Source organism: Sarcophilus harrisii, chromosome 4 (genome assembly GCF_902635505.1).
Source record: "Sarcophilus harrisii chromosome 4, mSarHar1.11, whole genome shotgun sequence".
Lineage (NCBI taxonomy): Eukaryota > Metazoa > Chordata > Mammalia > Dasyuromorphia > Dasyuridae > Sarcophilus > Sarcophilus harrisii.
In genome coordinates this window covers 142,383,934-142,456,022 of record NC_045429.1, presented here as the reverse complement: position 1 = coordinate 142,456,022, position 72,089 = coordinate 142,383,934, and the positions used below count along the sequence as shown (strand labels likewise).

General features: G+C 35.9%; 1 protein-coding gene across 1 annotated transcript; it reads left to right on the top strand.

Annotated features, from left to right (window-relative positions):
• Positions 1 to 17,898: 17,898 nt before the first annotated feature.
• IYD (iodotyrosine deiodinase) lies at positions 17,899 to 54,836 on the top strand. The gene is made up of 5 exons (XM_012549410.3): positions 17,899 to 18,219; positions 45,183 to 45,374; positions 48,726 to 48,885; positions 52,084 to 52,240; positions 54,500 to 54,836. The coding sequence occupies exons 1-5, from the start codon at positions 18,045 to 18,047 to the stop codon at positions 54,680 to 54,682; spliced, it is 867 nt and encodes a 288-aa protein (XP_012404864.1). The 5' UTR covers positions 17,899 to 18,044; the 3' UTR covers positions 54,683 to 54,836.
• The last annotated feature ends 17,253 nt before the right edge of the window (positions 54,837 to 72,089 follow it).

Here is a 72,089-nt window from a genome sequence, read left to right as displayed (position 1 = left end):
AACTTTGGGAGGTAAGTGTTATTATAATTCTCATTTTACAGATGAGGAAACTGAGGTAAGCAAGGTTAAGTGATTTGTCATGGACACACAGCTTTTAAGTGTCTGAAGCTAGATTTGAACTCACAAAGATGAGTCTCTCTGACTTCAGGCCTGGCACTCTATCCACTGTATCACCTAGCTATCCCAAATCTGCCAAATTCCCCCTTTTCCTAACTGCCCTATTTCTTTTAGAGGCACCTCCTTTTTCAGTCATTTCCATTCATAATTTTAGTGTTATCCTCAACTTTCTATTTCTCCTTATCTCTTCTAAATAATCAATCTGGTAAAATAGTGGATAGAATGCAGATTTTAGGTAAGGAGGACTTGGATTTGAATCCTGCCTCAGTTACCTGAGTGATCCTGGGTAAGTAAATTGACCTTCTTTTCCTCAGTTTCCTCATTTGTAAAATGGAATACACATAGCAGCAGCATTTATCTCACAGGTTTGTGAGGATCAAAAGAAGTAATGGGTGTGAAATACTTTACAAACCTTAAAATTCTTTATAAAGATCAATTATTGTTATTGCTAAGCTTTGTCAACTTTTGTCCCTTTTCTCTACTCACACAGTCATCCCTTATTCAATCTCTTATCACCTCCTCCTGAATGATTGCAATAGACTCATAATTGACTTCTGCATCCCAGTTTCTCCCTTCTCTAATCCATTCTTCAAAATGCTGATCTGACCATGTATCTTTTCTGCTCAAGAAATAGTTTCCTATTTGCCTTCAGGATCTAATATAAATTCTTCTGTTTCGTATTTAAAGATTTTTGCAATTGGGCTCCATGCTTTCAAGCTGTTTTCATATTACTTTCCCTTTACATATTCTGTGTTCCAACTGAAATGGTTTGATTGCATATCTCTGCACAACACATTCTATCTTGTCTCCTGTCTTGTCACCATTGCATAGACCATCCCCCATCCTTGGACTGTTTTTCTTCCTCGTTTCCACTTCTTGGAATCCCTAGCTCTCTTCAGATTTAAGCTCAAATTCCACATCCTGCATGATACTCCAGTTGTTACTAGTTTTCCTAGCCCTGAAATTATTTTGAATATAACTGTATTTCTCTTTATACATGCTCTTCTTTCCTTTATCCTCATCCCCAGTAGAATGTCAGCTCCTTGAGGGAAGGGATTGCTTTCTTTTAATTTCTGCACCAGAGTAGTACCAGAAAATAGTAGGCATTTGATAAATACTTGTTGAGATTGGATTGAAAGTAGTTCAGAATATCAACTAGGAAGTTAGAGAAGGTGCAGGGAGAGCAAGTTTGTAAGTGCAGGTAATAGGACCATCTTTTCCCCTGCTCATTTGAGAAGTATTTTCTTATATCTAAGTAAATCTATAATTAAGCAAATATATATTGGTAATTTCCAAAAATCATACCCTTTCTTTTGTATAAGACTGTCCATGATGTTAATTTAGAAAATTCAGAAATTGCAGTTAGTACAATCATGTAAGATAGTGATGATAATATTGACAGTTTATATTACATATATTTTATGGCTAACAAAGTTTTTTTCTTACAATAATCCTGTGAAGTAGGAGAGAGAAATAATTGTCTCTTTCATTTGATGGATGAGGAAACAGAGCTCAGAATTTAAGTGACTTGACTCGCACTACACAACTGTTAAATGCTAGGGTTAGTCATCCTGACTTCCACTCTAGTACCTCTAAACCTCTTTGTTTATTCAGATTTCCTCTTGGATAGGTTCTCCTGAAGTATTATAAACTTTAAAGCAGACAATCAGGATGAATTTAATTATATTTCTTAAACTGCCCAAAAGGCAAAAGTAAACTTCTCCCTTTGACATAAAGAGAAAAGTTTCTGGCAGGCTGCCTATTTAATTACAAAATGGTAAAAACTCTTCTCTTTTCTTGAAGAAATAACAATTAATCTTTTCTATGATCCTCTCTCTCTGAGAAACCATATTATTGTATGAGCTGAGAAAGAGCAGTGAAACATGAAACTTTGAACGTGTGACTATAAGTAGTTCCTATTCTATGTCACCTTCTGTTTTGAGTAGTCTCCCTGTCCCTGATTCTGCTCTTGAAAATTGATCTTTTCCTCATTTGTAATGGGATCCCATCTTTCTCCACGTTTACATGATTTCTGTGGTAAGAAAAGAGAGCCCCAAAGAAATATAAGCTAACATCACATGCACTGTCAAAAAATAGATTGATTTAAGGGCGTTAGCTATGCCTTCTAGTCATTGGGGCCCCAGTATCTCCTTGGGTGTTGAGTAACACTTTTCTTCTATCTTGGGACTGACCTGCCTTCCACTACATTTCTGTTTCTTTTTTTGGCACAGCATAAAGCTGAGAGGAGTTAGTATCCTTTTTATAAACTAACAGGGAAGAGTTTGGAATGACTTTATTAAAAAGTTGAATCTTTTAAGCTTATTAGTGAATGTTGTCCCATGTTAGAATTTTAATTATTCACAATCTCTTGAGGGTGAACTCTCATGGATTTCTCAGATCTAGGCTTCTTGAGGATATCTACTGAAAAGGATAAATACTTTTCTTGCTTTGAGTACATATAAGTTTAAGTCATGTATAATACCAGCAGAATAACCTTTCTATCCTTGTGTTGTTTTTCCCACTTCCTCACAATTGTCATGACCACTTTAAGTGGGATATCGTGGATAAAGCACTAATCTTGGATCCAAAAGATCTTCCTGATTTTTAATTCTGACACTGACACTTCTCTGTATGACTTTTTTAGCTAAGGCACTTAATTTCCTTGGCCCTCAATTTCCTCATCTGTAAAGTGAAGCATTTGGATTTTGAGGCCCCTTTCTGTTCTAGAATAAGAAGGAAACTTTAGCAACTCTGAACATTTCTGATTTATAAAATATTTCCTCAGATAAATAGATTTTCCTGGAATACTTTGCCTCCTGTCTAAAAGAAAATCAGAATAAAGAACTTAGTTAGTTTAGAACTCCAAGTAGATGAGATGAACCAGTTCCCTGAGTTCAAAACAAAGGTTTTAGTTATAGCAGAGGTTTTCAAACTTTTTGTTTACATGCCTGATCAATATAAATTTTTTGAGCATAACCTTCATATGTAATAATGTAATTCTGTGCTTATTATGTTTACTATAAAACTAAAATAATAATTTTTAAAAGTTGTGATCAAGAGGAAGTAACATTTGCTCTAGAGTCAACATGCACTCATTGGAGTTTATTGAATAGAGAAGTGACATGTTAATTTTACTCCATTAGAAAAAAATCACTTTTTCAACTCTATGGAGGAAGGATTAAGTAAGGGAGAGACCCAAAGAGGAGAGACCAATAAGAGGATATCGCAGGATTTGGAGATGAGGGCCTGATTTGGAATGGTGGGTATGTGAAAATAGAGAAGGGAAAAAGTGACAGAGACATTGTGGAGATAATAATAATAATAAGGCTTAATAAATTATTGGATATATGGAGTAAGGGAGAGTGAGGAGGAGTGAATATGGCAATATGAGTTTATGAACCAAGTAACTAGTTCATAAAAAAATTACAATCTCTACCTTTCTTCCCTTAGCCCCAAGTGTAGAAATTCTTGGGAGTTTTATTTCAGGTTAGATTGCATGGAATCACAAATGGCTGGTGGTGCCCTTGACAATAATGGAGTTTGGAAGATAGATAGGTTTGGGAGGAAAGAGAAATAATTAGATCCTTAATGAAGATTACAATCTATGCGTCCCTACCCCCCTAAATTGTTTGCGTTCCTAATAATGATGATAATGATAGTAATAGGGAATATTTGTAATATGGTTTGCAAAACATTTTTGCAAATATTATCTCATTTCACCCTCCCTACAATTCTGAGATGTGTGCTGTTATTATCATCCCCATTTTATATATGAGGAAACTGAACCTCCAAAGATAAAGTGAGGGTTACACAATTAGTGTCTGAGACTAGATATGAGCTTCCTGCCTCTCCACTCCAGCTCCCTATCTGCTAAAAATGAAAGGAATTGAGTAGAATTCTTACTTGTGAGTGGCTGCCTCAATTCAGAATCAGTCCTCTGAAGGACAGAGTAGGTATGTTGGGACACAGATGAGTCATTTTCCTTTGATATCTGTGCAGTTTCGGATATGAGTATTCCAGTAAATTCTAAGTTATAATTGTCCTGAAAGCCCCACAAAAAGAAAGACTCAGGAGGAGAAAGGTTAAGAGCTTGCAGAGTGAGAGAGGGGAGGGAGCAAATGTTGGAGGAACAAGGGTAGGTAGAGTAGTGGAGACAATTGACTATTAGTAGGAAGGTGGGTTGGGACTCATCTTTCCATCTTCTAATTAGTTGATTATAAAGCCCTTGGGGATCAAGTCACTATATCTGAGAGCCCTGACCCCACTTTGGATAGTTTTTCTTTAAAACATACTTTTATGAGTAGTAATGAACTGAACCAGCTACACCTAGCAAAAGAACTCTGGGAGATGACTAAGAACCATTACATAAAATTCCCAATCCCTATATTTTTGCCCGCCTGCATTTTAGATTTCCTTCACAGGCTAATTGTACAATATTTCAGAATCTGATTCTTTTTGTACAGCAAAATAACTGTTTGGTCATGTATACTTATTGTGTATTTAATTTATACTTTAACATATTTAACATTTATTGGTTATCCTGCCATCTAGGGAAGGGGATGAGGGGATGGGGGGAAGGAGGGGAAAAATTGGAACAAAAGGTTTGGCAATTGTCAATGCTGTAAAATTACCCATGCATATAACTTGTAAATAAAAAGCTATTAAAATTTAAAAATAACATACTTTTATATAACTTTTTAAACAATTGGGATCATTGGCTCCTCCATTTGAGATTTTGCCTCCTGCTTTCTCAGCCATTTGTGATTCCATGCAATCTAACCTGAAATAAAACTCCCAAGAATTTCTGCACTTGGGGCCAAGGAAAGAAAGGTAGTGATTGTGATTTTTTTTTCCCTTTAGAAGAATTCCTAGCAAACATTCTGTGCCCTTTGGAATGTTTGCCCATCTTACTAGATTTTACTAGAATGTTTTAGTTTAGTTTAGTCTAATTTTACTAGAAGGATGTATTAAATTGGTCTTGTCTGGGTGTGATTATGTTGTTAATTCTTCATTCTTAAAGAAGACCAATGACATCATGAGGATGATATCATGACTTGCATGTGCATTGGACAAAGTCATTAGCCACTCTCATTCCTCCAGACTCATTGAAGTCCAGTGGCAAGGCAAAGATCAAAATGACTAGCCTGGGATATAATGGATGACCTTGACCTTTAATTTGACCAGAGACAGACTTCCATAATAACATAGTACAGAAGAAAGAACAGTGGATTTAGTCAGAGAATATGGGTCTTAATGTTGCCTCTAATCTTTGCTAGTAGACTTTGGACAAGTGACTCCTATCTCTTGGTCTTCCATTTTCTTAGCTATAAGATGAAAGGATTGGACTAGTTTCACGTCTAAATTTTATGCTCTTATAGTCTAGTACTGAGTCTCCTGCAAATTTTCTGTGTGACTTTGCAAAAATTAACTTCTCTGGGACTTTATTTTTCATGTGTAAAATAAGATGGCAATAAGAGGTAGTAGGTCAAATCCCAGCTCTTCTACTTACTCTTATGGAAATTTGGCTTAGTCACCTTTTTCTTTTAGGCCTCAGTTTCCTTAAACTGTATAATGAAATTGTTAGATTAAATCTTTATGGTTCCTTTCAGTTGTAAAGCTATATACAATTTCCTGTTCAAATCTCTTATGCCAGCAGATGGCACTGTAGATCTTAAGGTGAAGGTATGAGACAATATTTTCAAGAAAAGCAAGGAAAATTGAATTTCTTTCATAGGTATCTTATTGCTAGTGAAATTATAAAAGTAGAATAGAGAAATATCATTTTTAGGTGGACTCAAATGAGTATAATTCTGTATATGTTTGTCATCTCTAGGGTTTAGAATAGGACATGAATATGGACCTATAGAAGAAACTGAATAACCTCTGGCTTCTTTCCTGGCAGACGCAACAAAGCAATAAAAACATATTGTGGGTGATATGGTTCATCTTCCCTAAAGAAAACTGAGAAAGATATTGAAAAACTAAAAAATGATGGGATTTTTGACATTTTTAACCATTTTTCAGATATCCTATAATCATGTATTTTATATCTTAAGAGGATTGTTAAGCATATTTTTTCTAGCCTCATGGAAAGAGAACTAGTGAGAACTAAGAAGCCAAAATAGTTTCACTAAAAACAAATTGTATTAAATTTTTCTACTTTTTAAAAAAATCAGGTTGTTATGAATGAAGAAAATTGTATAGGTATAACATGACAGAATCTCAATAAAGAATCTGACAAATTCTTTCATGATGTCCTAAAAGACAAGATGGAGAAATGTGGGCTGGACAGTAGTATAATTAGATGTATTTAAAGCTGATTGAGTAATCATCATTTTTTCTCATTTTACTATATTTATTCTTTTTTTATTTTTATTTTTATTTTTTTTTAATTTAATAGCCTTTTATTTACAGGATATATTTACATGGGTAACTTTATAGGATTAACATATTCTTTTTTATATATAGCTTTTTATTTACAAGATATATGCATAGGTAATTTTTCAGCATTGACAGCTGCAAAACCTTTTGTTCCAACTTTTTCCCTCCTTCCTCCACCTCATCCCCCCAATAGCAGGTTGACCAAAGTATAAGTCAAATACAATATATGTATACATGTCCATACAGTTATTTTTGCTGTACAAAAAGAATCGGACTTTGAAATAGGGTACAATTAGTCTGTGAAGGAAATCAAAAATGCAGGCGGGCAAAAATAGAGGGATTGGGAATTCTATGTAGTAGTTCATAATTATTTCCCAGAGTTCTTTCACTGGGTGTAGCTGGTTCAATTCATTACTGCTCCATTGGAACTGATTTGGTTCATCTCATTGTAGAAGAAGGCCACGTCCATCAGACTTGATTATCATATAGTATTGTTTTTGAAGTATATAATGATCTCCTGGTCCTGCTCATTTCACTCAGCATCAGTTCATGTAAGTCTCTCCTGGCCTTTCTGAAATCATCCTGCTGGTCATTTCTTACAGAGTAATAATATTCCATAACATTCATATACCACAATTTATTCAGCCATTCTCCAATTGATGGGCATCCACTCAGTTTCCAGTTTCTGGCCACTACAAAGAGGGCTGCCACAAACATTCTTGCACAACTGTATTTATTCTTGAACTGAACTTAATATAATATACAAAATTACATTTTACATTATTAGCCTTATAAGAATCATTACAAGTTGGTCCTTCCCCTTATATTTTTGCATCCTTTCTTTGTTTAAAAAAAGAAGTTTCACTTTGGGATTAACCTACCCTTTTCTGATCTCCTCTCCTTATTTTCTTGTATTTTATTGATTCATAATGTCATTTTTACTTATATAGAGATAGAGAATAGACCTTTCAGTGTTGTAAGGAGTTACCCATTGAAGAAACTCCTTCATCCAATGCAGTGCAGCAATTTCTCTTAGTCTTAGATTGCCTGGAATGCTGAGAAGTTAAATGATATATACATATACATACAGAGAGAGAGAGAGAGAGAGAGAGAGAGAGAGAGAGAGAGCTCATTTTTAGATTATTGATGCCATGATATAAATTGTTCTTCTGATTCTTCTTACTTTGTTCTCTATCAGTTCACACAAGTAGATTCATGTGTCTTTGAAATAATCTATTTCCTTATTTCATATAGCAAAATAATATTCCATTGTATTTATGTACCACAGTTATTCAGCCAATCCTCAATTGATATGTATCCCATTAGTTTATAATATTTTTGCTGCTTCAAAAAGAGGATAATTTTGTACATAAAAGCCTTCTTTGTTTTTCCTATTTATTGGACAATCTTGAATATAGGACTAGCAGTATATATCTGGGTCAAAAGACATGCACTTTTTAGTAACTTTTTATATATAGTTTCAAATTGTTTTTCAAAATGGTCATATGTTCACCAACAATACATCAGTAAATCTATTTTTTCACAGTCTCTCCAACACTTATTTGTGGGTTTTTTGTCATTTTTGCTAATCTTATCTTTGCAATTTGAGTATCTGATTGATTTTATCCAAATAATTTTGATTAATGGATTAATGAGATTCTGGAAAGAGGACTCCAGTGGTGTGAATCATCCCTTCCCTGTTCAGTATTTTTTTAATGGCTTGGAATTTTAATTAAGAATTATGAAGCTTTAAGTATAAAATATTTATAAAATTTGTGAATGACACAGCTGGGAGGATTAGCTAGTAAAATGTGGTTCTGGTCTCTAAGCTTACATAAATTGATTCCAATCTCCTAATCAAAATTATCTGGGTCTTTACAAATGTAGGCAAATAGGTCTCCAGATATTTTGCTAGGACTCAAGGTAGTAAAGCATATATCAAGCACAGAACAGCTTTTATTTCATCCTAAAAATGCAAAAAACACATAAAAATTTTTAAAAGAGCCCATAAATAATGAAGAACGTATTTTAAATATCTATATTAGTCCTTACATAACAGATGGCAGCAAGGTAGCAAAATGGATAGAGCACCAGGACTGCAGTCAAGAAGACCTGATTTCAAATCTGAGCCCAGACACTACTTATGTGACCCTGGACAAGTCAGTTAATGCTATTTGCCTAAGTTCCTCGTCTATAAAATGAATTGGAGAAGAAAATGGCAAACCATTCCATATCTTTGCCAAGAAAATCCCAAGTGGGATCATGAAGAGAGTTGGACATGGCTAATGTAAGTAAACAGCAGTAACAAAAATGATTGATATAATTCTTCACCGTCAGTGAATCCTTCTCTCCATGGGGACTCATGCAGTTTTCCCAGTCTCATAGTACCACTCTGTGATTTGGATTATCCTTAGAAGAGAGATTAGCTTTGTATTGCTGCCTGGACAACCACCTGGCATTCTGATAACTTCTTTTTTCATAGGGATATATCTGAATAACTCATTCCCTTAATTAATGCCTTTAGTTTGCTGGTCTTCCAGTTTGTAGGGCCTTATGCTCAATCCTCTTTTCCCCTTTTCTTTTTGTAGGAAGCTGGATTCTAGAACTTTTTAATTTGGGATTCCTAGTAAAGTAAGATCCTAGGCTGACATTGATTAATGAATTCCTTTCTTTCACTAAACTGCTGAATTCTGGATCATGTTACCTAGAAAATCTTTTTCTCTTGTTCTGGAGAAAAGGGATCTCTCTTCTTGGATCACATAATTTCTCCCTTCATGATTATCATGTGTAGGGATCAGGTTTTATGCTACTTTTTCTCTAAAGTTGGAATCAGGAACTTGGGGTTAAGTAACACTCCTCTTGAGTTATTAGCAAAAACCTATTTAACCTCAATTTGCAAGCCTACACAGACATCCAACCATATTTTACCAGCATCTTATGACATACTGAAATGTATCCTTCAAAGTGATCTTTTAGGAACCACTTTGGGACCATACAGTCCTGACTGGTGAGACCTAACTATACCTGATACTTCCTGACCATACCTTAATGTATTCTTCCCATTAGTTTGTCTAGCCCTGTTCTATCTCTTTTTCTGGGAACAGTGATCAAATTAACACTATCATTGCTTTTGAAGAAGGGCATGTTAATTGAATAGCCTATAGCAATGTTCATCATCTTTATGACTTCCAAGACTAAAAACCCTTATCTAGCCTCATTTATCTACATGTATTCTCTTTATTAAAATGTAAGCTTCTTGAGACCTACTAATATCTTTCTTTTGTATTTGTATCTCTCTCTCTCTCTCTCTCTCTCTCTCTCTCTCTCTCTCTCTCTCCTCCCACTCCCATTCTTTGTCCAGCTTGGTACATACTAAGAACTTAAAAAATAGTTTTTCATTCATTTATCCATGTGTCTTCTGCCCTAGATAACCATTAATGACTTCTCTTTCTGCTGCTCTCTGAAGATCTATTCAGACCAAAAAAAAGGGAGTAAAATTTAAGATCCCAAATTCCCAGTAAAAACCTTTCTTTTATATAGGCCTGTGTAAATAGTAGCCCATCTTACAATATCTGCTACACATTAGTCTAAGCCAACCAAATCATCCCTGGTCAATGACATTTGATCAGGAAATGTCCTTAGTCCTCTCAATGAGATACCAACAGGCATTTCCATACCATCCACTGGGAAGTGTTTTCAAAGTCCCCCTGATTATCTTGTGAGCTCATCTAGTTCATCAAAGAACTCCCTGATTAATGTACTACATTTGGAGGGCTGAAGTGAGCTCCAAAAAAGGTCTTGAGAGAATAAAATAAAGACCTAATTTGATCAAGTTGTAATTTAATAGGGATAGCTATAAAATCCTGCCTCTAGGTTAAGCAATAATTACACTGAAAGTACTGGTTTTGGGAGAGAAGGAATAAACATTTGAATAGTGCTTTGGATAAATATTTTGTTAATGAATTAGAAATATTTGCTCCAAAGACTGGGTAACATGTTGGTTGTTTTGTGATGTGGTAAATTGAAGGTTTTATTTACTCTATGTGTTTCAGGAAGCAAGAGGAGAGTAAGTTATAAGGCAGTTTTTGGCTCAAGAAAAGAAGAAACTTGTAGTAATCTGATTTATCCAACAATGGAACAGGCAGACCTTCATAATCAGTGAGGTCTCTTTCCTGGGAAGCATTTGAAGAGGGGTTGGCTAATATTCATTGAGGTTGAAATTTCAAAGAAGGGATTTTTGAATGATTAAGAAGCAATCCTAAAGTGACCTTAAGGATCCCTTCCAAGGCCACAGTTGAGTAACTTCCATGTCCTCTATCAATATTCCTCAATTTATTAAACTCATAATAAAATTTAAAAATTACAAAAAATATCCAAGAACCATTATTGCTTTATTTTTCCTAGTTTCATCAATAATTTGGTCTAATAACAATTCTTCAGAAAAGACACTGATGATAGCAATTATTTTTCACCATGGATTTTAATTTTAATTTTTAATTTAATTATTTCAATGACAAAATTTGCTTCTTTTCATCCTACTTTCTCCATTTGGGGAAAAAATAAAGAAATCCTCATAACAGATATTCATTATTAAGCAAAATGAGTTCTCACATTGTCTATTTCTAAAAATAGATATGTATATATTCACAAATATATAAATATTTTACATATATATTTATAATATGTCTAACTATTTATACAAAACGTATAAATATTTATGTTGTATATGCATGCATATACAAATGTACATAATATATTTTATGTATAAATATGTACATATATTTATTTATACATAGATATGTATCTCATTCCTTTCTTTGTGCCATCACCTAATCATTCAGGAAGTAGATAGCTTGTTTCTTCATTGGTTTTTTGGAATAATGGTTAGTCATAAAATTCATCAGAGTGCTTAAGTTTTTCAAACTTCAGACAGAGATCTAATGAGTGAATTAGATGACATTTGTGCTCTGTATTCTGACATTAATTCAAGTTCAGTTTTTAACCTGATAAAAAAATACATGTATGCAAATGCATTTTGGGGAAAGAAATTTTTAATGAAAAAAACACATTGATAAAGGAACACCATGATTTGAAGGGCATTGGATTATTAATTTTTAAAAACCCACTCTCAGGTAAACTAGTTACCTATGTTGAACACTTCACATTTTTATTCCTCAATATCTCATCAGATGAACTAGCTTAAACCCTGGAGGTTTTGCTTTTCTCCTAGGAGATATCTTTGTCTGCCAGTATTTGAAGAATTGCATGCAGTCAGCTTGAGGTTTATTTGGTAAAATGATTAGATTAATTATTCATAAAATAGGACCATCATAATTCATTTAGCATATGAAGTAGATGGAGTAATATCTATACACTCTCATCTATACCTTGCATTATTAAAGAGAACTTTTAAAAAGGCCATTTTAGCAGGATAGCACAGATCACTTTTCTCTGCTTCCAGAAATACTTTCTAGTGCTAATCCTTCCAAGGGAAGACAGTATATAAAGGGTGAGTCAGTGCTCAATAGCAGGTTTGGTATAATAGTGTATATTTATAGTATCACATGAGAATTAAAAGTATTAATAGTTGAGTGTTGAAAAAATAAAAACCTTTGGCTACTGGCCTATCAGATTTCCTGACTACTGAGTCTCTATGAACAAATATGCTTTACTGCAGTGGGAATAAAGGTAGATTCGGAATCAGAAGATAAGTTTGGACCATGGTTTTGCCACTTACTACTGTATGACCTTGAGCAAGATTCTTTATATTCTCTCTCTCTGTCTCTGTCTGTCTGTCTCTGTCTGTCTCTGTCTCCCTCTCTCTGTCTGTTTCTCTGTCTCTGTCTGTCTCTGTCTGTCTCTGTCTCTGTCTCTGTCTCTGTCTCTCTCTCTCTCTCTCTCTCTCTCTGTGTCTGTCTCTCTCTCTCTGTCTGTCTCTGTCTCTCTCTGTGTGTCTGTCTCACTCTGTCTCTCGTTCTGTCTCTGTCTGTCTTTGTCTCTCTCTGTTGCTGTCTCTGTCTGTCTGTCTCTCAGTGTGTCTCTCTGTCTCTGTCTCTGTCTGTGTGTCTCTCTGTGTGTCTCTCTGTGTGTCTGTCTCTCTGTCTCTGTCTCTGTCTCTGTCTGTCTCTCTGTGTGTCTGTCTCTGTCTGTCTGTCTGTGTGTGTGTCTGTCTCTGTCTCTGTCTCTCTGTATGTGTTTTTCTCTCTCTGTCTCTCTCTATGTGTCTCTGTGTGTCTCTGTCTCTCTGTCTGTCTCTCTCTCTTTTGCTCTAAATCACCAAACCTATGACCTCTGGATCACCTAATTAATAATAAATAAATATGTTTATATGGCTGGTGGTTGTTGTCTGTTGTTTTTAAAGAGAATCAAAATGACATCATTATGTTAGAGTCAAGTTACAGTGGTCTAACTGTACTGATTGGACCAATATGAGCTCAGAATGCTCTGCCCTAAATCGTACACAAATGCTCTCTATGAACATTCGGGGTGGCTTCTTTAACTGAGCATCTCACATTTCTTCTGAGATAATTCAATTCTGCCTTGCTAATGCAGCACAGCATATTTCTCATGAGGGTATACCATGCTGCGTGGTCTTGTGCAAGTATTTCCCATGTCATACGATCAAATTCTAAAGTTCTTAAGAGAGATCTTGAGGGTGTCCTTATATCAATATATGTTTATATATCCATTTATTTAATAAATATGTTATTATATTGATTATAAATTATATAACATGGTATTATGTTATAGATTAATATGTATATATACATATATATGTATACATACATATACAGAGAGAGAGACAGAGAAAGATGAAAAAAGATCTTAGATGTCATCTAGTCCAGTCTTCTCATTTTATTGATGAATGACTTGGCCAAAGTCACAAAGCCGAAGTGTAATACCTGACTAGAACTTGAATCTTTTGACTTCCAGTCCTGGCCCATCTATAAAGAGATTGTGTTGATATAAATCTCAATGAGAAATAACAAAAAAAAATTAATCAAGAGATATTTGTTTCTTACTATCCTCATCATGAATAAATATTTTTTTTTTCAAAATCTCATATGTGGCATTGTTCTACTAGATACTATAAGGATGGCAGTAAGTTTATAATCTAGTTGAGGTATTACGATACATACTTTTAAATTTTTTTTCCAAATACATGTAAAGATAGTATTCAACATTAATTTTTATAAAATTTTGTGTTCCAAATTTTTCTGCCTTTCCCCTCCCTAAGACAGCAAACAATCCAATATAGGTTAAACACATGCAATTTCTTTTAAACATATCTCCATATTTGTCATGTTGTACAAGAAAAATCAGATCAAAAAGAAAAACAAATGAGAAAGAAACAAATAGCAACAACAACAACCAAAAGGTGAAAATACTATCTTTTGATTCATATTCAGTCTCTACAGTTCTCTCTGGATGTGGATGTTTTCCAAGGGATATATACTTTAGGAAAAAATAGCACTACAAAGTATATATGATAAGTACTAGGTCTTTATTGTTATTTAGTTGTTTTTCAGTCATGTCCAACTTTTCATGATCCCATTTGGGATTTTCTTTGCAAAGATACTGGAGTAGTTTGCTATTTCCTTTTTTTTTTTCAGCTTATTTTACAGATGAGAAAACTGAGACAAACAGTTAAGTGACTTGCTCAGGGTCACTAGTCAATGTTCAGCTAGTGTTTGAGGCCAGAGTAGAACTCAGGAAGACTCTTCTTTCTGACTTCAGGTCTGGTTTTTTCTATCCACTGTGCTGCCCAGTACTAGATATACAGGCAATAAAATTGGAAGGAGTATGAGCTGTTAAGGTCTTGGGCTAGGAATTGTAAGGAATATAAGACATAAAAGGACAATGAACAACAATTAAAAAACCCTCATACATATATATTTTATAAGGGTCTCTTCATAAAAATTCTATAGGATAAATAGAGCAAGTATTGTCCCTATTTTAAAGATGAAAATAATTAAGGCTCAGATAACTTGAATTACTTGCCTACATAGCTACTAAGTGCTTAAGCTGCATAATTTATGACAAATATCTGTAACCAGGGGCTCAGAAATGATTTGCATAAGATTTTTTCTCATGGGTAGAGATCAATTACCCAATGCTTCACACTTCTTGAAGGGCTTGAGTGAAGAGAGAACTTAGTTTTCTGACATAGCTTCAGTAGAGAAGACACTAGGTTCTACATTTTCTTCAGGGAAAAGTTCCTAAAAAGAAAGAAAATCTCTGGAAATAAGATGACCTGGAGAGAATACAGCACCTCAATCATGTTTTTAACCCTAGTTTATTACACTAAATAGAGATACTTTGGGAAATTTCCCTTGGGTAATATCTGGAACTTTCTTGATTGAGCTGGAATATCTAGCTTTTAGAGGGAGAGATCATTCTATGTATTGTCTGGTATTTTCTCATCTGTATAATTTCCCTGATTTCTGTTTACTATCAATATGGATAAGTAGTTTATTTGGTATTTGTTGGGTATGGTTTTTGTGTAACTAGCATCTGGTGGGAAATGAGTCAAATCTTGGAAATATAGCTTGGGACAAACATTCCTTCCCCCGAGGAATATCAATTAAGAATGCAGAGTTAGCCTAACAATATTTAGGGGAAGGCAGATATAATTCTAACCTAAAATCCACTCTCTGAGGAGATCAGAATGGCTAGTTTAGTGGCCCCAATCTCCTGCTTTCCTCCTAGCAGAAACTAGTTTTCCTTGGAGAAGGGTGGGCAGAGGATACTGCCTCCCTTCTATCCACATTTAGACAGATCCATGTGAACACACATAATCAGGTATGTGCTATTAAATGTTTAATAATTGATTCTCTTAAAAAAAAAGGCTTGTAAAACACATTTTAAAATTTAATCTGCATTATCATTTAGCATTTTCTTTTAACTAGGCAATCAAACAGGAACTTATGCTTGACTTCCTTCCTTCCTTTCCTTCTTCTTTCCTCCCTTTCTTCCTTCTATCTGTTCTTCCTTTCTTCTGTCCTTCCTTTCTTCTGTCATTCCATCTTTCCTTCCTTCCTTACAGCTTAACTTTTTCATAGAGTTCTATTGCTTTTCAAAATATGACACATCAATTGAATAATTGCATTTTTTTTTCTTTTATGGCCACCAGACCTTTGAATTAGGTAGCATTTTGAGGGAGTTTCGCAAATAAAGGACAAGGCCTACCTAAGAAATTCTTGAAATGCTATTTCTCATGGTTCAATAGAGCAAAGTGAATCTCATTTGATGAATCACATCCTTAAGCAAACTCAAATGTACCTCATTCAAAACTTCTCTTCCAGTAAGTACTCTACCCAAGAACTTCATGCTCCAGGGAGCGTGTTGTCAGAAATGGAAAATCACAAGTATTCAAAAATTTCATTTGTAGGTAAAAGATGGTAAAGTTAAAGGTCTGTGTGTAGAGTAAAACCCTTACATGGACCACTCAGGTTATAGACTTAGTTATACTTTTGTCCAGATAATACTCCCTTACTCACTGTTCTCCAGTGCCTTGTTCAAATTATAGAATTATTATTTTTTTAAATATTAAACCTAATTAGTATTTTATTTTCCTCAGTTACATGTAAAAACAATTTTTAGCATTTGTTTTTAAAACTTTGAGTTTCAAATTCTCTCCTTTATTTCCTTCCCACCCATCCTCATTGAGAAGGCAAGCAATTCATGCAAAACTATTCTATAATAGTCAATGTTGTGAAAGAAAACATAGATATTGTATTATTCTTAATGAGGAAAATCCTTGTCATATGTGACTTAAAATTACAGAATTGTAAATTATAATATTTTATGCACTGAGGTAAAACATTCAAATGCTTTATGGAGGAAGATTCAAGAGGAAGTTGGTTTGATCTTCCATTGTGAAATAGGAAACAAAGCATATAATTAACTAAGTCAAAGTGAAGAAAACATTTTAGATAATTGAGAAAATCAATGTGTTTGAATTACAGAACCTAATAAACAGAAGGGACCTCAGAGGCCATCTAGTCCAAACCCCACCTCTAATAGGAATCTTGAATTGTAACATCTCCATAATAATTAAACTTTAAGCCTTTGCTTTGAAATGTTACCTTCTTATCCTGGAATTGTACAAAAGATCTAGAGGAAGGTCCTCAGCATCTTGAAAAGAAACCCTGTGAAAGGTTTATGAGATGATGTCATCAAAAGTGGTACAGAATGGAAGATAATAGTTGGATTTTTGCACTGTACTATTGAAGAGAGCTCCTGCAGTCTAATCAAAATATTGGATGGAACTCATAGAATCGCTAGAAAGAGATCTGCCCTTCTCATATAAGTCACTTATTCTCTTTGAGCCTCAATTTCTTTATGAGGGACTAGATAATCTTTAAAGTCCTTTACACTTCTAAGATTTACCTTGCTACTTGTCTCCAGTAGCATAATCAAGTGCCTTGATATATCTCATATTTTGCTACTTCCATATCTTTTCTCAAGCTGTTTTTTATGTCTAAATTATCTCCCCATTCCTTTATTTATTGATTTCCTAGCCCAGTTCTAATAACATCTTCTTCAGGAAGCATTCCCTATTCCCACTCATCAGTTATGATATTTCTCCTTTTTAAATCTATATAGTTCTCTACATTTTCTGATGTTTTTCCCATGTTATTTTGCATTATTATTATTTTATATATATCATATCTCTCCAAAGAATATAGGGGCATATAGTGATATAATAATCTTTGGATTCCAAAGGATTGATAATGAAGCAGACTATCCACCAGAGGTACAAAGAAAGTACTAAGTAAAATATATTTTTTGTCAACAAAGGAATTTGTTTTGCTTGACTATGCATATTTGTTTCAAGGGTTTTATTTTTCTTTTCTTTTTCATTGTCAGTGAGGGGATATGGGAGAGAGAGAAAATAAATTTTTGTTAATTAAAAAGGAAATTTAAAAATAAATATTTGTTGAATTTAATAGAATTTTCTATGACCCACACAGGCAGAAATACTATTTAAAGGTATTAGCTAATTAATCTCACAACCTTGTTTACTTCTTTGCCTTGCTGTGGTTTATCTGGCAAAACAAAACAAAAAATATATCCTCTAGTGTCAGTTACTGGAGGGTGTATTTACTGTTTCCATAGGTTAATTAAAATTTGTTTTTCAAAAAACAATTGAGCAAAACATAAAACCCTAGAGGGTAATGTATATGCTTGTAAAGAAAATTAAATGCTTTCTTTTATTCCTGTCAAATTCTAATGCATTAAAATGCTTGTTCAGATCTTGGCTTAGATCTCTGCTGTTTACTTATTATTGAACTACAAGGGTTTAAGTATGACTGTGGGTGTGTATACACACACACACACACACACACACACACACACACCAGTGATCTTTGCCCTTAGGAGAAAGACCTTCAAAGTTTCTAATCTTGTTACACTCATTTGGGCATATTCTGGGCTTTTATCCCTCCTCCTTCTCCCTTCCCTCCTTGTACTTACCATTTTCATTTAAAGAGTGCAGTGGAGGGAGGAAAGCTGGACATTGTTCTGTTCCAAGCTTCAGAGTCATGTCTTTCTTTCTGACTCCAGTCTTGATCGCAATTATCTTAATCTTGATTGGGAGGATCTTTAAAAGTGAAGGCCCCAGCAAGAAAACAGAAGATGAGTCTAAAACCAAGCCAGAGCACCAGCCATGGGTAGATGAAGACTTAAAAGACAATACAGAGCTCCATCAAATAGAAGGTAAAGAAAACAGGAATATTGCTTAGCTTTAGCATTTAGCATTTTTAATAGTATAAATCTATGTTGATAATACAAATTGATAGAAATTAATCAGTTTTACCACATGGTTCAAATGAATTTTAAATAATTGATTGGAGTCAAAAGACTTAGATTTGAATTCTCCTACTGCTCTTTACTAATTGTTTGATTTTTGGCTTTTGTTGTTCAGTCATTTCAGTTACTGGTTTGCCATTTCCTTCTCTAGCCATTTTACATTTTACAGATGAGGAACTGAAGCAAACGGGGTTAAAGTACTTGCTCAAGATCACACAGCTGGGAAGTGTCTGAGGAGGGATTTTAATTTATGGAGATGAATCTTCTTGACTCCAGGCCTGGCATTCTATCTATTGATACCATCTAGCTGCACTCTTCTTCTTATCTTTGCCTGAATTTCAATACTACTTTTAAAAGTGCTCATTGGTTATTTGCATGTATATATCCAATCCATCTCAAACTCAGCATATCTAAAACTGAAGTCATTTTGTCCAACAGATCTGTGCTTCTTCTAAACTCTCCATTTTCTTTTGAAAGTCTAGATCATTTGGATTCTGATTTGACTCTCGCTCTTTCTTACTACCCTTACTACCCATATTCAACCAATTGCCAAATCCTATTATTTCTAACTTCATGATTTTTCTAGATCCTCTTTTCCACTCGTGTCACCATCTTAATTGAAGCATTTGTCACCTCTTGCCTATTTATAATAATCTTCTCTTCTCCTTGCCTTCTCCAATCTCTTTTCTTACCAATCTACTCTTAACTCATCTGCTAAATTTAGCTCCCATCTGGAGGTCTCTCTGAGGTGTGCAGTTATTTGGTAGGTCCTATCAAACAGGAAAAACTCTGAATACTGGTTCATTGAAGGACTGTAAGTCTTTTTTCCTCCTAAGAACTAGTCCAGCTAAATTCAGAAAGGCTCATCACCAGGTTAGCTAGGAGGATGACATCACAGTAGCTCCCATTGACAATTTACTGAATTGTTGAAGGATGGTGATAAGCATAGGTAGCAGGAGGACATAAATCAGTGTAATCACAGATCCTTTAGGTAGTGGAGTCTTAATAGAGAGCAGATCTGACCACATCACTAGTCTTTGCAAAATACCTTTGATGGCTTCCTATTGCCTTGAGAACAACAGTATGAATTTTTTGTTCTTGCATTTATGTCCTTATACATTATGACTCTGAGCAACACTAATATGTTATGGAATGTTTTAGTTAAATTGGACTTGTTTGCTGTTCCCTTCCTTAATCATCTTCCCAATCTGGCTTCAATCTACCTTTCCAGCCTGATTTCACACCACTCATCTTCACATACTCTTATGTTGCAGATAAGCTTGTGTTCTTACTCTTCCTCATCCATTACCTTCTATCTTCTGTCTTTGTAACTTTCTAATTTTGTACCCATGCCTATTCATTTCCTCCTCACCACTGTATCTTCTCTTTCCTAAAAATGTTATCATTTATCTTATACCACATGAACTCATCTCCTTTGAGTACTTTTTAGCTTATGAAGATCTTTCCCAAGATTTGGCACCAAGGACTGAGCCCAGTACTTCAATATGTAGCCTAACAAGGATATAAGACAGCATGACAGTCAGCTCCCTAATTCTGGACATTACATCTGTTTCTTGGTTGATATCACACTATAGACTCTTAATGGGTTTGCAATTCCCTAAAACTTCCATTTGGTTTTATTAAACAAGAAAAGTCTTCCACTATTAAAACTTTAAAAAATTAGTTAATGGTATCATATGCTGAAAAGTAGTCAAGTGTAATAAAAGATAAGAAAAGGTCATTGGATTTTACAAATAACCCTTGTTTTGTGGGAGGGCCGAGAAAATAATAAGGAAGGAGGGCTAGTGAAGTAGAAAGATTTACTTTAAGGATTAGAAATGAAACAACTACTTCATGCTTCCTTCAGTGTCCATGGATTTTCTTCTGGACTCTAGTCTTTTCCCTGGTCTGTCTCTCTTGCTGAGGCAATCGGGGTTAAGTGACTTGGCCAGGGTCACACAGTCAAGAAGTATTAAGTGTTTGAGGTCAAATTTGAACTCAGGTTCTCTTGACTTCAGGGCTGATGCTCTATCCACCGCATCTAGCCGCCCCATTTAGCCACCCCATCTAGCCACCCCATCCCTGGCTCTTTTAACCATTTTTTCATAGAACATCTTTGTCTTTCTCTGATTCTTTTATCTTTGTCTCTCTCTATCACTCTGTCTGTTTCTCTCTTTCTCTGTCTCTGTATCTCTCTGTCTCTGTCTCTCATTCCCCCCGAGGCAATTGGGGTTAAGTGACTTGCCCAGGGTCACACTACTAGGAAGTGTTAAGTGTCTGAGATCACATTTGAACTCAGGTCCTCCTGATTTCAGGGCTGGTGCTCTATCCACTGCACCACCTAGCTACCCCTCTATCTCCGTCTCTGTTTCTGTCTGTCTCTGTCTCTCTGTGTCTGTGTCTGTCTGTCTGTCTCTCTCTTTTTTTCTCTCTCTCTGTCTCTCTCATTTCCACTCTCTGTACACCCCACCTTTTTCACCACCTGGCAGTCTAAACTGAATAGTCTCAACAGCCAAAGGCATGTTTGTTTTGAAAGTTGGAAGTTTCACAATTCCCCCTCACAGAGTGTTCATTGTTTACATGGGAGTGAATGAACTCTTCCTCCTACTCCCACCACCTCAGCTACTCCAATCCTCACTAAAGTGATTATTAGGCTTCCAAGCCCACTGAAGTGTCTAGGTTGTGTGATTTATATGAGACTGTTCGGTTGTTGAGAACTATTATTTAGAGACAAGAACATTTTATAAGAGGATCAAACAATCACATTATTTTAAAATTACTTTTATTGTTACAAAATAGTTGGAGTTACAAAAAAGTTATCATTTAATCATTTACAATAGTTGGATATAATTTTTACTAAATACTTTTATATAATCTCATTTGATTCTTACCACTCAAGGACAAATATTATTATGCCTGTTCTGAAGATAAGGAATTCCAGGCTTTGAGAGGTTTAGTGATTTGCCCAGGGTCATGTATGTGATAAGTGGGAGAACCAGGACTTGAAATCAATGTCTTTGTAATCTTAGTTCATTGATCTTTCCAGCAAGCCACACTGCCTGTCATTTATAGTTTCTCAATATTTGCAATTAGAAGGATGTAGTGAAGTAGAAGAAACCTCAGGGCCACAAATGATCAAACAGCTACTGGTTCATATATAACTAACCTTTATTTAAGAAAAAGTATAAAGAACAAGCTTTGAGAGCAGAGCTGCTACAGATCTGGCCCCTTAGTGTCCTAGAAATGTAGGCAATATTGGATATCCCAGAGGTTCCTGGTTCATATACAACGTTACATTTACAGGATATGTCAGTATTAGGTGATTTTCTATCCTATACCAATGCTGATTTCATCATGATGAAAATTAACTTTGAATAAATAGATTCAGATGGATGGGGCAGTGTTTTCAAAGTCCTGTGCTACACATAGAGAAAGATAGATATATCTATAGATTGATTCATGGCAATGGGGGTAGCTTAAAACAAACAAACAAACAAACAAACAAATAAATAAATATGCATATGTATATTTACACATTTATCTATATATAGATATACATATCTATATCTATTTACCATTGGTCTAGAAAACTCATTATCTTTCCACCCCCCCCCCAAACTGTCCCCTTTTCCAAACTTTTCTATTACTACTGAAAGTAACACCATCTTTCCAATCACCCAAGCTCATAATTTAGGTGCCATTTTTCATACTCCATATACAGTCAGTTGCCAAGTCTTTTTGATATCACCTCTGCAACATCTCTCTAATATATCCCCTTCTCTTCTCTGATACTGTTACTACCCTGGTTCAGACCCTAACCACCTCCTATCTGGACTACTGCATATCCTGGCTATGTAAATCCTGAGAAAGTCATTTAATTTTTCAGTTTTCTGGGAAATTCTCTAAAATGCAAAAAATGTGCCAACCTGCATTGATACAGGAAGTTCCTCACTGGGAGCTATTTATACCAGGGATCTTAAGTCTGGGAAAAATAAATAATTTTCACACACACACACACACACACACATACACTCCTGTATCAACATAAATAAGTAGATAGATGCATCATCATATCATCAAGAAAGTTCCACTTTGAAACATCATTATGTTTCATCATGGTATGGAGGTGGGGTCTTATGTTCACTAAGTTTGCAGCAGGTAAGCATAGTCTCTGAGAGACTCTACCCATGATGGAAAGTCTTAGAATATGATCCTACTGTCTAAAGCTAAGTAACGATGAAAAACAGTAAGGACAAAAATATGCAGAATCAGGATGTTAGAGACTTGATCAATTCTTTGCCTATGGCAACCTGTGAAACAAAGAAAAGCACAACATAGTCCTGAGTCCTGTATTTGCTTCCACTCTCAGAGCAATCCTGGCAGGCTAGCAAAAATGGAGAACAAGGGTACTAAAATTCACACAGTTTCAAGACATCTATAAATATTAGTCTACGTGCTGGTACTTGAAGTGTGAGATCCTTGACCAGTGACCAGTAAATTGGCACACTGTTGGAGGAAGTGAATCATATTTATCTTGATGTTCTTAAATGAAAACAAAGGGATATTGCAGCTAAATGGGAAGATGTTTCACAGACTCTTTTTGGAGAAGTAAATAAAGGAATGGTGAGTTTCCTGTGTATACAAAGGGATAAGAAATATCACATCATAGGACACTTGACCACTGCATATTCATTGCTCAAGAAAAAAAATATCTGTAGAAAGACTGCTGTGAAATAATTTTAACTTATGTACCAATATTTATCGTAAAAATGGGGAGGGGGGTGAAGAAATTCTGCAATAAATTTTAAAAAGGTTTCTAAATGGGGTTAAGATGCACTTTAATACCAAAATAGGCATAGTATAGTTTATGAGTGAGAAATAAGAGAGGCCCAAAACTTGCAGAATATGTATATTTATATATCTATAGCTATGTCTCTCTATCTGTATCTATGTAAGATTCATGATTACACATCACACATATTTTCCTTAAGAAGAAAGTCTGATGGAGGTCTGATATGGAGAACATGAAATATCTTCATTAAAATGAAATTAGGCAACAGGAATGACTGTTTATTGACGTGAGAGTTATTTCCAATTCAGTTATGAAAAATCAGAGTGATGATTAGATTGAGGAAAGATCAAAATCATAACACAAAAGGAAGAAAGAAAAAAATTTTAAATAAGGAAAACAAATGAGTCAATTCCTACTTGACCTATATAAGCAATAGTCCTGAGTAATGGGAAATGGATAAAAGATTCAAGTATTTGGAGAGTTGTCAGCATACTTTGATTTGTTCTATCTGGTAGGTAAAAACTAAGAGCAACTGATAGAATTTGCAAAAGGGGCAATTTAGGCTTGATATTAGAGAATATAAGAGAAACCTGGCTAACAAAACTCCTTTTATTGGACATATTGAAGTAAAGTTTATATCTATAGTTAGAGTTCTTTTTCCCTCAGAATTGTTTTGTTCTCACAATATCTCTCAATATGCTTTCTTTTTTCTCCATTCACAATCATTCTGGTGGAAACTTGCATTACTTCTTGTCTAAACTATTAACAGCAAGATCCGAATACATCAATGCCCTCTCACTTAAACTCAACCAGTTCCCTATTGCTTATGGGATCAAATAGAAAATGGTCTTTTTGATTTTTAAAGTCCTTCACAATATGCTGTTTTCTTACCTTTCTAGTTATCTTACACTTGACATCCTGATGTGTGTTTTATAACCCATGCAATGCTGACCAACACGCCATCTCCTAAGTTTGTACCATGATTGTGCCCCATATCTAGAATGATTTCCATCATCACCATCCTCCTATTGACTTGCTTGGTTTCATTTCTGCATTCTAAAAGTGAGTTTATTCCAAAGTCCCACTTTTTCTTTCTATCTTCAGATATAACTCCAATGGGTTCTGTTGTCATCTCTATTTTTAAAACTCCCAGATCTACATATTTAGCCCTAGTCTGTCTCCTGAACTCCAGTTATATATCACCAATTGCCTATTGGAAATTTCCTATTGGATGTTTCATAGCTATCTCAAATATAACATGGTAAAACAGAATTAATTACCTTTCTTCTCAAAACTCACTTTTCCTCCAAAATTTCCTATTCCTATGGAAGGAACTGCCTTCAATCTATTAATGAAGATTCTTGACCTCAGAAGTATTTTTAACTCTTCATGTTCTCTCAAACCATTTATCCAATAAGTTCCCAAGTCTTACTGAGTCTATCCTTCCCAAATACTGTGCACCTTCTCTCTAGTATTTTATGATTAGAGAGAATACCTGTTTAATGTTCTCATTAACTCACTTGAACCATTGTAATAGTCCCTGATCCTCCTCTCCAATCCATTTTCCACACAGTTGTAAAACTGATATTCTTTAAGTACAGATCTGATGATTTTATACCTTGTCCCAAAAGTGAATTTCTATTTGTTTCTAGGATCAAATACAAACTATTCAGTTTGCCATTTAAAAGTCTTCATAATCTGGCTCTAAATTCTTCTCTAATCCATCTTCCAAACAAAATGCCAAGGTGATATACCTGAAATAAATGTCTGACCAGGTAATCTCTCTGCTCAGTAAAATCCAATAACTCTATAATGACCACAGGATCAATGATCTCTATTTGGTATTTAAAAGTCCTTTACATTCTAATTTCAATCACTTTTTCCTACCTTACTATGCATTCTTCTTCAAACTAAGACTCCAACTCTTGACTCTTGACTCCAACTAAAGTGGACTTTTTTTTTTTTTTTTTTGCTGCTCATCATATGTACCATTTTATCTCTTACCCGGTGCTCTTGTATAAGCTGTCTCCCATTCTTGGATTATACTATATTGTTTTTAGACTCCTTCAAATCCTTCAAAGCTCAGTTCAAATGCCACTCCCTAAATGAAGTCATTCCTTTGTTCTAATGCCTTGGTCTCCAATTATTTTGTATTTATTTTGAATATTATGTATTATTCATTAAGATATAAAATGTAAGCTCCTTGAGGGCAGGAACAGTTTTATTTTTCTTTATGTCACCAGAACCCTGCACAATGCCTGGTAGCAAATTGCTTAATATATACTTATTGACTAGTTGATTTTGGTATGACTATTTCTCCACATAAACATGTGTTAAGGGAATATTTGATGATGAAGTTTTGAAGAAGGGAACTGATAGGCTTTTGCAAATGATACTCTAAAACATATCACACATTTATAGTTACACAATTTACTATATTTGTGAATACAAAATTCCACTGTGCTAATTTATTGACTTGGAAAAAAATTGATTCATTAGCACAAAGCATTTCCTTAAATAACATCCTCCAACAATGTCTCCTATGCATATGTGAAAATCACATAGTTACTTAAAAGTTGTAGTAACAGGAATAATTTTGCTAGCTGACTGATTATTAATATAAACCAAGCCATAAAATAGGGAGAGATAATTTCACTAAAGATATTTCTCACTGTCACCAAAGATGTTCAGCTCAGTGTCCAAGTAGAAGAAAGAATTTCCTATGAATGATAGAGTTCTCAAGATTTGATAATGAGGTCCCCCAGATTCTCTTCTTTATGACATTGTTCTGATTTTTAATAAGCATTCAGAATACTGCAGAGTCTCCTAGGTAGAATTCAAAATCACTCCAAAGAGGTTGTTTTATCTATACATTGAGGAAAAAATAAAGAGAATGAAGAATTCCTATTGCCTAGACTATAATATACAGGTGGGTGGTCAATCCATAGAAATGGTCCATTAGTGCACGTATGTTAGAGAGACACTGTGAATAGACAATGGACTGGGCTCAAAATTAGACAGGGTTGACTTAACTTTTGGGAAACTAAACTGGACTTTTAATGATCTCAATCTTCTTGAAACAAAGGAACATTTTTCTAACACCAATATTCTTCCAGTGATGATAGATGGTTATGAGTCATAGGATATTATAATCTCCAAAGAATTAAAATTGCAGATCACTCAAAGGTCAATGAAGAAGTGCACCATGAGTACAGACATTCTGAAACTTATTGCCAATGAGAAATTGTTCAGGAGAAATGGTATAAAAGATGCCATCAGATGATTAAATGAAAAAGAAAGTGGGTCAATCTTATAGTGAGAATGAGGGATAAACATTGAATAACCTGAGCACTCCACTGGTATCTATGATATTTCAAGAGATATAGAGTAAGGCTTCTGGGATGTTGGATGGATCCCTTGTGGAGGATTTACAGGAAGTCATGGACAGGATGAAAAGATGTAGAGAGGTTGTGGTGGTCGATACCATTAAAAGAAGTAACTAAATCCTTGAAGTCACTCTTCCATGGACAGTTACACAACCAGTGCTAAGGAAAGCTCTTATTAAATGCTATCTATGCTACCTAGTAGGGATAACATTTTAACTATTGCCATCCATTTGCTCTGTAGTCCAATGAGTTTTATCAGTTTGTCTTGCTGGATTCCGAAATATAGAACAAAAAGTAAATTTATAAGAAAGGTATGAAGTTCAGCAGAGTCATCCTAGATTTTGAAGGGTTTAAAGAGACACTAAAGGTCATTTAGTTTAAATTTAAATTTTATGAAGCATAAAACATAGAATCCTATCTGGGTAGAAAAGGTATGGATAGGGTGCCTTACTATCTATGTGACTATGGTACTAAGATTCCTCATCTATAAAATTAAAAGGGTAGGTTTAGATAGCTTCTAAAGTTTCACATAGTTCTATTTCTATGATCCTATGGTTTTCTTTAAGTTAATCTTTTAGCATAGTTTATCAGTTTTATTTGTATTAAGTCCTTTGGTTTTCTTAGACCAGGAGATGACAGAGCTAGAGACAAGATAGCCAAAGAATTGGGTGCTGAAAGAGGATTGAAGGGTTCCTTCCTCAAACAGGCGTGTTCTCTTCCTTTCTGTTTTCATTTGCTTAAGATAGTGTAATTATTGTGACAAGGAGAGGGCCCTTTAGGGAGAGTTGGAAAGAAATCTTGATAAGAATTTGAAGCATACTATTTTAGGATATCACTGGAAAATGAGTGAGTTATCAAGCCACATCCTCGCCTATGTGGAGACTTTGAAGCTCTGTTTGCCCACAGAATTTGCTGTCTTGCTGGTGCTTATCACCTGTCCTGAAAAAGATTAGGGTTGAGGGAAGGGGATGATCAGAGAATCCGAGACCTTAAAATTGAAGAGACCTGAAGATCCGTCTTTTCTGGATGAGAAAACTGAGTCCCTGAGATATGAGTAAATTGAGGCTCAAAAAAGTTACTCATTTAGTTAATTAATAACTCATGTCTTTATGGTCCTTAAGCTTACAAAACATTTTCTTTATAACAGACCTGTGGGTAAGCAGTGCAAGTGTTATTATTCCTATTTCATAGATGAGGACATAGCAAGCAATTACCATTACTTATACAAATAGAAGGTATCATGGCCATGATTTGAACTTAGTCACCCAGCTACAAGTTGTTCCATACTTTTCCACCAAAAAAGATTTTGAAATCAAACTTCCTCATGGAGTCTGTATATGATGGCTGGGGGTGGGGGAAGATTAGAGAGGAAGGGGAAGGTGATTGCTTCTTTTTCTACCTGCTGTTAGCTCATTTTCCTTTAGTCTTATCCCATATTCAAAGCATTTATGGAATGTTTTGTTACTTCCTTATAAATTACTAAAATTTCAACATCTTTATTTTAATTATCACTAGGCTTCCAACCCATAAGCTTTTGTTTGTTTCTCTCTATATGTCAGCCTCTCTAATATTCTAGGTACAAATAAACATCAAGGCTAAGGGTATACTATTTATTAACAGTAGAATCAATAATAAAAAAATAAATTTTACAACATGCCAAATGGAATGGTGTGAAGATCGTGTATTTTTAAATCAGCAGGAGTCAGGAATTCAAGTTAGGGGAAAATCATCAGTCTTTATTCTCAGTGAAGGAGGATCGGAGGCGGAAGAGAATCGGCGATAGCAATGTGTGCAGCTGAGTCAAGAAGCTAGCTCGACCAGCAGCCACACAACCAGCAGCTAGGAGTCTCAAACCCAGGCCCAATCTCTCCAACTTCTCTTCCTTCTCCCTCTCTGCCTCCACCACCAAAATCGTCATTTCCTATACAACACATCAGGACTTGCACGGAGAGTGGCAGGGACCATTCTTTATCAATCATGTATATTAATAGAATATAGCCCAATTACTATTTAGCCTCACGTCGGGACCTCAATTGCATCAACTCAAACCTCAGCCATTACCATCTCCCGCTTTCTTTTATTTTAGAACACAGGTGGTCCTGCCATCCCTACTCCTCAGGAGGTCAGAGCCCCAGGAAGGTGATCACAGCCTCCCTAACTTCTCAAGGAAGGAGGTGAAAGCACCGAAAGGTGATCACAGCCTCCCTGACTTCTCAGGAAAGCGGTGAAAGCACTAAAAAGGAGATGATCATGCCTACCTGACATCTCAGGAAAGGAGATGAAAAGCACCAAAGGAAATGGTGGTTGCTAGGCGGGTTTCTGGCCTGAAGGGTTTTTGCACAAACCCATCAGCATGGGAGGTTAACACAAGCCACATAGCAATAACGAGAGCTTTGGGATGAGTCTCCCTCAGTCAGTGCAGGCTCGTGTGGTGTAACAAACATGGTGTACACACAAGTAGGGAATAACCAAACAACATAAATCAATATGGTGTTGGAAAAGATCACCAGAAGTCCTAGGAGGAGGGTATGTAAACAACAGTCACACATACACCTTCTTCAGCAAAAGATAGTCCAAAACCAATCTATTGTCCATTGCTTCACATGTCAAGTCAATGTCCCCTGGTTTTGAAGTCCCAAAAGTCTTTTTATGTGTTAGGGAATCAATGATTCCAGCAGATTTTGAAGTCCTGTAACGTCTTATCATTTCTCAGAGATCCAATGATTCCTGAGAGTTTTCAAATCTATGTCTCAGAAATCCAAGATTCCTGAGGTTTTTGAAGTCTATCTCAGAGAATCCAATGATTCCTGAGGGTTTTGAAATCCAACAATCTTTGATGTCCATAGTCAAAGCCATAACTTTGCCACGCTCTTTCAATGGTGAGCACAATCAGCAACAGAACCACCCGATATTTCTTGGGTCTTCTCCTTTGTTTCAAGGATCTGCTCTGTCTCTGCGATGGACGAATATGGCTCATTGGCACCCATCGTCCCTTCTCCACCTGTAGAGATACAAGCAAACCTCTCCCCAAAGCAGTTAGCCTATCTAGTCCTTTCCATTCACCATTTGCTGGGTCTCTCCACATCACCGGCGATTATCTAAAGATAGTGGAGCTGCTCGCACTGGACACTGACCTTCCGGTGGGTTATAAAACCTGTCTCGGAGCCAGTGCATCTTTGTAAAAACCAAGAAGTTAATAGTATAAAGAGCTAGATTTAGAAGTTCTCTAAGGTTACCTTGGCTCCCCCTTTCTTTTGTTTTTGGAGTAGTGTCTTAATATCTCTGTTTCTCCTCTCCACTATTGCCTGTCCTTGAGGATTAAAGGTATGCCGTGGTTGTAAAATCTTATACTGTGCACAAAAGTTGCAAAATGTTTCAATATAACAGGACCATTGTCGTTTATTGGCTTTGGCACACCCATAATGGCAAATGCTTGTAGGGAATTCAGTGACCACTCAGGCTGTCTCTTTTGCTGTGGCATTGCAAAGTGAATCCGAAAGTGTCTACCACAACGTGGATGAAAGACAGACACCAAGATTTATAATGGGTCACATCCATTTGCCAATTTCATTGGGTCTCAACCGAGGGTTCTTCCCTGGAGCAGTGTAGGAGCGTGGAAAGGAAGGCAAGCCGTACAGGCTTTATGCTCCTGGCTTCCTCCTTTTATTCCAAATTGTAAGCTAAGCTCGACAGCCTGATGATATTTAGAATGAGATGCCTGGGCTTCCTGGAATAAAGGTATTGACCAACATAGTTAGAGGCTTCTGCCTTTGTGCCATCAAATATGGACCTGAAGTCCACTGGAATGGACATGTAATTATAGATCTTACTGGATGCTTTCTCACTTGCTCTTGAAGTTTCTTAAAGAGCTGATATATATTAGAGGTTGCAAATTTTATTTGGGCTGGGGCAATTCTTTGTACCACACCTACCGAATAGGCCGAGTCAGATATTATACTTATGTCTCCTGGATAATAAGTAAGAGCTAGAATGATCGCATACAATTCATTCTGCTGAGTGGACTGAAAAGGGTTCTGACTACTCTCTTTATAGTTAGATCATGAGTAAAGCACAAATATTATGTTTGGATGCATCCGTGAAGATAGTTGGTCCTTTAGAGGCACTTTAGAAACTTTTTCTTCAAGAATCCATCGCCAATTATGTAATAGTCTAGTTATCTTTAATGGAACCCATGTATAAATTTGGAATAGCTAATAAAATTTGCCACTCTGGGATAGTTCATAACACACATTAATTTGTGTATTGGTATAAAAGGTGTATATCTTGTCGGTCTTGTCCAATAATTTACTTTCGCTTAGTGGCCTTTAATAAAATTCTAGCCACAAGCACTGGGTAAGTGTAAGGCTTTGTTCTGGTTTGTGCCGGAGGTTCACCACTCTATCACACTGTGTCCTTGATGAAGGACTGCTGTAGGTGCCTCTTGTAAAACTGATATCTCCAAAGGGTTTTGGTGACTCTTTCAATCCATTGGATAAGCCAGTTCAACTTCTCTCAAAGCCTCTTGAGCTTCTTTTGTAAGCTGGCGTGGTGAATTTAAAGCACTGTCTCCCTTAAAATGTCCATATAACAGTTGTAACTGATAGGTAGTCAAACCTAACACTGGTCGCATCCATTGGATATCTCCTATCAATTTCTGAAAATCATTCAATGTGTTTAGCTTTTCTGTTCTTAAGGAGAGTTTTGAACTGTAAGCACCTTGGGTATACTTCATATCTAAATATTGAAAAGGAGCATGTCTTTGAATTTTCTGGTGCTATGTATAATTTATAATTCCTTAGTGTTTCTATGGTCTTTTGTAGACATGCCTCTAACATTTGTTCTCAGGTACATCCCAAAATGTCATCCATGAATTAATGCATAACTTTTGGAATGCTTTTCTTACTGACAAAGAGCAGCACAACATACATTTGACACATAGTAGGGCTGTTTTCATTCCCTGTGGCAAAACTGTCCATTCATATCTTTTATAAGGCTCCAGCTAAGTTAGCTGGGCACTGAAAACAAATCTTTTCATATCCTTCTTATCCAGAGGATAGAATAGAAACAATCCTTAATATCTATGACCCAAGAGGCCATTCTCTAGGCAACTGAGTAGGAGATGGAAGTCCAGGCTGAAGAGTTCCCATAGTTTCCATCTGTTCATTCACTTTTCTTAAATCGTTAACATCCTCCATTTTCCAATTTCTTTTCACAACAAACACTGGGAATTCAAGGACTTAAGAAGGTTTAAGTGTCCTTGGTCAAGCTGCTCCTGTACTATATCTAATAAGCTGAATTTTATCTTTCTAGGGCCACTTCTTATCCACCTGGTGTATCAGTTTTCCATTGGATAGGAACAGGTGAAGGTTGGCAGGCCTTCAACAACCTCTTAAAAACCAAAGTACTCATTTTAACCTAATTGCTGTAAAACGTCTCTTCCCCCACAGATTGATGGGATTTTCAACTATAAAAGGTAAAAACTCCTGTTTTGCCTTCAAAAGTCCATCTCATAGGGGCAGCACTAACTTCAGCTGCTATTGATCCTCCTACAGAACATGTAGGTGTCTGCTTAATCTTTGGCCAGTGACTGGGCCACTGCCTCTATTGACTGTCAATCTGCACCAGTGTCTACCAATCCTTCCAATGGAAGGCCATTTATATAGATTGTGAGCATAATGGTCATTGTTTAGCTTGTCCAGTAAATTGCTGGATTTTTGATCTGGAATCAGAATCTGGGTGACTATCCCGGGGTTCTTATTAAGGTTCTGTAGGAAAACTGATCTATTTCTCCTGGTGATAAGTCACACATTGTCTGCCTGTTTGGTGACTGGGATATTATCTACACATTCCCAGTTTCCCACATCGGTATGTGGATGGACACTGTTTTTCGTCTCTCAGGAGGTAAAATGGTCAACCTCTGTGCCTGGAGGCAAGGGATCTATAGGCTGGAGAGGAACAGATTTCACCTCTCCAGGGGTATCTCAGTTGTCTCAGCTGCATAACTCTATTCCCTAATTGTAATCCCTTTCTCCATCAGGTTGCTTCCTGGCTGATTGATTGTTAATCCTTTCTGCCATCATATGGCTTCCTGGCTGATTGGTCATATTGAGGGTTTGGCCGTCTGGCACTCTCTGGGTGCACCTTTGGCTGATCATGCCCCAAGTGTTTTTGCCTGGGGCCCTGGGGCTGGGCCCCTCATCCCTTCCCTGAACCTGTCTACATTCGGGGCCCAATGGGAAGCCTCTGTTGCATTTGGACATGGGGTGCTGGGTCTTGTTCTCCCACCCTGTCCTCTCCTCTCCTTATACCAACATTGAGCTTTCAGATGCCTCTTTACCACACACAAAGCATTGATGTTCTCTCTAGAAAGTCCCTTGCCGGAAGGGACCCTGTCTACCATGTTGAGATCTTGGGAAGTTGCATCATAGTCTGGCTATAAAGGCATTTGTACCCATTGTGGCCTGGCGTCTTATGAACTCCTCTAAAGGGCATCCTTGCAGTCCTAGTATAATTCTTCTGCACACCTCATTAGCATTTTCCTTAGCAAGTTGTCTTATTAAAACATCTGTTGATGGATTTTCCCCATTAGTTCTTGTGATAGCAGTCTGCAAACGTCCACAAAGTCAGCAAAGGTTCATCTGGCCCTTGCGTTATTTTATGAAGGCCTCACCTTTGTCATTTTTTGTGAATCATGTGGCGCTTTGATAGCATCAGCAACAATTTGCTCATATGCTGCTACTGAATAATTAATCTGCGGCTGTGGCGTCTGCAGATGGACCTATACCTTGTAGTAGGTCATAGGTGATGCAAGCATGAACAACATTTGACTATTTTGTTGGGCTTGTATCCTACAGAACTCACTATATTCAGAAAACATTAATTTTGTCCAGGTTCTAGGCATACCCTTGCTATAGATTTCCAGTCATCAAGTCAAGATTTCAAAAGCCAAATTCTGTAACAGCATCTTAACATAAGCTGATGTAGCCCCATAAAAGAGTGCAACCTTTTAAGATCTTTAATGATTTCTATTAAAAAAGGGGCATATCTTCCTTTGTTGCGGAGGCATTAAACTGGAAATTAAAAAGAAACATAAGTGGCGGGCCCCGGATGTCCGCCCTTTTTTTGGCCTTCATTAACCCTCTTGGTCTACTCAAAATTGGTGCTGTCCTTCCCCCCCTGCTCCTCCTCCCTCCCCCGGAATGGAGTTGTGGGGAAGTCAATCCCTCCTGATGGGGTGAAGCTGCCTCGGGGTGGAAGAATCACCACCCCTTGTTTAAAGTCTCCATGCCCTTGGGGAATTTTAATCTCCTTTTGTCTTCCTCCTTAATATCATGGCTCCTTTGAAAAGGTGAAGGCCACAGGTTTTTCTTTCTTCTAGGGATAGGGTTTCTTAGTCTAACTAATTATATTGTATAAATAAAAAGCCTCAGTGGAAATTGAATAGGCCATTTTCTCTGAAATGCATGGTCTCTTGTCCAACCAGGGACCAGTTATCTGGGATCTGCTCCTCCTCTCGACCAAGGGGATGCAGTTTAATGTACCCACAAGTCTGCTACCTGTTCCCAAGTTATAATGCCTTGTCTTTCTATCAGCTTAAGCCTTTCTATAGCACCATAGTGGGTGGAGTTAAAAAGGGTTGAAGGGGTTGGGGGAGGGATGGAAGTCTTTGTAGCATTTGTCCCATTTTGAAAAAAAAATTACTGGTTTAGTTTTTAAAAAATGTTCCTTTTTGTCTATTAAAATACTCACCCAAGTTCCTGGTCACGGAACTTTTTGTCCTTAGTTTCCCACCGTTGGAAATGTGGTTGTGTATTTTAAATAAGCAGGAGTCAGGTTCAGGTTAGGGAAAATTCGTCTTTATTCTCAGTGAAAGGATGGAGGTGAAAAGAGAATCGGCCCGATACTGTGGTAGTCAAAAGCAAGCTCACCAGCAGCCACACAACCACACAAGTCTCAAACCCAGGCCCAATCTCTCCCAGCTTCTCTTCCTGTCTCCCTCTCCCTCTACCCACCAAAATCATCATTTCCTATACAAACATCAGGACTTACGGGGTGGCAGGGACCATTCTTTATCCAATCATGTATATTAATAGAGTATAGCCCAATTACTATTTAGCCTCACATACTTGGGACCTCAGTGCATCAACTCAAATCTCAGCCCATTACAGAATGGCTTAAATTATAGCCTAAGTCTTCTTTAACTTTTACTATAAATATTGACTTATCTTCAATTCTGGATGCACAATTCTACCATTTAGTTCTCTAAGGATACCCATTAAAATATTTTATTAAGAATTTGTTTCATGTTGCTTTGCAAGATAACATTTATCTTGCAAAGCAACATGAAACACTCTTTCTCTTAGGAAATAACTTTACTTTTTTCTTTTTTCTCTGTCTTCTCTTTAGCAATCATAGTTAACAGTTTCTTCCATATAACAATTAAACTTAGGTTCCTCACAGAGTCCTTAAAGAAGATGGGCATACTTAAATCCTAAGAGTCCACTGACTTTTTAAGATGCAGTAATGCCATCTCTAGTCCCTGCAGGAAAAGCTGTTGAAGTTGGTGTTACATATCACCTTGGAGACTAGCAAGGATTTCAACAGGCAGAGATAGCAGGGGAGGACATTCCGAGTACACTGAAACATATGAACAAAGTTCTGGAGAAGGAAGTGAAGGACATGTTCCAAAATGAATGTTATAGTTTGGCTGCAAGGCAGAATATTTAACAAATAGTTATTCAATGCTTACAAAAATACTGCATTGTACTAGGTATAAGAGAGATAGATTTTTTTACTCAGCTCAAAAAGAGGCAGAGTGTCATCTTTTATGTGGTCTGTCTTCTTTCCCAACCAGTAATTGCTTCTTCCTTCTTGAAATTTTTCTGTGTAGGAATTGTATTTCCTCATTGAATTGAACCTCTTTGAGTGAAGACTCATTTTTAGAGTTGTAACCCTATAACCAAGCACAGTAGGTACTAAATGTTTGTTGAATTACTGCATTGAAAGTTCTTATAATGTAATGAGATAATGGAATGGAATGGAATGACAGAAAAAATGAGGAAGGAGAAAAGGGACCCAGAAAGTTATCTTAGGATTTGGCTGCAGAATGAGGCAAAGAAATGAGTATGACCCTCAAGAGCTGCTATGTGTATTATGTGTATATTGTGTGTGGCCAGTGAATATTGTTTTTCATGAGTGGTGTGTGTATATACATGTATATGAGTATATGTGAATGTATATATGTATATTTGTATGTACTCAGAGCACAAGAAGGGATTGGGTTTTGTTCACATTTACTAAGCAATACCACCCTGAATATGATTAAACTCATCTAATTTAAGCAGGAAAATGTGAGGGAACACCAGTGTTATTGCCTTAGTTTCTTCATCTGTAAAATGAGTTAGAGAAGGAAAAGACAAGCTACTCTAATATTTTTGCCAAGAAAACCCCAAATGAGGCCACAAAAAGTTGCATATGACTAAAATGATTGAACAAAAACAAGTAGGCTTTAGGTGAAGCAATCTCTTCAAATAGTTGTAATAGCAATCTCTTTATTGCAAGAGGAACCCAAATAAAATCCTGCCTCTGATGCTTTTTGTGCATATGAACTTGGGAAAGTTACTTAATTTCTATTGATCTTAGCTTTCTCATCTGTAAATTCAAGACTGTTGTATTAGCTGGGTTTCTGAAATCATTTTCTGGCTCCAGATCTATGTCCCTAGAAAGGGAAGAATATCGTCCCTCTGTCTTGATTGAAGTTGGCTGCTCAATGAAACCTTTCTTTAGATATTTAGAATGATATCAGTCTGTACATGGAAGCTTTGGAGTAGAACTAGGGAGAGGACAAAAGCCAAAAAATGAGATAAATGCCTTCACCAGAATAGCTTAATGCTGGCTAATGATCAGTTTGAGAGTTCCATATCAATGGAATCATGAGTCCTTGAATTATTAAAATAGAAGCATTTGAATAGGTAATGCTGAGCCACCCCTGGATACAGAAAAATTAGGATCCCTTGGAATTAAAAACTTGATGAGGAGAGATTTGTTCTTTATGTTAAAAGCAAAGATACTTGCATGTGCAGGAAAAAAAAGGGGGCATAATTACATAAAATTACTTTCCAATGCCTAGTCCTTGCTGCTTTAATGATTTCCCCCTCATCTCACTCCCATCCCCAGTGGCATAATTGATGGGATTTGAAGACTGAGAAACAGTTAAAATTCTAAACTTTGGGGGTTACCTTTCTTTCCTCCCAGCATAGAGCTCTTCTTTGTTGCTCTCAGGAGCCCAGTAGTGTGACATTTTTTGTATTGTTTCCTCTGCCTTGCAGTTCTTGTCTGGATGATGCCTTCTTTGCTCCAGTTGTATTGCTATTTTAAACCTGAACACCATTCTTCAGGCACCAATGATGAGTCCCCAGGCAATGTGCTGAATAGGCAGGCTCCAAGAAAGCAGCTCTTAACCCAAAGTGTTGTTGCTGCAAGGAGCAATAAGTAGTAAGAGAATTACTGTTGGAACCAGACATTGGTTTACTTCCTTCCTTGGATACTTAACTAGCCAGTGACTATTGGTAAACAGCTTAATTCCTTGGAGACTTTTTACTTCATTTATAATTTAAATGGGGATATTAGTTCACATTTACATTGAGTTGTAAGGATTACAAAACATTTTTGTCACATCAAACTTCTATGGCAGTTGTACAAATATTATTAATCCTACTTTTGGAATAAGGAAGTTAAGATTCTTGAGAATGGTTGCTCTCCCCCTTCTTCCTGAAATGTTCTTCCTCTTCACCTCTATTTTACCTAAAATTCCACTTTTTTTACTGGTGATCTTTCCAGTTCCTCCACAACTAATGCCTTCTCTCTGAGGTTACTTTGCATTTACATGGTATATATCTTATACATACATCATTACCATGTGGTTTTCCACCGTCAGAATGTGAATTTCTTGAAGTCAGGGATCATGTGTTTTCATTTTATTTTGTTTCGACCTTCTTTCAATGTCTAGTGCTTAGCACAATGACTGGTACATAGCAAAAGCTTCATCAATACTTCTTAAGCCACTTGCCTTTAATTAATTACTCCTTATAAGAGTCCTAGCTGTGATTTTGACTTCTAGCCCAGCATTGTAGCTGCTATGCCAGCTTTCTCTTGTCAAGGAAATGAACTCAGGTTTATGTCAACTCTAAAATGTGAGTTATTGCTTCACAGGAAAGACTCAAATTTTTCAGTCCTCAGTGTCGATAAATCCACTCTCTGTCTTTATTTTCCTCTTTGGGAATCTCTTAGTAATGTATTATACTGAAAGTTTCTGTCACTACTGTGTTCATTATGCAAAAACCAAAACCAAACCAAACAAATAGTTAGATTTAGAGTCAGAGAATCTGAGTTCAGATTCTGATTGCTACTTGCTACTTGTATGTTGTTATTCCATTATATCCAACTCTATGTGGCCCATGGGACTATAATGTCCCTGGATTTTTCTTGACAAAGATACTGAAATGGTTTAGTATTTCCTTCTATTAAGGCAAATAGAGGTTAAATGGCTTACCCAATGTCACAAATTAGTAAGTGTCTGAGGTTGGATTTGAACTCAGATCTTCTTGATTCCAGTGCTTTATCCACAAATCCATCTAGTTGTCTTTTTACTACTTGTATAATTACTTTACTACTTATATAATCTCTATTTGCATTAACTTTGCTACTTGTATAATCTTTACTTAACCTTTTTGGGATTCAGTTTTCTTATCTGTAAAATGAAGGAATTGGCTTTTTGATCAAAATTGATCTAAAACTACTCCCAGGTTCATATTTTTGGTTCTATGAGTAGATGGCTATAAATAATTCAGTAGGCTCTGCATCCTGCTAGACAAAGTCACATATCAAACTAAGTCTTGTGATAATAGCTTACAATCCCTCTTTTTTTCACTGAGCTAGAAATTTGATTATCAACTAGCTACTAACCACTACTAGGTTTGTAAACCAAAGAGATCAAAGAAAAAGGAAAAAAAGTCCAAATTCACAAAAAATATTTATGCAGCTCTTTTATGTGGTAGAAATTGAAGGTGAGGTAGGGGAATGGCTGCACAAATTGCAGTATATGATTGTGACTGAACACTTTTATGCTATAAGAAATGATGAGAAGGATGATTTCAGAAAAAAAAAAAAACTGGGAAGACTTACATGAATTGATACAAAGTGAAGTTAGCAGAACCAGGAGAACATTGTATATAATAACAGCAATATTGTATGATAATCTGATGTAAATAACTTAGCTTTTCTTAGCAATACAATATGATCCATGACAAATCTGGAGGATTTAGGATGAAAAATGCTATTGATCTCCAGAAAAAGAACTATGGAATTTGAATGAAAAGCCAATTTAAAAAAATATTTTCTTTTTCTTCCTTTCTTTCCTTCCTCCCTCCTTCTTCCTTTCTTTGTTCCTCCCTCCCTCCTTCCTCTTTTCCTTCTTCCTTTCCTCCTTCTCTTCCTTCCTTCCCCCTTTCCTTCCTCCTTCTCTTCCTTGTTCTTTTTTCTCTCTCTTTATTTTTTTCTTTATCTGTCTCTCCCTTCCTTCCTTCCTTCCTTCCTTCCTTCCTTCCTTCCTTCCTTCCTTCCTTCCTTCCTTCCTTCCTTCCTTTCTTTCTTTCTCTCTCTCTCTTTCTTTCTTTCTTTCTTCCTTCCTTCCTTCCTTCCTTCCTTCCTTCCTTCCTTCCTTCCTTCCTTCCTTCCTTCCTTTTTTTTCTTTCTTTCTTTCTTTTTCTGTATGATTAAGATAGAAATATATTTTGCATGTCTTCACATATAATTGATATCAAACTGCTTATCTTTTTAAGGAGGGGAGATGAATGGGGCAAAAGTAAAGAATTTGGAATTCAAAATTTTAAAAAAATTAAATTTTTTTTTCAATTGAAAAATACTTAACGAAATAAAAATATTGGGGGGAAAAACTAGCTACTAATTCCTTAATTATCTCCTCCCTCCTCCTTTTACCCCTCATGAATGAGAACTAGAACACTAATTTTGATCTGTTCACCAGTGCAGGTCTTCTCTCCCTTCTCCCCCCGCCCCCCACATTAAATCTTTTCTGACTCACATAAGAGCCCTGTTTAAAAAAAACAAACAAACAAACAAACAACAACCACAACAAAAACAACAACTAACAACCTGTAAAAACCTACTGGATTTGACCAATTTGGATACTTGCTTCTACTAGGGAGCCCAGTGAATCTGACCTGTGTCCATCTTCCCTTACTGAGTCTTCTTATTTTGAATATTTCTCTTGGAGGGAAAATTTGCTTTACTTTCTAAAAATCCTGTCTTGTATTCAATGCTTCCTTGTATTATGCTATAGAATCCCAAACTTCAGTCACACTGCATTGAGCTATCCAGGTTCTAATTCTGAGTCCTGTGTTTAGTTAGATGTGTGACTGCCTTATACTATATATAATATTCCTTGTATTATAGGTCATCATAAATATGTATAGGTCAGAACTCACTTAGGAAAAAAAAAAGAAATATCCTGATTTGCTTTTGTTTTAAGAATTGAAAGTGACCAAGGGACCCTTTATATTGATGTAATAATCAAAAAATTCACTGAGGCATTAAGTATCCAGTGGAATTTACACCTACTCAGTCTTCAGGACAGTGTAAGAGAATGAACACCTACTCAAAATCAAGCTAGCAAAGATCATCCAAGGCACAAGGATAGATGTATTTCCTTTATTCTTTAAGAATCATTATAAGATGGAAATTAAAATCTTACTGTTTGAAAAAAAACTCACTTAGGAAAGCATTTGGTAGGTTTGTTACTACATCCCTTATCATATACATTTGATATTCAGACAGTCTTCAGTCTTGAAAAAAATAAGGAAACCCTCTAGTGTTGCTTTTGAATTTGAAGGGTCAGTGTCAAAGCTTCTACTGGCATACTTTTTTTTTCTATATATATTAGCAGAGTCTGCTGTCATGATAAAATTTTAGATTTTTTAGCTAGAAAGTAGAAGTCTAGGAAAGGAAAAAGCTATATATTTTTATCCCATAGAAGAATCTTAAAATGTAGGACTTGTAACTGGAGTACAATGTCATTCCAAAATAAGAGATAATTTAAGATTTTCCCCTCATTTTTCCCCTGTAGTATGATAATTGGTTAAATTATATTTCATAATATATTAAATTATAATAAATAATATTTCATAATATATTAAATTATATTTCACAATATTCATAATAAATATATAATAATATAGTTATTTTGAAACAAGCAATTCATTCCACCCCCCACATTAAATCTCTTTCATGAAATTATTAGGTGTCAGGGCAGCTAGGTGGTGCAGTAGATAGAGCACCAGCCCTGAAGTCAGGAGGGCCTGAGTTCAAATTTAGCCTCAGACACTTAACACTTCCTAGCTGTGTTGCTCTGGGCAAGTCACTTACCCCCAATTGCCTCAGTCAAAAAAAAATTATTAGATGTCCATGTTCCATGTGAATTCTTTCCCCTAATTCTATCTCATTTTACCCACAACTCTTTTGAATTATTATGCTTATCATTATATGGATTACTTATTAGGAATAGAAACAGGATTGTTTTGTTAATTGATTTTGCAATCAAAATTGGGAGAGCTAGGAAAACAAGGTAATCATTCTTTTCTAAGGGATTAAAGTCCTAATCCATTTGGACTTTGTTATTAGAAGTTTCATTATATGTTTTAAGATAATTATAATTGCCAACCTATCAGCATTTAACAAGTTTGGCTTCCATTTTATCATAGAAGTCAGTTAATTGCTTCATCGAATATAGTATGATATGGCTGGTTTCATTTTGATTTTTGCTTTCTTTTGGTTGTTTGTTTTACCAAAATTAATTCTTTCAGAATTTTTTTGCCTAGTACTACATATTTGAATTTCTACTTTGTTTCCCTTGGTCAAAATATTATAGATTCCCTTTTCTTTCTTTATATTTAAAATGATCTACTCCTTTGGCATATGAGAAGGGGTTGGCAGCAAAGGTTTGGCAGAAGGCACAGATGGCATGTTTATCAAATTTTCAGGTAACACAAAACTAGGAGGTATAGCTAACACCCTGACTCTAAATAGGACAGTCAGGAATTAAATAATCTTTGGCAGGCTAAATCCAATAAGATGAATTTTAGTAGAGAGAGAGTCTTCTTACATTTGGGATCCTAGTATGAAGTCCTCAGAGATAAGCTAGAGGAGGAATGATTAAGGCAACAATGTTAATAAGATCTAGGAGAGAACTTTGAGCTCATTATGAGTCAGCAATGAAATGAGGTAGCCTAAAAAGTTAGTGGGCTGTATAGAGTCATAGCTTCTAAGTATAAGAAAGCACAAGTTTCTCAGTATTCTTTGATCAGAGCACATATGGAGTGTTTAACTCATTTATTTAACACATTTATTTAAGTGCCTGCTATATGTCAGGCACTGGCTAGGTGCTGGGGATATAACAGATAGAAGATCATTCCTGTTCTTAAAGAGCCCACAATTTAATGGAAAAGACAACTTGCAAATACTTGTGTATAAACAAACTATAGATGGGATGTGTGTGTGTGTCACACACAATATACATACATATATACACACATATATGTATATACATATGTAAACAGTGCACTAGAATTAAAAAGAGGTTGGGAAAGGTTTACTGTAGAAGATGGGCTTTAAAAAAAACCCCAAAATATTTAAAAACTAAATAAATAAGTTTAAAGAGAGAAGAGGAAGGGAAGATTTTAATCAAGTAATGGAGAAAGAAAAAAAGAGCGGGAGAGTTTAATTATGTTAAGGGAAAAATAAAAAAGAAATTAATAAGTAAGCTAGAAACCAGGGGAAAGAATAACAGACAGCGGGTAGGGAGAATGGAAGAATATTTATTTATAGTATTCCCTTTTTTAAAAATTGTGTGTTCCAAATCTCCCTCTCCATCCATTGAGAAGATAAGTAATGTGATACTTATTATGTGAAATCACTCAAAACATTTTTTATTATCCATGTTGGGGGGCAAAGGGAAGGCAAAAAATAATGAAAATGAAAAACAATATTCAACCTGTACTTATTTCTCTCTCTGGAGGTAAATACCATTTTTCATCACGAGTCCTTTGAAATTACTGAATCATTGTATTGATCAGAACAGTTAAGACTTTAGTAATTGACCATAATTATAGTATTGCTGTTTCTGTATATTATGTTCTGCTGGTTCTGCTCTCATCACTTTTTATTAGTTTGCATATGTCTTCCTGGGTTTTTCTGAAGCCATTCTGCTTATTATTTCCTGTGGCATGATAGTATTCCATCTTAGTCATGTACCACAACTTGTCCATAGTTGATGGAATCCCCCAAATTTTCAGTACTTTGTCACAGCAAGAAGAACTGCTACAAATGTTTTTTGTGCTTGTGGGTCATTTTCCTTTTTAAAAAAATCTATTTAGAATGCAGTGCTTATGGTATTGTTGCTAGGTCAAAGAGTATGCACAAGGGCATCCCTTTGGGTATGGTTCTAAATTGTAAGAATGTAAGCTGTCCCAAGATGGTTCTAAGATGTAAGGGTGGGTGGATCAGTTCAGGACTTCTTGGGTAGATGCTCCTGTGTTTCCATATTCTTTCCAGAATTTGTCATTTTCCTTTCTATAACATTGGCCAATTTAATGAGTGTGAGGTGGTACCTCAGAGTTGTTTTGATTTGAATTTCTTTGGTAGTAGTGATTTGGACATTTTTAAAAATCTGTCTATTAATGGCTTTGATTTCTTCTGAGGACTGTCTGTCATGTCCTTTGTCTCTTTATCAACTGGAAATGGAGGGAGGAATTTTGGTGGCACAGTGGATAGAGCACCTACCCTGAACTCAAGAGAACCTGAGTTCAAATATTGTCTCAGACACTTAACACTTAACACTTCCTAGCTGTATGACCCTGGGGAAGTCATTTAGCCCCTATTGCTTCAGCAAAAACAAAAACAAAAACAAAACAAAAAAAAATAGAGAAGAAAACCTATGGAAATATGATTTTCTTAAAATAGATTTAGCAAAAATAACAAGACTTTTTGAAATCCCAATTCAGAAAAAGAAAGACCTAGAGACAAGCATAAAAATATAACTTTACATGTGAATGGATTAAGTAATCCAATAAAAACAAAAGTTATAAACTGATTAACAAAGGCAAATCCCAAAATCAGTTTTAAGAGTTTTTTTCCCTCTTCATAGTCCATTATATTGAGTGGATCTTATAAAAGGGAAGGGGTAGTAGAAGAAATTAGGCAATGTAATGACAAATTATTTCTTTTTAAAAATATTTATTTATTTATTTTATTATACTTTTTTATTTACAAGATATATCCATGGATAATTTTTCAACATTGACAATTGCAAAGCCTTTTGTTCCAATTTTTCCCCTCCTTCCCTCCCACCCTCTCTTCCAAATGGCAAGTTGACCAATACATGTTAAATATGTTAAAGTATATACAACAGATTATTTCAATAAAAAATAAAAAAAAAGATATTGGGCCAAGAGGGAAAAGAGAGAGGGGGATTGGGGGAGAGGGAGAAGGAGAGAGACAGGAACAGACAGAGACAGACAAAGAGACAGAGACAGAGTGACAAAGAAAGAGGAGACAGAAAAAGAGACAGTGAGAGAGATAGACATTCAGAGATAGAGTGACAGAGAAACACACATACAGAAGAAGAAGAAGAAGAAGAAGAAGAAGAAGAAGAAGAAGAAGAAGAAGAAGAAGAAGAAGAAGAAGAAGAAGAAGAAGAAGAAGAAGAAGAAGAAGAAGAAGAAGAAGAAGAAGAAGAAGAAGAAGAAGAAGAAGAAGAAGAGGAGGAGAGATTTGGAGAAGGAAAGGAAAAGAGAGACAGAGAGTGAGAAAGAGAAACAGAGACAGAGATAGACAGAAATAGAGAGACAGAGAAACAGAGAAAGAGACAGAGAAAAGAGAGACAAAGACAGAGAGTGACAGAGAAACACACACAAAGAAAAAGGAGACAAAAAAGAGAGGCGGAGACAAAGAGACAGAGAGAGAAGGGGGGAGGAAGGAGGGAAGGAGAGAAAAAGGGGGGTGGTGGAAGAAAAGGGAGAGGAAGAGGGGAGAGAGAGGTGAGGAACTACGAGAGAATAAAGGACAACCAGGAGGGTGAAGAGACTTAAGATCCTACCATATGACTAGTTGAAAAAAATCCGAATTTTACCCTAGGTAAGAGAGACTCAGGCTGGTCATGATAGCAGATCCTTTGACATTAAATCCAATACCCTTTATGCTACATAATTTGAAGAGAAAGAGAGTGCATTAACAACTAGGGAGTCTCAGTGAAGGCTCCCTTTAGGAGGTGACACTTGAACTGAGCTTTGAAGGATGCCTCTAAGAAAAAGTAACTGAGAAAATATACTCTAGGTATAAGTCAAAGTAAAACAAACAAACAAACAAAAACTAACCAGTAACCAGAATCAGGAGATGGAATACTATATTCAGGTAATAGCACCTAGGGCAGCACTGACTATGTGACTTACAGTAAACCATTTAATTTTTCTGTTTTAATTTTTTTATCTGTGAAATGGGAATAATAATGCTTGCCTTTCTCCCTTTGCAAGGATAAAATGAGATCTTTCAGGCAAGGCAGCTGTGTAAGGTGTAAGATATAAAAATGGAATTCTCATTACTGTTGTCACTACCTTTATTTGCAGATGAGGATGAGTTGCACGAATCAGAAGAAAACCTTGAACATGTCCCATTCTCCAGTCCACGCTTTCCGGAATCTGAAATGATTAAGCGATCCCAGGAATTTTATGAGCTTCTTAATCAGAGGCGGTCTGTCAGGTTCATAAGTGATGAGCCTGTCCCAAGACAAGTTATTGACAATGTCATCAAATCAGCAGGTATGAAACTATGCAGCTAGGTCTCTCGAGGCTGTCAGCTGCATGACAGATATGACTTATTGGAGAATTTGTGACTTTCAAACTCAGCTTGTGAAGCATACAGCTGTCATTGGCTCAAATATCTCATCTGCCATTGAGGCACCATGGCTGCAATTCTGTGCTTTCCATTTTCAACAACTTGACTATCTCTAAAGAAGCAACAATACATCTTTCACATAGCTTGGGTGCAGATGGAGCAACAACTCACAGACTTCTGATAAACCTAAAGTGTCCTAGTGAGTAAGTGCTTATTAAAAAAGAAAGTTGCCAAAAGACCCAATACACAGGAAGCCCTTTTTTTTCCTTTTTTCTCTCTAGTAATTGATGTTATCCAGCTGCAACCATGATTCTTCATTATAAATTCTGATTAGCTAGCATATCCATGTAAATGAACAATAGCAATAACAACGGAAGGGGGAAAAAAACCCAAGCAAACTAATTTTTAGTGTAAAAGAGTCTGTCCAAAAAAGAAAACTATTTGATAGTTACATCAAAGTCCTTTGATTTTTTTTTTCCATCTGACAATGTCTTACTATATAAACTGTATTCTAATTCATTTAGAGATTAATTTAGTGCATGTCTGAATTCATTGTCTCTCTAAAAAGGAAACAAACAAGAAAGAATAAATTTAGTTTCATTTAAAAATGGACAGATCCTTCATATAAATTTTTTTTTGTGTGGTGTCAGAGTCCTTCAATATAATTATACAGTAGCTCAGAGTCTTTGCTGGATGGCCACTCATACCTTCAAACCCTACTGAGGCACAAAAATGCCTTATTCTAGCTGTACTGCAGGCTGCTGAGTCTGCTAGCAAAATGCTTGGGTTGAATTAAATTAAATCCAACAAGGAGTATTAGGCACCTACTTAATAGAGTACTTAACATTTATTTATTTATTTCTATTAATAATCTTCTTAAAAGATGGACTAGTACAACCCCTACCCTTGATAGTCTTTTGACCTAAAAGTTATAAAACATTCACATAAATTTTGTACTTTCAAAATACTTTCTCTTGCATTCATTCAATATAATACATTCTCTTACATCTCATTGATCTTCACAGCATTCTTCTGAGGCTGGTAGGGTCAGTGTTTAATATGTATTTTACAGCTAAGGAAACTGAGGCCCAGAGACTAGTCCAAACCCACATAGGAAGTAGCAGATTTAGGAGCTGAAATCCTTTTTTTTTTTTTTTTTTTTTTTTTTTTTAACTCCAAGTGTGCTTTCCTCTACACTATGAGAGATCTTTTTGAAATCACCTATATTGAGTTTCTCTTTGTTTAGAGATGCAGTTTCTTTTCAAATATGAGGGAAATTGGGCCTTACTGAAATAAAAAGAAAAATATTTTTTCTTATGTTTGGGAATACAAAGAAAAGTAGAGCTTTAGAAACAAAGAGAATTCAAAGCTGGGATGGCCTGAAATTCATGGTATATGTATATAGATTCTAATATGCATTTCCAAAGTAAAAGCTCTTGCCTAAGCTAAGCATTCTTACCAGGAATAAAATTACATGTCTTTTATCCAAGGTATCCTGAACATATATAAGTCAGGTTTTTAACAGGAATCCTACCTGTTTTTCAATATTTATTCATTCAGCAAATACTTACTAACTCCTGGAAGAGGAGGAGATAAGGACATTCCTACAGTCTTCTGGGCTGACTTTAAGTCTTCAGAGTAACTGTGAAACTCCAGAGCTGGATAAAATCATGAGTCAGTGACCTATTGAAGCCCATCAATGCTGGACACTAAACCATGCCCTGAAGCCCATCAACGTTAGGTAACTAAAGTCTTCCACACATCTAACCTGCTACATCTCACGCACCAGTACAATGTCCTTATAGTTATTTAATCTTTCCTGTGTTGATGTCATCTCCCTAACTAGATTATAATTTCTCTGAAGGAAGAGGCCATGTACCATACAGCACGTAGCCCAGTGCTTTGCACATAGGAGGAAATCTATAAAGATTTATTGAGCTATTGACTTGATTTTGGTGTGCTCCAGTGTCTTAAAGGCACAATTTTTTTTTTTATTCTGCCCTGAATTGAATTTATCCTTCTCTGGCAAACTTCATAACTTAATTTTTTTTTTGCTAGCTATCAAAATGAAGGGATTTTGGGACTGTGATAATATCAGCAAATCTTGAGGCTTGCTTCAAATAATTAGAAAGGTGGGGGTGAATTGTTGCAATCTCCAGAAGTAATGTTATTTGCTCTTCCTGGTTGTCATAGAGGCATTTAAAATGAGTCTGATTTGAGAAGTTCAGAAAACATATCTTTTATGAACTGATAGAGAGTGAATTACACAGAACTAGGAAAATGATATACACAATGACTTCAGTAATATTAAGTGAAAAGAATCCTCAAAAGAATACAAATTCATGTAATTAAAATGACAAATGAGCACCAGAGAAGCGATGAAGCTTTGCAATTCCTTTTATTCATTTTGAGAGATGAGAAACTAGGAATATGGATGTCAATATAGGCTGCCAGATAGTTGGGTTTTGCTCAACATGCTTTCCTTGTTACAAGGAAAAGTTCATGTGGGTGTGGAGGTGAGGGAGAAGATACCTAAAAAATAATGATGCAAAAGCATCAATAAAAAAGTATCAGATTTTAAAAAGCATTTGTAATACCTTAAATGTAAAGTTAAATTAAAGAAAATGGTGCTGAGTAAAATGGACTGAAAGAGCAGGGAAAGATAAATTTTTCTTGTCACTTTATATTTCAGATCATAGTGCTTGATTTGGATGTTCAGGACCTATCTTGCTATCTTTTTTCCTTCCTGCTGCTCTAGTGGTTAACATTTGGCACTTTTACTGCCTCTGCCCAGATTCCTCATCAGAGGAAATAGAGTGCTTGGCCTAGAATCAGGAAGATTCAATTTCCTGAGTTCAAATCTGACCTCAGACACTTAATGCCTGTGTGACCCTGAGCAAGTCACTTAACCCTGTTTTCCTCAGTTTCCTCATGGCAAATGAAAACAATATGGAAATGGCAAACCACTCAGGATTTTGTCAAGAATAATCCAAATGGGGCAGCTAGGTGACTCAGTAGATAGAGCACCAGCCTGAAGTCAGGAGGACCTGAGTTCACATCTGCCCTCAGACACTTAACACTGCCCAGCTGGGTGACCCTGGGCAAGTCACTTAACCTCAATTACCTCAGAGGAAAAAAAAAAGAAGAATACTCCAAATGGGGTCATGAAGAATTGGGCACAACTACGTTGACTGAAGAACAAAATTCCTTTCTAATTTTCCTTTGTATTCTTCTTCTGAATTTTAATTAATTTATTTTAATTTACTGTTTTAAAGGAACAGCACCAAGTGGGGCACATACAGAGCCTTGGTCCTTTGTGGTTGTGCAAGATGCAGAAATTAAACACAAGATTCGAATGATCATTGAGGATGAAGAGGAAATAAATTACAAGAAAAGAATGGGAGCCAAATGGGTTAATGACCTAAAGAAACTAAAGTAAGAAATTCAGTAGCATCAATATTAGGTTTTTACAACTTAAAGCGATGTTAACCATAGGATTCCTGAGGATGCTGAAAGAGTTTGATTTGCCTAACTAAATAACTAAAATGACTTTTAGTTTTGCTTTGTAAAAATAGTCTTGAGTCTGGTTCTGGAAAGAATCATGAGTATCAGATCAGGGAATTTTGTCTTTCTATTTCTATCTGCCTTTGTCTCTCTGCCTCAGTCTTTCTATCTATCTTATCTCTCTTTATCTCTACATCTGTATTTTTCTCTGTTTCTCTGTCTCTCTTTTTCTCCATTTCTCTCTTTCAACGTATTATTGAAAATTTAACATGGACTGAGTTTATTGTTGAGTATTACTGAAGGTAAAATGAGAAAACACAGCTCCTTCCCTTCTTTGCAGTGGTTGATGTCCATAGATATGGAACATTGTATGTACTTTACACTTGGCTAGTGTTTTGGTGAGTTTTGCTGAATTTTCTTTATTTTCTCTCTCTCTTTCTCTTTCCTTCTATCTTCCCTCCTCTCTCCTTTTCCTTTATCCTTTCTCTCTCTTCTTTCATTCCCTTCCCTTTCTTTCCTCTCTTCTTCTTTTTCCTCTCTCCCTCTTTCTTTCCTTCCTCCTTTCTTTTCTTCCCTCCCTTCCTCCTTCCCTTCCATTCTTTCTTCCCTCTTTCTCTTCTCTTCTCTTCTTTTCTCTTTCTTCCTTCCTCCCTCCCTCCCTCCTTTCTTTCCTTCCTCTTTTCCTTCCTTCTTCATCCCCTCCTCCCTTCATTCCCTCCCTCTTTTTCTCCTTTCTTCCCTCTTTCCTTTCCTCTCTCTTTCCTTCTTTCCTTCTCTCCCTCCTTTCTTCTTTCCTTCTCTCTCTCTCCTTTCTTCTTTCCCTTCCTCCCTCCTCCCTTCCTTCCTCCCTCCCTTCCTACCTTCCTCTTTTCTTCCTTTTTTGTAACAATAATTCATCAGATTATCATTAGATAAGGGAGAAAGGAGAAACATTAAAAAATAAAGTTTGGGAAAAACTTAACATTAAATATCAATGTAAACAATTAAACTTGCTGAGTAACTGTTTACATTTAAATTAATTTCAATACATAAAGTATTATCATTTTTCAGTTACTCCCTCTAGGTCCCCCTCCCTGTTGTTTGGTTTGTCTGTTCTTATTCATTTTCCCTTTTTGTTGGTGGTAATTAGTGTGTGCTCTCTTCCAGTGGTTCAGGAAGGGAATTAGGGAATTTTCCCTGTTTCTGCCTTTGAATTCATGATATGATTCAGGGCAATTAAATTTCTCTTTTCTTTGGATCTGGAGCAGAAGTATGTGAAGCACTTATCAGTGCCTGGCAGGAGAATTAATTGCTTTATTCTCCTGTGCAGAGGTCCTTAAACACTGACCTCATACCAGAAGTAACTATGATTCCTACCCATTTACAAGTGTGTTTCCTCCACTAATGAGCCCATATACTCCTACCATATACTTAAATGAACTACCACTCCCCAAATGGAAAGTAAAAAGTAAGAACAAGAAACAAGTATTTGAAGTACTGAAGCCTTCGCACTTTCTCCATGCTTAGGAAACTAAGCACTTCTGGCCTTTTCTCTCTTAGTTCTCAGAGGACTACAGAAGCCAGAGACTGGACCCATTTGACTCATTTTGGACTGCATTTGGTTTATCCTCTAAAGACATAAAAAATACTCCCTAAAAACATAAGATTTATAAAATTGTATTATATGTGATTCTGAAATGAATCAGTAATATTATTAATAGTATGCAATGTTATTGGCCTATTTGTGAAAAACAGACTAAAAATCAAGTGTAATGTTGTTTTTGTTTTCCATTCTCATTGGAGAGATTTGATAACCTGGCCAGCTTTAGCATAGACACAAAAAAGAAAACCTTATATTTTGTTCCATGTTTTGTATTTTTGAATTACTGCATTGACTACAACAATGTGGTTTTTAACATAGGTTGTTGACACCCACAAAAATTCCTAAACACAGAGATCTCATATCCAGCCATTATTCTACTCTTATTCTTTTCCCTTTTCTTCCTTTCATGCATTCTGCCTTTCAGTCAATCTGAGCTACTAGTTAGTCTCTTAATTTTCTAGGTTAAGTGCATTAAAATTCTGCAACATCACTTCTCACCTCTGTCTTCTCAGTCTAGTAAGAAGCCGGGTTAGGAACACCAAATTGTTTCTAGGCTGGTAAGTGGTCCAGTTGATAGAATATGGGACCTGGAGTCAAGAAGACCTATGTTAAAATGGAGCTTCAATTACTTACTGTTACCCTGGGCAACTCAACCTCTTTTGCCTCAGTTACCTTAAATATAAAATGGGTATAAATATCAGCACCTATTTCTCAGGATATTTCTAAGGATCAAATGAGATATTTGTAAAACATTTACCACAGATTGGGCATGATGGTGAAACAGAGAGGGTTCCAGGCTTGAAAATAGATAGGTTCATTCCTGAGTTCAAATCTGACCTCAGATTCTTCCCCCAAACCCCCAAACAGGGTTAAGTGATTTTCCCAAAATCACCCAGATAAGAAGCTATTTGCTTGTAGAGCTTGTAGAGTGCTGTTTGCGCTCTAACTGCAAAATGAGCTGAAGAAGGAAATGGCAAACCATTTTGCTAAAAAACCATCCCAAATGGGGTTATGAAAAATCAGACATGACTAAAAAATGACTGAAATACAACACAATAATAAAGTTTGGTCCTAACAAAGGCTTGCTTGCCTCTTTCTTGTTATTGATATCAATTTAGCAGAATGGGATTGGGAAGAAATGTCTCCAGCTGAAATTATTAGGTGAGGGACTATGAAGGAGGTTAAATTTTGAGGCTAGATTATAAAGGATGGTTAAGATTTTGACAAGCAGAGATCTGTATAATACTCTTTAATAGAAAATCCTCAAATGCACCGAACAATACTCTGAAAAATTTCCCTTTGAACAAAATGTTATATTATCTACATTGAAGAGAAGAAGATATAAAGAAGAATGGTAGCAGTAACCAAAGAAGGAAGGATCTGAGATATAGAGTTTCATATTATTATGTAATGATCTAGGGATTTTATTTATCCTTTTGTATGTGAACAAATAAAACAAAAATTAAATTTATTTCTAAAATTTTAATTATATGATCTTTTCAGGACAATAAAAGAATTAAAAAACCCCCCATTTTTTCCTCTTTTAGAACCAACTGGATCAAAGAGTATCTGGACACAGCCCCTTATCTGATTCTCATTTTCAAAAAAATCTATGGTGTAACTTCAAGTGGCAGAAAAAAGACACATTACTACAATGAGATCAGTGTTTCCATTGCTTGTGGCATCCTTCTTGCTGCCTTGCAGGTATGTTATTAACCCAGCAGGCAAAAAAAAGGAGAGAGATGGTATTTGGTGATGGAAAAGAGAAGACCTTCTGGGGATAAAAATCAAAGACTTTACTTAAAAATTCCTATTGAACTTCAAACCCTATGGAGATTTGGAAGTGTTTTATTCATTTTTTTTTAAAGATCCTGTCTTTGCATTTCTAAATGAGATAACTCAGGTAGGAAATATATTCAGAAAATTTCTTTGGTGATTGTCATGACCCAAAAACATATCTGGGAATTTTTTTGTAGTAAGTCATTTCCAACTTAGTTATTGGATCAGAGAAATTGTAGCACTTTGTGTCAGTCAACAAACATTCATTACATTTAGGTGTACATACAAAGTATATTCTGGGTAAATTGGCGATAGTTTCAGGAATGATATATCAGCATTAAGAAGGACCCCATTAAATCCTTCAACTTCTCTGGTAAACACACTAGAAGAACTTCAGAGTTTTAATTGAAATTCTTCCCTTCATATCTGGATTCATTATTGCTGTTAGATATGGTTAAATGATAGGATAGATCTCTGTGAGAGTTCACAGTAAAGGGGTTTTGGAGAAGATCATAGCTAGAGAGATTAGAGTGAGTTATATTTCAATTAGAAAGATATTACGATGGTGAGTTGTTTCTTGTTTTTTAATCCACACAAACAGTAGAACTTGGGTGATTCTAGGAACAAAATGGATCAGAAATCTAGCTAGGATTTTCTTACTATGGCTTTTTGTCATGGCAGCCAATCCAAAGAGCCCATCTACCACTTCCCTCTTTATCCTACCCCAGTATTTCCTGTAATAATATCATCATCAAAGTTTTCAAACAAGCTAACCTTAAAGAAGACATATAAGAATGGATTTTCCTCCATTCTTTGAAGAATGGGACTATAGGTGTGGAACATTGTATTGACATTGCATTAATGCCAAATTTGATTGACATGTTGCTTAGTTTTGCTGAACTACTTTTCAAACCCTTTTTTTTATTCAAATGCTCTTTATTTTATTATTATAACCTCTCTGGGAGGGCCAGAAAGACATATATTAGGAAATGTAGATGATATAAAAATGAAAATATATCGATAAAATTTTCCATTATAACATTTCAAACTGGAAGGGACCTTGAAGTTCATCTATTTCATCCCCTTCATTTTAAAGGTGAGGAAACAGGCCCAAAGAATTAAGTACCTTTCTTAATGTCATCCAGGTATGGAATCTCAGAGATGGAATTCAAACTCAATCTAGGGCCCTTTCCAATATGAGAGGGATTTATATATTTTATTTTTTTTTTGAAGTTCCAAAGTAGTCAGATATATTTATTTTAACATTATATCTTCTGTTGAGCTAGAGATACATTAGAATCCAGCATCCATGAATACTTTTGTCTCCCTATTTCATTTTGCTGTTGAGTTTGCTGCCCTCTAGCTTTCAACAAGCCATAGTATGAATGGTCTTACTCTCACCCTTTTCTACACATGACAACCAAGGTTTCTGAGGAAAGGAAGGAGGAAAAAATAGTTCCAGACAGCCCCCACCTGGACAAACTGTGTATTGACTGCCTATAGTCTGGAGTTACTGGGGATAATAGTATCAGTTACTCCCTCTGTTTTAGGAGTTGGCATTTTCAAGTGGCCATGATAGGTCTGTTTGATTCTGTGGGATACATAGTTATGACCAGATAATTTCAGCAGACATATGATTTTAGCCATATAGCATGGTTTTTCATAATTTCTTTTATCTGAGTTAGATTTCCCAAACACCCAGATATACCTGGAAAATTATACTTTTCTTTGTCTTAGGCATAAATATCAAAGAAAATTAGCTTTTTCATTCCTACAAAATATAAATTGGGAACATCTGGGTTCAAATACCACCTCAGATGGTCGCTACCTGTCTAACTCAAGGATCCAGTTATTTAACTTGTTTGTATCTCAGTTTCCTCATCTATAAAATAAGGGGATTAGTCTCATTGGATTTCAAGGTCCCTTCCATCTCTAAATTTACACATCTTTGAATCTGTCCTGTGTAGGAAGTATAACTGGGATCTGGAGATAGGGAAAGAGCTAATTTCCTATGGTCACAGTAGGCAACCTTCAGTGTTTTTTGCTCTATAACATTTGGGAATGAAAAATACTCCAATCAGAAATCCAAGACTTGAAGATCCTAGAAAATGAGTCAAGATTTGAAAGGACTCTAGAAGAAAGGTTTTCCCTGGTGACTTAATCATGTGGCTTCTCTTCTTTTAGAATGCTGGCCTTGTGACAGTCACAACTACTCCTCTCAATTGTGGACCTCGCCTGAGGACACTACTGGACCGCCCTGCCAATGAAAAGTTGCTGATGCTTCTCCCTGTTGGATATCCCAGAAAAGATGCCACAGTTCCTGACTTAAAGCGAAAACCCCTGGAGGAGATTATGGTGGTTGTGTAGACTGGAAGCTTCTCCTTTTTCTCCCTAAATTCTTTGTTCTCTTTCCCCTAAGCTCAGCAGCCGCTCACTATAGATGTTGATAGGCCTCTGTAGCACTCCATTTCTTAGTGGTGACAGCCACAAGGGATAATAAATGTTTCTAACCTTCCCAGCACCTTGGATGTAATCAGTCCTGAGGCAATGGACAGTCTGATGAGATGAACAGACAACATCCCATTTAAATAGCCATTTGCTGTTATATTTCCCATCTCTGTTTCAGAATGGAATTCAGGTCCATCTTGGGTTTCCCTGTTTATTTCATGAAATCATCATCAGTTTTGTTGGCTAAAGAGAAAGCAAAGAATTACCAAATAATTCAATGAATTTCTAGGAAATTTAGCTTTTAAACTGAAATAAATTCAGAGTAGTCACACAGTCTTTCCCCTTACATTCCCATAGCTTTTATTTAAATTGATGCTTTTCTTTCCTTTTTTGTCACAGGACTATCAGAGCTTTGCTATTGTGAAATGGTATCTCTGGGTTGCACGGTTTTTAATATGTTCTAGGTTGTCAGTAGCATTTTTCATCTTTTCTTATCTTGATGACTGCACATAAAAATAGGGCACAGATACTCAGTGAGATAGAAATATCTATTTAACAAGTAATAATATCTAATATTTATGTAGCACTTTATATGTGCCAGGCACTATGCTAAATGATTTACAACTATTATTTCATTTGATCCTCACAACAACTTGGTAAGTAGATGATAGTATTATTCCTGCTTTAGAAATGAGGAAACTGGGGCAAACAGGGATTAAATGACTTGCCTAGGATCATACAGCGAGGAAATATCGAAGGCTGAATGGGATCTTGTTGTCCTGACTCCAGGACCAGTACTATATTCTCAATGACACCTGATGAACACAACACTCAACTCCCATCCAGCATCTAAGCAATCCTGAGTTAATGACAGCATCCGCTAGTTTGCATAGGAAGTCATAAAACCCTAGGTTTTTTCTAACCACTTCATTTTTTTAAATTTCTAAAATTGTTATCTTTTTGTTTATATTTACATAAAATTATATATATGTAATTTATATATTGAGATCACCTTCATTTACAAATATATCCTTCCCTCCTTTGCTACCCAGGTAACAGCCTTTGAAACAAAGATCAAAAAGAAAGGAAAAACAAGTTTTATACCAACTCATTTATCATGTGCATGTGGTATATTCCATATCCCTAGTCTCATATTTCTATAAAGAGAGAGGGAGTATGTCTGCACAACTTTCCTCCAAAGTCAACACAGGTTATTGGAAAAATTCAAAGTTCCATTTAATTTTTTTTGGCTTCAACATTTGCATTGTTGTATGATTTTTAGTTAAATTCATTAACATTTCTTATTTCTCTATGATGTGTAAAAAATAGTTCTAGGTGCTTACAGTGATAGAATAACAGTCTTTGCTCCCAAGAAGGCTACACTTTCATAAACAGAGATCATAACTTTTAGAGATGGAAAGAAACTGTTGCTATTGTTGACTCTTCATGACCCTATTTGGGGTTTTCTTAGCAGAAATACTGGAGCAGTTTGCCATTTCTTTCTTCCAGTTCATTTTACAGATGAGGAAACTGAGGCAAACATGATTAAATGATTTGTCCAGGGTCACACAACTGGTAAGTGTCTTTGGATGGATTTGAACTGAAGAAGATGCATTTTCCTGAGTCCATGCCCAGTTCCCTATCCATCAGAGTAGCCTTAAATGTCCCATGAAGGGAATTTAGAAATAATTTAATCCAATTCTCTCACCCCATTTTACACATGAGGCAACTAAAACTGAAAAGCTCTGATATGTCAAGGCTGGGATTCTGATTCCAAATCAAGCCTCTATACTGAAGTTGCTTCTCCTCTACACAAATATCTGTTTAATTTTGAAGTAGAGTGCTGTGAAATTTAGGAGGAGAGAGGTAATTTCTAGTATATGAATTAGAAAAATGGAAGAGGAATCAAATTTGTTTCCAACACTCCTTTGACCTTTAGATTATTGTAATGACTAAGAGGACAAGTAAACCTCAAGACAATGAAGATTTCATATCTTTCTGTGGCCCAGCTAACTCTTCCTTCCAACTATTTGTCTATGTTTTGTCGTTGAAGGAAGGGATAGCGTGGTAAGGCAGAATGGCTCCTGGATCTGGAATCAAAGTATCTGTGTTCAAATTATTTTCCTGAAACTTATTACTTGTGTCACTTTAGCAAGCCATTTAACTTTCTCAGACTTCAGTTACCTTATTTGTAAAATAAAGGTTTTGGGTGCTAGATGACCTCTAAGAATCTTTCTAGCTCTTATATGATCTTAGGCATAAGTCTCTATATGTGTTTTTGGGAACTGGTATGGAGCAATATAACAAACATTGACCATGGAGTCAGAGAACATCTCTCTTCTGACACTCCCTTTGTAATCTTGAGCAAGTTGCTTAATGTTCATGAATCTCAGGTTCTTCAAATGTAAAAAGAAGGGGGTTGGACTACATGGATTTTGAGATGTCTTCTAGCTTTAGAGTGTTTGCAGCTTATGATCTTTCCCCCAAGGAGACTCATCCAGGACAGATTTATAGTAGAAAAATACCTTTCATAGGCAATGTCAATTGCCTGTGATGTCTGACTCCCATTCCATGTACTGCCCATAGTGGCTGAAACAAAGGATCTACCTTTCACAGGAGAAACCCCAGTATATTAAAATTCAGTGAAATTTGTTCATGGATATGGAGACTTCATTAGTAGACACAGAAGCAATAGGACAGCCACAGAGAAGAGGTGGTACAATGATAATGTGGTCTAGTCTTAAAGTCGCCTTGCAAACATTTCTGAAGTTTCAGTTCTGTTTGGGACTAATTCTAACCTAATTTGGAGGTAAGAGAATTGTAGGCAATGAATCAGAGTTCAATGTTTGAATATCTTGATTATCTAATTCTTCTGTGTAGAAGTATAGAAGATGTCTAGTGCAAAGCGCAAATATAAAAGAAATTCCCCATAGATGGGGAGGGACTCAGGGTGTAACTATTTGCAGGTAACATTGTATGGTGCCTCAAATGTTGGCGAGGAGAATTAAAGACACACCCAATCCTTCACCTCCATGTGGATATTGAGACATTTGGAGTCAAAGGCTTTCTAGGGGCTCAAGAATGGGAGGATTATCTGAAGAAGAAATTCAGCACAAGAGCCAGGGGATCTCAATGCATGAGTGGGATGTGGGATGTACCAAAGGAGAATCAACAAAATCCATTTCAACAGTGTCTATCTTTTTTGCAGATGGTCTTATAAAATTGCCCTTGCAGAAATGGAGGACCTTAGAAATCTCTTGAAGGAAAAGAACAGTATTATTATAGAGTCTCATAATCCATGTGATATGGTTGATTGGTGATTGGTTAGCTATTGTCCTTCATTCTCAAAGAAAATCAAAATGACATCACTATGTTAGTCAAGTTATAGTGTGTCCAACTATGGCTGATCACACCAGTAAGAGCTTGGAATGCTCTGCCATGGGTTGGACTCAAATAATTTCTATGAACATTTGGGGTGTCTTCTCTAGTCCCTATAACATTCATTGTGGTAGAATGGGAGAAAACTGGGCAGATCCTAACATGGGGGAATAATTGAACTTTGAATAAAAAAATCAAGGTAAATTAGTTCTCCATAACAAGAATTTGAAATGTTCTGGATAGCCACTGATTTTCATCATTGGGCTTGCACAAAGGGTACTAAGAGCTCTCCAAATCAGAAGGTAAGGAAAAAATGTCCAATTCTCCAAATTCAGCTCCTAGGGATTTGTTGACCCCTGACATTTTTAAGCATCTCATGGGAAGTATTTGAAAGTGTTGGCTTATCAGAATGATGTCATTGTATTTAGGAAGTAATTGAGGGAATTTAAGGAAAGGTTCCTAATAGGACTGCTTTTGACCATCTAGAAATGGTTACCAGGCCTAAAGCTATTAACTGATATGCACCAATTTTTCAGAGTCCTTCCAGTACAGGGATTTGCTCTGGTTCTGGCAGCTCCCTCCAGTAGAGAATACAGTAAAGTATTTTCCTTAGTCTAGAAAGCTAGTTTGTTGAGAATAGGCCAAATACAGGCATCTCTTGCCTAGCAAATCATGTCCCATCATGGCAACTTTTTTTTAGCTCTCAGTCACCTTCAGCCCATTCTCTGTAGCAAGTAAAAAGGCTACGTTGCTGTCCCTGGATCCTCTGCCCTCATCCCTTTTCTTCTTTAACCTTGTGATGGGACTTTTTATTTAAGAACAAGTCTCACATGATTCTGCCATCATCAGCCTTCCTTTAATGAACAGTAGCTTCCTAGCTTCAGCCATTAGGACAATGACCTAAATATATCTTCCTATTAATAATAAACAATCTACCATTATCAGCCATCAGTGAGGGCAGAGCCTTGTTATTCTCCCTCAGAGTATGGGCTTGGAAGTGAAGCAAATGGAACCAGAACAAAGATAAGATGCTGGGAGAATAGTTTGCCCAAGTCATGTGGCTCACAATCATCTGTTAGGCATTACCTTATGTGCAAAGAGATGCTGGACTTTGAGTTAGGAAAACTGGATGGGCATTCCACTTTTAACATTTGTTGGCTTAGTGGCAGGCAAATTACTTGACCTTTCTGATGTCATAGAGATCTCTTTGAACCTTAATTTTCTCATCTGTAAAATCAGGATAAATTCTGTAGTATTTACTTCACAGGGTGATTGTGAGGCTCAAATGTCATTATCTAGGGCTTTGCAGAATTCCTAGCTTCCTCTTTCCATGTTTACTTACTTGTAGATTATAAAAAAGTATTTGATATGATAAAGGAAAATCCATTTAAAAGTTTTCCTCCAACAAAATGTCTTTTGACTGTATGAAGATCATATAAGATTCTTTGGTAGAAACAACAAAAGAAATACTTTTATTGGATGATCATAAGGCTTTCAGTAATTTAAAAAAAATCCTTTATTGAGGGCTTATCATATGCCAGGTATCTTGTTTGATGCTGGAGATACAAATACAAAACACTGATGGTGAGACATAAAACACAGACTCCACCTACATCTACATCTACTCCATCTACAAAAATACTTACCACTATCATGGAGGATGCAAAGTCAAAGGTGTGAAAACTAAATATAAAAGAAATTCCCCATAGGTTGGAAGGACCTCAGGATGTGACTATTTGCAGGTAACATTGTATGGTGTCTCATAAATGAACTCTATGACAACCCAAACAATTTCAGCCTAACAATCCTAATAGGTAAAAACCAAGGAAATGAAGAATATCTACAGTGCAGACTATGATATGAAGGTAAATGGACAACCTTTCAAGTTATCTATCAGTTTGCTCACTTTATGTTGTTCACTTGTTTTTCAGTTATGCCCAACTTTTCATGGCCCTATTTGGGGTTTTCAAGTAGTTTGCCATTTCCTTTTCTACCTCATTTTACAGATGAGGAGACCGAGGCAAACAGGGTTAAGTGACTTCCCTGAGTGACGCAGCTAGGAAGTGTCTGAAGCCAGATATGAGCTCAGGAAGATGAATCTTCCTGCCTTCACGAGGGATATTCTGTCCACTCTACCAAATAGCTGCACTATGCATACTTTATATAAAACTGTAAATGAGCAAGGAATTTGATTCAAAAATTAATAAAAAGAAGAGAAAATATTGGGTTGCATTTGAGAATCTGCATGGTGCTTTCATGAATCCCAAGCTACTTGCTGCAATAAAACCTCACATTTTTAATACCAGTATTCTCCTGGTTGCAAATCATGGGATATCACTACCTCCAATGAATCAAAATTGTGGGTCACCCAAAGGACAAAAGAAAAAGAAATGGTGAGCATAAATAGACTGGATTGTATTCAGTGATGATTTATGTACACGAAGTAGCATAAAGATGCCACCTAGGAAATGTATGATTGGAAAAAGGAGATTGACCTCAACTGTACCTGAGTAGGGATGATGGATAGACAGTTCAAGTGCTGTGCTGGTGCCAGTTTGGGAAAATGTCCCAGCTTGTTCTCCACTTCAAAATATGTTATTATTGACCAGCATGAAGGGACTTTGGGAGGTTGAGATGGGAATAGGGGAGGTAGGAATTATACAGATTTTTAAAAGATTTGATCCTCACAGAAAATGTGAGAAACAGGTGCTATTGTTAACCGTATTTTACAGCTGGGGAAGGTGCCCAAGAAATGGTAATAGGCCTAGAAGGTCTCTAGCTCCTCTAACGTTTTGGACACTTTGATAAAAATATATAAGAAGATACAAGGGTTATACATGGTAAGAATGTATGGATGGAATGTGACTTGCATCCTTGGATAGAATTTATACCTCAGGCAGGTTCCAGATCCATTGATACAGTATTTTAACAGTATTGTTTTCATCGTCTTTTATTACAAAAAATACACTATGAGATTCAATCTTATTTCAACAATTTTAATAGGAACCTAATTACCACATGAAGTACTTACATACAATTAGGTGCTCAATAAGTCTTAAAATGAATTAATTTATCATGGAATTTAGAGCTAGAGATCTTGGAGCCTGCTCCCCTAATTGTACAAAGAAAGAAACTGGGACCTGGGATGATTAAGTGCTTGACTTTGGAGATACAGTAAATACCATGTGATTCAAGCCCAAGGTTTTTTAATTGATTTTTTAGATCTTTCCATTGTTGCCTCTTGAAGTAAATGCATTAGAAAATGTGCCTTGAATTCCAAACAATTGACTTTTAGACTTTGGGGATAAGATATTTAAGTTCTTAGAACATCATTAAATGTTAGGAAAACATAAAAACAAATCTTTCCCACTTCTCTGTCATTTTGTATGTTCTCAAAGAGTTTGGAATAGAACTGGTAAGTGGAGAGATCTGGGTGCTTGTAGTGTTTCTGGGACTTGTATAGAAGCTTATAGGAAGCTCTAGGCTTAATCTTTGCCAAAAGGCAAGTTTATTTAGGAGAAGTTACAGAAAAAATGAAGAGGTAACATAGGCACCAGGAATGGCAGTTAGAGTTGGGAGAGTAACCATTATCAAGGAAAGGAATTTGAAAGAATCCATTAAAGGAATATGCCATGAGGCCTGGATATGCCATTGACGGGCAGGTTAGACTCAGAGGAGTTTAGCAGACTAACCAGAGGTAGGTATTTTTGCCCTTCATTACCACATAGCACTAAAGTGCAAAGTAAATCTTTGGAAAAGAGGAAGGGCAAACCCAATATCTTTAGGGAAACTCTAATATGATATGCTATCCCTAATGTCAGCCACCAGTTAATAGCATCCTAGTTTAATTCAATGGATTAACATAAATTAACTTTCATAAAAGGATATTTGCTATAATGTTGTTTACAAATGTTTCCTTTCATAACTTGGGACACTCTTTCTCCTAGAACAATTCAGTTCTTTGGGATAGTGGACTCAAACTTAAAGGTATTTTTATAGTATTTGCCCACTTCAAAATTGGCTTAAAGTCATTAGATAATAAACGAATTGCTATTCTGAAATACCCTGAATCCCATTTCTGTGTTGGGTTAAATACTCACAATTTTCTAAATTTCTAAGACATTCCTAAAATGTCTTACTTGGCCATAAAAGTAGTACTTTAATTCCCATATTCTGACATTTATTATTCTGACTTTTTGAAGAATGCACCCTATTTTAAAATCAGCACCCAATCAAAAGTCTATCTCTTCACCAGTTACAAAATGTCTCTGAACACAGCTCATCTGTTATCTCTCATAAGCTTTTATGGAAGCTCTTCCACATGCGGACTGCATCAGCCAAAAATGCTACATATACTCACAAGGGCTGGATTTGGTTAGTCCCTCATTATAGGAAAAAATGTTTCTTCCAGTGATGGAGTAATTTTAAAAATTTATTTTATGTTCTAATCAGGGAATAACACAAACATTTCCATAACATGGTACAATAAAAAAGATGATTGCACATGAAACTAAAAAATTACCACACACAACTTGTTATTCCCTCCAAATATACAACATAGTTATCATTTAAATGACTTTTCCCCCCTTTTTTTCTTCTCTCCCTTTTCCCTCTCTTAGAGATGGCTACCATTAGAACAAGTGGGTATACATACATATAGTGTATGTATATAAAATTATATATATATATATATATATGTAAAATCTTCTATAAATACTTCCATTCATCAATTCTTTATCTGGATTCAGATAGTATCTTTGTTTATCTGTCCTTTATTTTTAATTTGTGTATTTATAATTGTTAAAATGACTGAGTTGCTCAGTCATTCTTAAAACAATTGTACTATATATAATATTCTCTAGTTTCTTCTCACTTCCAGTGATGGAATAATGTTGACCAGCAATATTTTACTTAAGTTTGCCACTGGTGCCTGGAAGCCAAAGGGACTATGACCAAACCATTAATTTCAGACAAGCTTAAATTGGGCTCAGAAGCATCCAAATTGATGGAAGAGGCATGTTGATAGTTGAGAAGCAACATGCATGATGGAGGGGAACTGAGTACAGGACAAAAATGAGGACCCCTGGTTTCTAATCTCAATTTAATTGCTGCTTAGTTTAAGGATGCCAGGCAAGTCACCATCTCTTTCTGACTCTCAAAAGAAAAAAAAACAACTTTTTTTTATTCATCTATGAATTAAAGAAATTAGACTAGATGATCTCTAATCTTCCAGGACATTTTCTCTGGCTCTCATTCATGCCTAGAATAATCCCCCTCCTCCATTTCAACCACTGATCTCCTTGGCTTCCTTTAAGTCCCAACTAAACTCCCACTTTCCTCAGGTAACCATCCTCAATTCCTCTATTATTTTCAGTTTGTCCTGAAAATCATTGTTTTGTTCATATTTGATTACATGTTGTCTCCACCATTTGATTATAACCTCCTTGAGGCAGAAACTGTCTTTTTGTCTCTTTTCATATTCCCAAAGCTTGGTACAGTGCCTATTTGTCAAATGATTGATTAATTCATTCTAGCTTTAGATGTAGGACCCAATTATCATAAATTTCTTCATCATTGAATGGAATGATTAATTAGGAGAGATGGCTTGGGTAAAGCTTTCAGTTCTTATGGGAGCCAGTATTGTCCTTGGGAAAGAGCATAGAACTTGCAGTTAATGGATTTGATTTCAGATTGTGACATAAGACTGAAAAAGTCAATTAATCTCTCTTGGCATCTGTTATTTCATCTGTAAATTAGAGTTAGACTAGATAATTTCTCTTTTTTATTTTCTTTTTAAAAATTTTAATAATAGCTTTTTATTTTAAAAATATATGCAGAGATAGTTTTCAACATTCACCCTTGCAAAACCTTGTGTTCAAATTTTCCTACCTCCTTTCCTCCCATCCCTCTCACCCCTAGACAGCAAGTAATACAATAAAGGTTAAACATATGCAGTTCTTTTAAATGCATTTCCACATTTATCCTGCTACACAAGAAAAATCAGATCAAAAAGGGGGAAGATAAGAAAGGAAAAAAAATCAAGGAAGCAAGCAACAACAAAAAAGGTAAAAATACTATGTTATGATCCACATTCAGCCCCATAGTCCTCTCCCTGCTTAAAATATGGCTCTCTTCATCAGAAGTCTATTGGAATTGGCCCGAATCACCTTATCGTTGAAAAGAGCCAATTTAGATATTTTCTAATGTCTCTTCCAGCTCTATAACTATGGTCCTATAATATATCCCATGAACTCTTTAAGAGACAGTTGAACAGAAGTTCGCCTTACTGACAGAGCTAGCTGTGTATTTCTACATAAATGAGGTAGGGGGAGCTCTGACAATAAATATAAACAATTATTCCCAAGGCTCAAAGGACAGTACTTCCCTGTAACTTGGTAAGTTCCCAATTGTTCTTGCCCCTTTGGGCCTGTGTCAGACATGATCTGGGCAGATTCTGACAGTCCCCAGGTGGTATCTATGCCAGGTGAACTAAAGGGAAGTCTTTTCCTCTACTCTGCAGCCTCAAGCTCCAATTAACTTACTTTCATGTCTTATTGGAGTATTTAAAAAACACAGCTGTTAAACAGATTCCTTTGAGGTTGGAGATAGTCTGGGGCCTTGAAGATACATCCTCATGCAGTTTCAGTGTTCTGAAAACAAGGAGAACAATTGACTAGTTTCATAATAGGGGAATAATTAATTAAAAGAGCTGGAAACAATTTGTGTTGAAATGCTGGGGCTCAATTGAAGTATGTGGATGATAGGAAGAAAGGGGAAAAGTTAGTTAGGGGTGAATAACTTGGACTGAATTTGGCAATGAAATTAGTCACACTAAATCTATTTTTAAAAATGAAGGTGGCTTAGCTGTACCAGATCTAAAATTATATTATAGAGCAGCAGTTACCAAAACTATTTGGTATTGGCTAAGGAATAGATTAGTTGATCAGTGGAATAGATTAGGTTCAAGGGATAAAACAGTCAACAAATATAGCAACCTAGTCTTTGACAAACCCAAAGATCCCAGCTTTTGGGATAAGAACTTACTGTTTGATAAAAATTGCTGGGAAAATTGGAAACTAATATGGCAGAAACTAGGCATTGATCCATACTTAACACCGTACACCAAGATAAGGTCAAAATGGGTTCATGACCTAGGCATAAAGAATGAAATTATTAATAAATTAGAGGAACACAGGATAGTTTACCTCTCAGACCTGTGGAAGGGAAGGTCTTTATGACCAAAGAAGAACTAGAGATCATTACTGATCACAAAATAGAAAATTTCGATTATACCAAACTGAAAAGATTTTGTACAAACAAAACTAATGCAGACAAGATTAGAAGGGAAGCAATAAACTGGGAAAATATTTTTACAGTCAAAGGTTCTGATAAAGGCCTCATTTCCAAAATATATAGAGAATTAACTCTAATTTATAAAAAATCAAGCCATTCTCCAATTGAAAAATGGTCAAAGGATATGAACAGACAATTCTCAGATGAAGAAATTGAAACTATTTCTAGTCATATGAAAAGATGCTCCAAGTCATTACTAATCAGAGAAATGCAAATTAAGACAACTCTAAGATACCACTACCTACCTGTCAGATTGGCTAAGATGACAGGAAAAAATAATGATGATTGTTGGAGGGGATGTGGGAAAACTGGGACATTGATGCATTGTTGGTGGAGATGTGAACGAATCCAACCATTTTGGAGAGTAGTTTGGAACTATGCTCAAAAAGTTATCAAACTGTGCATACCCTTTGATCCAGCAGTGTTACTACTGGGATTATATCCCAAAGAGATTATAAAGAAGGGAAAGGGACCTGTATGTGCACGAATGTTTGTGGCAGCCCTTTTGTAGTGGCTAGAAACTGGAAACTGAATGGATGTCCATCAGTTGGAGAATGGCTGAATAAATTGTGGTATATGAATATTATGGAATATTACTGTTCTGTAAGAAATGACCAACAGGATGATTTCAGAAAGGCCTGGAGAGACTTACACGAACTGATGCTGAGTGAAATGAGCAGGACCAGGAGATCATTATATACTTCAACAACAATACTATATGATGACCAGTTCTGATGGACCAGGCCATCCTCAGCAACGAGATCAACCAAATCATTTCCAATGGAACAGTAATGAACTGAACCAGCTATGCCCAGAAAAAGAACTCTGGGAGATGACTAAAAACCATTACATTGAATTCCCAATCCCTATATTTATGCACACATGCATTTTGATTTCCTTCACAAGCTAATTGTACAATAATTCAGAGTCTGATTCTTTTTGTACAGCAAAATAACGTTTTGGTCATGTATACTTATTGTGTATCTAATTTATATTTTAATGCATTTAACATCTACTGGTCATCCTGTCATCTGGGGGAGGGGTGGGGGTAAGAGGTAAAAATTGCAACAAGAGGTTTGGCAATTGTTAATGCTGTAAAGTTACCCATGCATATATCCTGTAAATAAAAGGCTATTAAATAAAAAAAAATTATGTATTCCCGGAGATTGTCATTTAATAAATTCTCCCCCATTTCATTTCAATAAAAGTTTAGTAAACTTGGAAATGTGGCTTCTGATTATCTTTCTGCAAGAAGTTTTGTTCTTTTAATTGTCCTTTTGTTTGTGTTTTGTTCTTAAAGAGAACCACGACATCAGGAAGATGATGTCATGACTGCAAATGTATTGGATTTAAATGATGGAGGGCTGTGCAAAGTCATCAACTTCATTTTCTCTTTCAGAACCGTCTAGGTCCAGGCAACATATAGATTAGAGTGCCTGGAGATGGCTCCAGATGCAGTGGGAGAATTTGGCTTTTTTCTTTTAATTGTGAGAAATTATCAAATAGCTAATAAATATCAGAGACCAGATTTGAGCCCTAGTTTTTTGATAGCAGAGGAAAAGTTCTTTCTACTGTACCACATACCTAACTTTTGAAAGTCAGTAGATCAGAGTTCAAATCTTGCCTCTTACACAATTAAATCAGTCACTTAACTCCTCAATCTTCCAAAAAAGACTAGTACCTTATGAGAGTCTGCTGAGCTCTTTTCAAGGCTGCTCTTCCACCTTTGGTGTCTACCTGTCACCTAACTATCACCGTGGTTCCAAGAAGCTGTAGCATGAACAGCAGTCATACCTTCTCTCTACTGAAGGTAATCCCATTACTTATCAGATTATTATCTATCTCAGTGGATCTTTTTATATTTTTGATATAGTTTTTATATTTTTATATTTTAATAAAATTTTATAAATTTATATATTTTAAAAATTGTTGAGGATTTCCAATGTGATTTTGTTTATGGATTATATTAGTTGATATTAATTGCATTAGAAATTAAATCATCTTAGTATCATTTTAAAAAATTGTTTTGATCCTGTAGATTCCCTGCAAAGGTTTCACAGGTTCCTAATGACTCTGGACCATAATTTGAGAAGGACTGATTCATTTCATGTGATTTTACTATGGTTTTGCCTACTAAAATGAAAAATTAATATATAGGCCTATCCTCAAAAGTGGATCTGATGAACAAGTAATATGACTCACCAACAGTATTCTCTAAATCAGTGGCTTCTAACCTTTTAAAATATGAGGATCTATTTTAAAAGAAAAAAAAAACATTTTGTTGACATTTCCTTTGGTAGTTATTTTTGTAGTATCATTTAATTAAGATTATATGTTATGACTACATGATAATGATTAGTGTTTTATAAACAATTAAAGAAACCCCTTATAAATGCTTTTCCTGTCTCTCCAAATTCTTTGTCCCAGGATTTGTAATTACTGCTCCAATAATAACCTTTTAAATAATTATATTTAAAATATGATAACAAAATAATGGTCCCAATGAAGTCATCTTTTGATATATCATCATGGCCCAGGGGTGGCTCTGGATTTTTAAATCCTATGTAATACAAGTCTTGGAAGAATCTACCAAACTGCAATGGCTTCAAGTATGGGTCAGGGATGGACTATGTAATATATCTAAGGACCAGGCTGACTAGATTCTGAAAGGCTCACAATCAGATTGGCTAGCATCTCATGAATTTTTCTAGGCACTGCTATTCCTGAAGATCAGTTGTTAATGAATTTATTAACTACTTCAGTGGAAAGAATGACTGTACCACAGAATCTTTAAACCACTGATATTTGTGAAGATTTACTCCCAAAAGTTAAAACTTTGAAAGACTTAAGAACACTGATCAATACAATGATCCACCATGACTTCCAAGGAACAAATGAAACCTACTCTCTACCCCTTGACAGAAAGGTGCTTGACACAGGGCACAGAATAAGACAGGTTTTTTCTGGGGAAGCAATTGAGGTTAAATTTCTTGCCCAGGGTCACACAGCTAGTAAGAAGTATTAAGTGTCTGAGACCAGATTTGAACTCAGGTCCTCCTGACTCTAGGACAGTATTCTATCCACTGCACCATCTAGCTGCCCCCTTGACATATATTTTTGACATATTTTTCTTTCCCCAAGTGAGAGGAAGGAAAGAAAACAGATCGTTGAAAAAATAAGATTAAATTTTTAAAAATCCTTATTAAATAATTAATTTAAAAGAATCCATTGATTATTTGAAATAAGATATTGAGATATGCTAATAGATCTGTGAATTCAGTTTTATGCACCATCCACCAGTTTTGTGCACCATGCACAAACCACCATTTTTGCCTATGCAATCCGTGCAAAACATATCCTCCCATAAGTTCAGCACAGAGGGTCCACACATTCTTGAATCCACTTGACCTTGAGAAAATGCCAGTGGAGCTTAAGGGCTGTCTATCAGTTATCCTTCTTTTTTCCCTTGCAACAAGGTTATTTACTTCTTTGTTCATCTGTTGTTGGAGCATATTAATATGACATCATTTACTCTGTTTCACTTGGTAATATCTCACCTTCTCATGCCCATGTGTCTTAGCATTTCTCTTTGGGGGACTCACATTTTTAATTATTCAGAGATCTTAATATGTCTCACCTTCTCATGCCCATGTGTCTTAGCACTTCCCTTTGGGGGACTCACATTTTTAATTATTTAGAGATCTTAAATGTTCCATGAAAAAGCTCCTCAACAACACTGGTAGAATATTAGTATTAAATAGGTGGGCTTTTTTTCCCTTCCAGAATTGTAGATTCTTTAAAGAGAATTTAACTGTTTAACCTGGAGAAAAGCAAATTGGTGTGGGAGAAGCATCATTGCAGCATTCAAATATTTTAAAAGTTGTCATGTGGAAGACAAAAGGAAGGGGTTCTTCTGAGACCCAGAGAGCCATGCTAGGAACAATGGGTAACCAGCTACTATTTGCCAAATTCAGTTTTGTTGGGAGAGAAAACTTCTAACAGAGCTATCCCGATACAGAAGAGGTTGCCTTGCACAGCTGTGGTTTCCCTTTGACTTAAGATCTTCAAACAAATACTTGATTATCATTTTTCAATGATATTCTTTGTCAGATTAGATAGTCTCTGGTGAGATCTTCACTTTTGAGATTTTATGATAGAAACAAAAGAATTTGGCTATCTTCTAGTCCAGGAGTTCTTAATATTTTAGAAGTCATATATTTTTGGCAATCTGGTGAAGCCTATGGATTTCTTTTCAGAATAATACTTTTTAAATAAAATCCATAATTGAAGGAAAAGCTAAATTTCAGTTAAACATTAGTAAAAATAAAATTGTAATTTTTTTTACCATCCAGGATTCTGTGGATTTCAAGTTAAAAACTCTTGATCTAGTCCAATCTCTTTATTTTTAGATGAAGATATTTATGCCTAAAAAGGTCACACAGGTAATAAGTAGCTAAACTAGCACTTAAACCTGGATCTTCCAACTACAAATCCAATGTTCTTTCAACTATACCAATCTGCTGCTTCCTCAGGTCTCTTCTACCTCACTCATGAAGCTATAATGGAGTAAGTAATAGGATATTCTGAATTCACATAGAGAAATATAGAAATTATAAGGATAATTTTCTTTTTAAAAAAGTGGAACAACATATGCTATATCTGTGTAGAGATTTGAGAGACACTCAAAGCTTTTCTCCTTTTATCAAAAATATTTCTCCTGGCTTCCTTAGGGGTAAGGCATTGCCATAAGGAAGCCCAGAATATAATGAGAGGTTTCAGTTAAAAATGGAACTGTAAACTGGCAGTTGGTAAGACATTAAATCCTTATTAGTTATTAACTATTTTAAAATTATTTTTTCACAACTTATTTTCTCTCCTTCATGTCTCCCATCCCCAAACTGAAAGTTAAAAAAAAGAAAAAGGAAACCCTTGTAATAAATTTGCAATCAATGCACAATTAAGTGAGTAGAATTAGAACAATTTATATAATAATAACAATATTGTAAAAATGAAGGATTTTGAAAATTGAAAGAATTCCAATGAATACAGTGATTGGCCATGTCTCCAGAGGACCAATGATGCAGAAAGTCATTAACTTGTTAGCTCAAATTTGTTTATCTGATTCACTATCCAATCACTTAATGGGGCTTTGGGAGAATGAGATCCAAGACCAGCAAATTTAGGGTAGGAAAGGAGGAAATGTTTGGAAATATCTAAGGTAATGGGTATTGTTCAAAAAATAAGCTTGAGTGGAACAAAATAATAAGAGATCCCAGAGGGGAAAGGGAAAATGAAAAAAAAAATCCTGTAAAAAGGAGGAAGGATTATAAAAAAGAATTGAAGAATTGCAGAAGAAATACTTTGTTCAAATATTACTTTTGCCCCCACACCCCAACAATGACTTTCCCTAAAAATACTCCAAGATCAACGTACTTTTTGGGATAGACTATCCTCCAAATGACAATTCACAAACCTCCAAGTAATGTATGCAATTTTATTTCTAAATCAAAGGATATGCAATTTAATGCAAAGAAATTTAGAGACTCATGTCTCCCTCCAAGTTCTTCCTCCTTTTGGCTAACCACCTTCCCACCTTGGAGAAATCTGTTTTGAAGTGCTGCTTTTCTGATCGGTAACTCCTTTAATCTAACAACCATTTCAGGAGGATCCTAGTGAAGTTTCACCTCACCCCTTGCATTTTTCTTCTTTTTGCAAATCACCATGCCCCAGTGAGGCTACTGTTTTTATTTTCTCTATTTCTAGGTCTCCTTTTGTGTTGTCCTCTCTAATTAAAATATAAACCCATTGAGGGTAGAGACTGTCTTGCTTGTTTATATTTGTGTTTTTAGGATTTAACACTATATTTAGCATATAGTAAGCAGTTAATAAATGTTCTATCTAGCATAATAATAAAATAATAGAACATTTCACTCATAAATACTTGGCTCTCTCTTCTTCAAATACACATATATTCACTGAGAAGAATAGTTCTGCAAAAGGACCATACAGGTATACATGAGTAATACATTTGGTTAGGGGTATCTATCTTAAGAATATATACAAGAGTGATATATGTGGCCAGGATGCAATCCTGAGGATTGATTTCCTCAGGATTGCATCCTGTTATGTAACCTTCAGTGTCTTCTGATGGTACCTTGGTACTTTTAGTACCAACTTGGTATCACCTTGGTATACTCTTCTGGATCTTCTCTTCCCCAGTTGTCATATCTCAGATGATTCTTGCTGGACATCACATCTCAACTGCTTCATTAGTCCCTTTTCAGCCCCCAGCTCTAGCTGGTTTTTATCCAACCAATTATCTTTAGGATCACTTACCTATCCCAATCATCATCCACTAAGTGTGCTATGTCTAGTAAGCTACTCTCTTAATGGACAGGATCTACTTTGGGATGCTATGGCTAGCAAGCCTCTTAATTAGGACAGGACCACAGTTTTAGCAAGCTCTTTTAGCCTCCTGCTAGACCTCATGGAGAATATTAAAAAAAGACCTGTTTCCAGGGTTACCTGGGACCACATTTACCTTCTACTCTCTGGAGAGAGTTGTTAATAAACTTTTCCCTTTCAGAGTAGAGTT

Excerpts from the sequence above, each read along its gene's own strand:
- IYD (XM_012549410.3), top strand. The coding sequence starts at position 18,045 with ATGTCTTTCTTTCTGACTCCAGTCTTGATCGCAATTATCTTAATCTTG. Across the intron at positions 45,375-48,725 it reads CAATGTCATCAAATCAGCAG|GAACAGCACCAAGTGGGGCA; the intron begins GTATGAAACTAT and ends ACTGTTTTAAAG. Across the intron at positions 48,886-52,083 it reads AATGACCTAAAGAAACTAAA|AACCAACTGGATCAAAGAGT; the intron begins GTAAGAAATTCA and ends TTCCTCTTTTAG.